Source organism: Emydura macquarii, unplaced genomic scaffold, assembly GCF_026122565.2.
Source record: "Emydura macquarii macquarii isolate MOO-44397 ecotype Brisbane River unplaced genomic scaffold, CSIRO-AGI_Emac_v2 contig_1146, whole genome shotgun sequence".
NCBI lineage: Eukaryota > Metazoa > Chordata > Testudines > Chelidae > Emydura > Emydura macquarii.
The window spans coordinates 5,198,474-5,270,239 of NW_027131283.1; the positions used below are offsets into that span (position 1 = coordinate 5,198,474).

Consider the following 71,766-nt stretch of genomic DNA (forward strand, 5'->3'; position numbering starts at 1 on the left):
AAGCGCTAAACATTATTATATTTGTATAAAGTGCTGCACTATTTATTTTAGTGGGTTACAGTTAAAAGAACAGAAGAGAGCTGTACATTGGGCAAGTCACTTAGCCCCTCTGTGCTTCAATTTCTCATCTATAACATGGGGATGAGAGCACTTCCCTACCTCACAGGGGTATTGTGATATATTAAATACCGTGAAGTGCTTTGAGATCTACTGATTAAAAGTGCGATGTAAGAGCTAGGTGTTATCTTTCCACTCATAACAGCAATCTGATTTATACACAGCTTAAAAAAAAAAAAACCGAGATGCAATAGCTCTGAAATACTTTATAGAAAAACAAATGATTGAAAGAATACAAGTGTGTTAGTTTTGCGTCTTGTGTGCAAGAGCAACGCTTCTTCCTGAAAAATAGGGAGAAATAATAAATGTTAATACAGGAACCCGTTGGCTTGCAGGTAAGAGTGCTACAGATAGCATACCAGAAAGACTCGAATTAAGTTTTCTCTTGAAATGCCCAGTGCATAATTTCTCCTATTTCTATAACCAAATCTCCCAATTCAGGACAGTTGCCATGTTCTTGACCGACCCTGAACAGAAAAATCAACTATGCACCTGATTCTAAAGTCTCCACTTAGCCCCTATTGAGGTAAGACTTCCACAGAAGTCAATAGGAGTTAGGCTTGAGTAACAGAGCAGTAAAGATTGGATCTTTATGTTGTTTTCTACACGGATATTTCAAAAGCGCTAGAATTGATACTGGAGCTTTGCATGGTGAGGTGCTGCCATCTGGTGGTCAAAATGTGTTCCGGGTGTTTTGTCTGTCAAAAATGCAACACACTCCTGTGGAAAAAAAGCAAATATTCTTTGTTTTTACAGGAGAAATGAAGTGTATCCACACCATAGATCTGTATGGTGGATGAAACAGAGCTGCAATTCCCTTAGCCTTTTCATAGTCGTGCCAGAATAATTTTCCTCTTTTAGACTCTAAATTAAAAAGTAAATAAAGGAGGAGAACTAAAGGGAGTCTTCAAAGGGCATATGTTTAATTGTACGCTTTGTTTCCATCTTTTTAAACAGAGATATATGCAGTAGACATAACCTTGATTCTTGGGAGCTGAAGCACAATTTAAACTTTTTATAATGCATTCACAAAGAGGGTTAGGTATCATGTCTAGTGGAAAACTAGCCTTCCCTAAATAAACCAGCTTTTCAGAAACTAGTCTCTCTCCCTAGTTCATATAGATACAGAGGAGACCATTTGATCATTTATTCTGACGTCCTGTATGTCACAGGCCATGTAATTTCATTCAGTTATCTCTGTACTGAGCCCAATAACTTGTCTGGCTAAAGCATATCTTCCAGAAGGGCATCCCAATTTTGATTTGAAGACTTCAAGAGATGGACACTCCACCATTCCTTCGTAGTTTATTCTAATGGTTAATCGCTGTTACAAGTGCCTTATTTCTAGTTTGAATTTGTCTTGCTTTAATTTCCAGCCTTTGATTCTTGTTATGCCTTTCTCTGCTTTGTTAAAGGGCCCATTAGCACCTGGTATTTTCTCTCCATGAAGATACTCAGGCCATGCCTATACAACAGACCTTACAGCAGCGGTCAGGTCTCCCGGGTAGCCGCTCTATGCCAATGGGAGAGAGCTCTCTCGCCAACATAGCACTGTCCACACTGGTGCTTTTGTCAGTGAAACTGATATTGGTCAGGAGTGGTTTTTTTCACACCCCTGACCAACAAAAGTGCTAGTGTAGACAAAGCGTCATACACTATAATCAAGTCACCTCTCGATCTTTATTTTGATAAAGAGTTCAATCTGTTTAGTTTAAGTCTTTCTCTGCAAGACATTTTTTCCAGCCCTTGAATTATTTTTGTGTCTGTTTTCTGCATCCTCACCAATTTTTCCAACGTTCTTTTAAAAATGTGGACACTAGAAATACATGCAGTTTAGCTGTCTCAACAATGCTGTTTGCAGAGGTAAAACCTCCTCTGTACTCACAACTCTCCGGTTTATATATCCAAGAATCACATTAGTCCTTTTTGCCACAGCATCACATTGGGTGTTCATGTTTAGTTGCTAGTCCATAGTGATGCCTAATCCTTTCCAGAGTCACTGCTTTACAGGATACAGTCGCCCATTCTGCAGATACATCCTGCATTCTTTGTTCCTAGATATGTAACCTTGCATTTAGCTGTTGTGGCAGGGCACTCCTCCTTCTTGCTGGGCTTAGCACTTCCTCAGATGGTGGTGGCAGGGCCAGGAGTAATCAGCCCTACTCTGGACAGTGTTTGTCTTCCCACTCTGGGTTTATCTATCAATACTTTCAAGGTATGTCTCAGGGCAGGTCCAAGGAGTACTCCTCCACCAAACAAAAGAAACAAATTCACAAACACAAAACAAAGGGGGATATCTTTTCCTACTCCCTCTCTGCAGGGCAGGGAGGGGGGGGGGGGGACGACTACGGACTGGGTTTGTCTTGTTATTGGCCCGGAGGTGCCATTCCCTCCCCTAAACAGGCAGTCAGTTTGGTTGTTTCTCCTGTAGGGAGGAGGCATCCTCTGGAGAAGCCTTTCTCTCTGCTGCCACTAGCCCTGCAGCAGCTTCTTTCTTTTCCCTTTCTTCCACCAGGGAGGGGTTTTTAAAGGTTCCAGGCAGCCCTTAATTGGACATACATGTCCCTAGTTGAACTAAGGTAAATTCTTTTCAGTTTTTAAGGCAGAGGTCCCCACACTGTGGGGTGCATCCCCCTAGGAAGCATGGAGGAAATTTTGGGGGGTGTGGCGGAGTCTGACCCAGCCCTCATGGAGGTTGGGAGGAAGTGCCATCCAGCACCAGTCTGCCCCCATCTCCACCCTAGCCTCAGCTCCCAGCTGCATCCCCAGGCCCTGCACCCCCTTTCTGTCTGCGTCTCGCACCTGGGCCCCATTCCTGGCCAGCCCCTGCTCCCAGCCATGGCCTGCGCCCCACTCCTGGCCCCGGCTCCTGTGCCCATTTGCAGCCCCAGGCCGAGGCCCTGATCCTGGCCTCAGCTCCCAGCCCCATTCCTGACATCAGGTGCTGCGGCTGCAGCTCCAGCCCTCATCCTGGCTCCAGCTGCAGAGTGGGCCCCAGTTCTCAGCCCCGAACTGCAGCTTGCAACCCTAGCTTGCGATTGCAGCTCCTGTGGGGGTGCAGCCCAGGTAAGGGGGGGAGGTGCGACCCCAAATGTTTGGGAACCACTGTTATAGGGGAAAAGGCCTTTATTATGCTAGGGCTGATATACTTACCTTCTGCCACCCTCTTACAGCTGTCCAGCCTGACTTTGTCACACTGTGTTAAAAACACATTAAGTTTGAATGGGCCCCATTTTACCAAGCAATCCAGCTCAATCTGTATGACTGCTCTGTCTTCACCATTATTTACCAATCTTTGTGTCATCCACAAATTGTATCAACCCTGATTTTATGTTTACTTCCAGATCACTGATGAAAAGGCTGAACAACATTGGGCCTGGTACCGATCCCTACAGAACCCCTCTAGAAACACCCCCATTCAATGATGAGTCCCCATTGAGAACTACTTGTTGAGATCTGCCCGTTCTTAATCCATTGAATGTATGCTCTCATGATATAGTGGAGAATGGAATTGGAATGTTGCATGGTGCCAAGTCAAGTGCTTTACAAAAGTCTAAGTATATTACATGTATATACTAACAGCACTCTAGGTAAATGTCATCAAAAATAAATGAAGTATGTTCGATAAGACCTATTTTCCATAAAACCATGTTGAATGGCATTAATTAATTATATTCCCATCATATAATTCTTTATTGATTGAATCCTGTACCAGATTTTCCATTATTTTGCTTGGACTGACACAAGGCCTATAGTTACCTGGGTCATTCTACTTTGAATATTTGCACAACATTAACACTCTTCCAGTCTTCTGGAATTTCCCTGCTATTCCAAGATTTATTAAAAATTAAACACCAGCAGGCCAGAGTTCTTCTAATTCAACTCCTTCTACTAATCTTGTGTGTTAACTATCCAGGCCTACTGATTTAAAAATGTTTATCCCTAACAGTATGGACTGGAAAGCACTTTATCATCTTCATATTATACATGTACATCATTCTCATTCTTTCCAGTTATACAACAAATAACTATTGAACACTTCTGTCTTTTCTGCATCATTAATAATTTTACTATCTCCATTTAGTAGTGAGCCTACGGCATTATTAGGATTTATTTTATTCCTGCTATATTTACTGATGTTCCAATTCTCCTTAAGCCATGCCAATCATTGATTTTTCTCCAGTCTTTAGCTTCCCCTATCAATTTTCTACACTTCAGAACTTCTAATTTATATTGATTACTATACATTTCTCCTTTTCCATTTTTTATATATTATTTCTAACTGCTGCCTTCCCTTCACCACTGAACCAGGATGGGTTTTTAACCAGTGTTAACAGGAAAGGTGTTCAAACAGCTTCTGTATAACAGGGAGTTGATTTTTGTGAAGGGCCCTCAATTTTGGATTTCATTCCCTCCCTTGGGTTGAAATAGCCTGAATTCATGCTGCAAGGCCTCGCTCTTCACCACGGCTTTTTGAGAGCAACATGGTAAGGACTAGTATTTGTGGGTATTGTCAGAATCCTGACAATGGCAGTCAAGACCAAAGGTCAAAGAAGGGTCAAACCTGAGGCAGAGAGTAGTGGAGGAGTTCATAGTCAAATTACTGGACAGGGTGGATTCCAAGGATCAGAGTCTGAGTCAGGTTTCATGGTCTGGGTCAGGAGGTGAAGTTCAAATAAAGGCAAGGTCAAAAGGAGTTCAAGAGATGGAATGGCTATGGTAACTACAGGAGATCCCCTGTTGCTTGCACACTTCCTGGAATGTCCCTAGGGTTTATGTTGGGCAGAGAGCCAATCAGGAACCATGATGATGCTGCTGCCTATCAAGGGCCCTTGAGGTGGGACTTTCCGTGGTCTATATCTACCATGGGTTGTGGGTAGATGTGCAAGCTAGTTACAACTGTTACTGGGTGGCATTGTGGAGATGTTTGCTGCCTGGTAACTCGCAGGTCTGGTTTTGAGACCCACTAGGCCTTACAGGTACTATTTGGGTTTGAATTCATCTCTGGTTGGTTATTTTCTGGGTTTGGGGTATGGGAAGCTGTAGGTATCAAGAATGATTAGGGGCATGGAGAAATTGGAAATATTGGGATCATTTACCTTTGAAAGGAGACAAGTAAGAGAGGACATGATAAAATAATGAATAAAACTGAAAAAGTATATTAGGAGCTTCTGCTCTTCCTATCTCAGAACATATGAAAAAGAGGACAGTCAATTAAATGGAAAGGTGAACTTATAAAAGGAAATGCTTTCCCACACAACAGATAATCATACTATGGAATTCATTGCCACTAGATATCATCAACGCAAAGAATTTAGCAATATTCAAAGAGGCATCAGAAACTTATATGAATAATAAGAATATCCAGTTCTAATAGTAAGTATTAAGAAAGAGGGCTTTGGAAGGGATGGCTCATGCTTCAGGGATTAAGACAACTTCTGACTATTAAGGGTAAAGGAGATGACTTTCATGGAGGGCAAATTACCCCACATGAGCCAACTGCAGGTTTCAAACACCTTCCTCTGAAGTATCTGGGATTAGCCACTGTCATAGACAGAATAGTGGACTAGACAGACTTTGGGTCTGATCCAGTATGGCTGTTCCCTTGTTCCAACGTTCCTGTTGTACCATCAGTTACGTCAAAAGTACCTTCAACCCAAATGCCTAAGATAGGCATTTCCTCCTCAGTCATATTAGTTATAACTCTAAAGAAAGAGAATTTTTCCCTTCAATCATTATAGGCACTCAAGCATTCCACGTAATTAAAAAAAAAAACAACCTACAAAAATTCAAACATGAAAAGTGAATTTTTTCATTACACACAGCTGGGGGAACAATCCAATTTCCCTCTCTGCAAATTAATTGTGTTAGTCTCTAGCATATATATCTAGAATTAGTTACCATTAATTAGTGAAAAGAACATATCCTAAGTAGTAAAGCAATTAATCTGAAATCAACACAGAACCCAAAAGTAAACAAATAATTCAACTAATTAACATTTGCTGTGGAATGTGTAGCTGTCATGGCTAATAAGGAAAGTCAAAATAACCTAAAGCTTAATTTGATTGCTTTTTCCCTTCTATTGCATCAATCACCTGCTGTTAACTTTAGTGAAATAAACTCTCAGGGCAACAGCCAAAGCCAGAAGTATAGGGCAGGCTTTCTGCAGAGTTGATGAATGGTTTAGCCTAATTTTTTCAAAAGAAAGGGGTGATTTTTTTAAGAGACAGTCTTCACCATTTAAATAATGTCAAGTAAATGAGCAAGGTAAGATCAAGGATGAACAAAACTCATTGCAAGTAGATGGGGTGGCTCTGGGATTAGCATTGGGATACGTGGAACTTTTCATCTCTAAGCAGGTAGGAATGAATGTGTCTCTATTGACAAAGAGTGGTTATCAACTGATTTGCTATGACATGTTAGAAAGCAGAAATGACATAGCTTCCTTGCCAGCAAAGAACAATTATTATTAGTTTGTTTCTGGTAGCACCCGCAATATGCAAACAAAGGCAGGCGCGATCCAAAACCAGGCCAACATACAAAAGGTAGGGGAAAGGGATACCACAAACAAGTATGTAAAGATGGTAATTGACCTTGTCTTGTGGCTACTTGTTATCATTTTAAAAAGAAAAAAAACCTATCCTCAGTGGCCTCTCTACTTCACCAAGAGTCATCGGAATTTTTTGTAGGTGTCATGGTAGAAGTGGGAAGGATTTGGGGGAAGAAGGGACAGTGACTTTGTGAATCAGTTCAGGAAGGACATTCCCTGTGTAGACGTGGCATGGAAGAAAGCAGAGATAGGTGGGGGGAAAAGTGGACAAATGCCATGTCTAGACTGGCATCATTTTTGGACCCAGAGGGTTGGGGATCCACACAAGAAGGAAAAAGGGTGAATAACTAGCTTGAACCAAGCTTCAATTGAAGTGGTGGTGGAGACAGAGGAACTTGGGGAGGAGGGCAGTAACTGATATGGTCAAAGAGACCAGAAAAGAAGGTGAATCTGGCAGCTGCATTTTGTACAGACTGAAAGAGCAATGTGGGTTGTGAAAGCTGAAGAGGAAGACCTGAATGAGAGCTTCAACTGCAGAAACTGAAAGAAAAGGTCAGATTTTAGACATAATATTGAGTAAAGACAATATTCTATACATACTGGTACATCGGATACAACCCTTTCTCCCCATGTAAGGTTTGATCTTCTCTTCTGACTCTCAGTATGTGGATTTATAATACGTGTGGCTGTGTAAATACAGTAGCGCATTTTCCATTATACAATATTTCTATCTGCATTCCAGAATTCAGGATTAAATTCTTTGAAAATATATCCTTTTCAAAGAGCTACCATGGTTTAATCATGCAGCTGCCAGTGAAAATAATGAAAGTTGTGCAGCTAAATCCTCACTGCACTACTTTGAAAATTTAACACTATTGGCCAAAATTTCAAATATGAGGACCTAAAATCCAGATAACAAAATGCATGCACAACTGCACATCTACTTTTGTGCATGCAAGTGACTGCATAAACAAGTCTTGTAGACCTCAGAGACCTTGAGGAGGAAGAAGTGTCCCAATTTGGACACAGACCAGATGCATGGGGCAAGGGAGACAGATGGTCTCCAGGTTGCAAACTTGATTCACAAATTCCAAGACCAGAAGGGACTGTTGTGATCATCTAGTAAGTGTAACCTGTTGTATAACATAGGCCGTAGAACTTCCCCAAAATAATTCCTAGAGAATATCTTTCATCCAGTCTTGATTTAAAAATTGTCAATGATGAAGAATCCACCACTGGTTACTCTCTCTATTTAAAATTTACACTGTTTTCTCAGTCTGAATTTGTCTAGTTTCAACTTGCAGCCATTGGATCATCTCATACCTTTCTCTGCTAGACTGAAGAGCCCATTAATGACTATTTGTTCTCCATGTAGAGACTTATAGGCTGTAATTAAGTCACCCCTTAACTTTCTTTTGTTAAGCTAAATAGACAGACTCAAAGAGCTTAATCACTTATAAGGCATGTTTTCTAATCTTTTACTCATTCTCATGACTTTTCTCGGAACCTCTTCCATTTATCAACAAACTTCTTGAATGGCAGACACCAGAATGGGACACAGTATTCCAGCAGTGGACACACCAGTGCCAAATACAGAGATAAAATTATCTTTCAACTCCTACTCAAGATTCTCCTGTTTATGCATGCCAGGATTGCATTGGTTCTTTAGGCCACATTATCACAGCAGGAGCTCACATTCACTGTATTATCCACCATGACCCGCAAATCTTTTTCAGGGTCAATGCTTCCCAGGACAGAGTCCTCCTTCTTTGTTCCTAGGGATACACATTTAGCAATATTAAAACTCACATTGTTTGCTTACACCCACTTTAACAAGTTGTTCAAATTACACTGAATCAGTGACCTGTCTTTTTCATTGTTTACCACTCTCCCAGTTTTTGTGACATTTGCAAACTTTATCAGTGATGATGAGGGTTACTTCTATACAAATCTATTATCCACTGAGTGAAAATCTGCATACACAAAACTGATGCCAAGAGGAATTAAAAAATGTTATCATTTGAAGGACAAACTAGATAATGAAAAAGAATAAGAAACTTATCAAGATTTCAGTAAAAATATCGATCATTAACAGCATTTTTCTGTTTTGGGAAACCACCAGATTTGAGATATTATTAAGTAGGAGTATTCATCACAAACCAATCAAACAAGAACAACTTTTAAATAGCATTACTCTTGCATTAAGAAATTAAAATTGTATAATTGGTCCAACAGAAATTTGGCACTTAGACACCATCATGATTACATTCTTGTGAGACTGCACCAGTTCCTGAAGAATAAGGAAAGGAAAACAGCAGATACTTACCATCTGGAAGAGTGAAAGCTATGGTCAGTAACAAAATGGCCACTTTAAGGCCATTTGCTCTGCAAATTTTAAAGGCCCAGCCCCAGAAAGATATGTTGGGAAATAACTCCCATAAGAGGGCAACCCTGAGCTACAAAGGAAGGTGGGCCTGCTTTATTGGTGTTCTTAGCACCATCATAAATATCATAGTCTATTACAAAGATAATACAAAGATTATCCATACAAGCCCTTTACCCCTGCCTCCCAATTTAAAGAACCACAATGATTTGTAACTTCAGATTTCACCATATTGGCACTCAAGGCACTGATATGTCACTGTTTCTTTGTGTAACCTTTCTGCCAGGTGGTGTCTGCAGCTACAAAGGTCAGGCTCATATCTAGGCGTTCCTGTTAAAATTACAAAATGGGTTTGAGTCCCCACGCAGACATCTGGGAAAACTAAATACCTCCTCAGGATGCCTCTACTAGGCAATACTTACCCACCTGCAAACACTGAGCCTATATATAACAACAAAAAAAACCTTCTATTAAGGGGAGGGAGAACATAGCATTCATTTGGGAAAACGCAGCAACAATGACTAAAAAGTATTCAAACAATAGGTAAAACACCCGACCCACAATATCTTAAGCAATAGTCCTTTGCCTCAGTTTCCCACTTTGCAGTGAGAAAGTCCAATTACTTCCTTTTAACATGCCACTCCCCTTTTCTCTCTGCTGCGTCCCATTCATGGTCTGTTATCTGAGGTTAGTGAAGTTCCAGAGTCCAAGATGTGAACCTCAAGTAGGTGAGTGAGACCTCTGCCGCTGGCTGCTACTGCCTCTACTGCTTATCATTGCCCACTCTACTGGTGCTCTCATGTGTCCTTGGTCTTGTCTGGTCCTACAGTGCAATGGCCACCTAGCATAGCTATTAGTAATCAGAACTCTAGAATTTGCTGGATAGGGGGCACCTTAATACTGCTGTATCTCTAGGGTTGGAAGAACTTGATTTAAAAAAAATAATTTTGACAGAAAATATTTGTTTATTTTTAAGAATTTTTAAAAATACTATCAATTTAAATGTTCACAGTTGTGCAAAATTATGGATTTTAAGCATAATTTTTATGTTTATAGATTTAAATTTTCACAGTTGCAGGAAATTATGGGAGGCTCAGACAATTGGGGAGTCAGACAATAATTATATAATACAGTAGATGTTGCGATTCAAGAAGTTAAAGCTTTATAACCATTAAAACATAGATCGACATCATTGCAAACTATACAATATAAACATCCTTAAATCAAACTCTAATACGTCCTCAAGCCACTTTTTTTTGGTCACTTTGCCTATTTGTACGTTTTTTATTATCAATGAAAATATTTTCCATCAGTTTGTGGGTGGGCGGTGAAAATTATGTTTACCAATCAAAATCTAACTTTTCCAAGCCTATGCTTCGCTTACCGTGCTGCCTTTTGCTGCAATGCTGCATTCTGAGGTTCCACCATCCGTCTTAGTGCTTGTTTGCACTGACAGCGCTGCACCAGTGTAACTGCGCCACTGTAGCACTTAGTGAAGACTATCTACACTGACTGGAGAGCTTCTCCCATTGGCGTATGAACTCCACCTCCTCGAGAGGCAGTAGCTATGTCAAAGGGAGAAACCATCCTTCGCTGTCTACAGCGGGATTAGGTCGGTATAACTACGGCTACCCCTCTGGAACTGTAACTACGTAGTTATACTGACATAATTTTGTAGCATAGACTGGGTTTAGGGCTAATCTACACTTAAAACTTGCAGTGACACAGCTGTATCGGTATAGATGTGTCATTGTAAGAGCACTTGTGTCGCCGCGTTATATTGACTGGAAAGAGCTCTCCAGCCAACATAATAAAACCACCTAAATGAGTGGCAGTAGCTATGTCAGTGGGAGAGAATCTCCTTACGACCTAGCACTGTCCACACAAGCGCTTATGCCAGCAAAATTTGTTGCTGGGGTGATAGTTTTTTTCACATCCCTGAGTGACAAGTTTTGCTGGCATAAGTTCTAGTGTAGACAAGGCCTTAGTGATTTCAGTTCTAGTGATTTCGCTGGGTCGGGGCAGCCTCACGACCGTTGCCTTTTCTGTGTCGGCTTTCGCCACACCGCACCCAAGACTCAGCCACGGGACCAGTTTGTGATTTCAGCTTTAGTGACCTCTGAGAAAAGACAAGGCCTGGCCTCATGGGCTCTGTCTGCCTTTACACACAGGTGAGGAAGCGGATCAAAGGGAATCTAGGGAATAACAGCCTCAGTAGCTGGCGGGAATACCGCCCCGCACACTGCCTTAACGTGTGGGTGCCCAGCCTGAGGCCGGGGAAAGGGAGAGCCCGCTGGCATCCAGCACCCGTGAACCCCATCGCCTCCCATTTGCACTGCAGATGTCCCGTTGCAATCCAGGCTGGCCTCCGCTTCCCGAGGCTGGGAGCTGCCGGCTGGCGGGCAGGCCCCAGGGAAGGGGGAGCTGCATAAAGAAGTGGGGCTGCAGCTAGGGGAGCTCAAAGGCGGCGGCGGCAGCAGCAGCAGCATCCCCCCGCACTGCCAGCGCGGCCTCCCCGGCTCAGAGCGGGGGGGAGCGCCAGGCTAGAGCGCCCCAGCCGGCCCCGCACAGGAGGCCGCGGGCTCGGCCTCGGCCTGGCGGAGGAGCAGCGACTGCTTCCCCCGCGCGCCAGCCCCAGCGGCGGGGGCCCGGGCCGGCGGCTCCGCCCCGCTCCCGCTCGGCGCAGCGGCGGCTCCTCCTCGGCGCGCGGCGGGCTCGGGCTCGGGCTGCAGACGGGGCTTCGCGCGGGGCCGGGCCGCAGCGTCCGGCGGACACAGGTAAGGAAGAGCGGCCGCTGCCGTCCCGACCCGGGCTCCGGCTCCCCCGGGGGAGGCAGGGAGGGCGACAAGGAACAGCCCGGCGGGCTGGGGGCGCGCAGGCCTGCAGAGAGCGCGGCCTCGGCTCCGCGGGGCCTTGGGCCGAGCGGGGCCGGGGAGCTCGGTCCTGCTCTGCCCAGGCCGCTCCGCTGCTGCCCTCGGAGTCACCCCCGCAGCGGCGCTGCTGCAGGAAACCAGGACGGCCCAGCCCGGCCCCTCGCCGGGTGACCCGCTCTGCGGCTTGGAAAGAAACGCGTGAAGCGTTGGGGACGGGCAGCTCCTTCCTGCCCCCACCCCACCCCGCACCTTTCCTGCCCGGGGTTTGGTGGCAGCGAGCTGGGGAGTCCGCAAGGCTGGCTGAAGGCGCAGCATGGGCCGATCGAAAGCTCGCACGCACGCACTTGGGGGGAACCAAGCCGCCGCCAGCGGGATGGTGTCGGAGGGCGAAATGTGTTCCAAAGGGTTAATCCCAGCCAAAGTTATTCGCGGGAAGTGAAATCAAACCCTTGAGCATGACAGGGAGAGTCTTGCTTAAGGCAAAATTCCCCCAGAAAAATCAGGTTTAAAAAGTAATCTCTTCCCTGGCTCCGGATCTGGCCCCTTCGCAGTTGCACTCTATGATCCGAATCAGTAGTGTGTACTCCCTCCTGCTGTCTGTCACTGGCACACATTTTCTTAACTAGATTATAAATTCCTCAAGGTAGGGAGGGACCTTTTCATCCTATATATACAGAGGGCACTTAGCACAGTGTGGCCTTGATCCTGACTAGGATTTTGGAGTGCTCTCTCAACCCAATCAATGCAACTTAAAATCCATTTTCACTTCTTGGTACAAGTTTGCATATATTTTGGGGCTTCAGCTCCCACCAATGTGGAAGAACATAGGGCAAGTACATAGAGTGACAACCCAAATGTTTAACAAAAGGGCATTTACAAAAAGATGAAGGAGCCTTTGCTCTCTTTTTCAGTCTCCTGCAGATAAATGGCTCTAGCAATGGTGCTGTGACAGAGAGGGCAGGGGTTCATCAGGTTCTCTTAAAATATTAGGTCCTGTTAAACAAATTAGTGATTTTTCAGGACATCATAGCTATTGCAGAAAGTTGTTCCTAAGGCAAGCAAAGGCCTGCAGCATCTCATAGAATGGGGTCCTAGTTCATGATTAGGGCTCTTAAATGCTATAGTAATACTAATATGCACTAAATGAGGACTATGGCCATGCCAAATTTCACAGTTCAGCCATTGTTGCAGTAATTCTGTCTCTGCATTTAAAAAAAAAATGAACAAAGATAATAATAAGTGGGTTTTTTCCCCTTCACTCACTGACAACCCTGAAATGGGTGAAAGAAGTTTGCTCAAACTTTCCAAAAATTCACTTTGGGATAAAGAACAAAACATGGAAATTTCAATCTAAAACATTAATACAAATGTGTAGACATTCAGGATTATAATGGAAACTGTTTTTCATCTTTATCTAACTAACATCATAAATCTGTTTTTCCCTAAGATTATCAAAAAGTAATTATTTCCCCCCATTTCCAAAAACATAGTTTCCAATGATTTTCAGGGAACCTTCTGCAAAAAGGATTGTTGTTGCTAATGACTATTCTTCTGCGATTGGAGGATGGATAACTATATTGCAGCAGGAAAGAGCATTTCTATTGAAAATGCTTCAGTGATATTAAGGTCTGGTTAGGAGTTGTACAGGAGAACACCCTTCTCACAGCATTTTCTCATCTACTGGCACTGTGGTCTGAGCACAAGACGAAATCAGGAACTTGTGACTTTTATTCCTGGCTTTATGTCTATCCCTGGTATTGGGCAAGTCACTTATGTCAAGAACTATCTCTAATAAATGTAGCCCCTGGCATCCCTCTGCTCCTGTTAAATATTTAACTTCCAGCCCATATTATGACCTTAAAAATATTGTATTTGAGTAATGGAAGGAAGAAACCATAAGAAAGTTAGTAGTTTAACAAGTTGTAAAAAGAACTTGTATATAGTTTCCATTGCTAATTTTCAGTGTAACATGCTGCCTACTTGTAATGAAGAACTAAATATGAAAATGCAGATCATGAATAGGCAACTTACCTACACGTCTGGCTATTTGACAATGAAGACAATTTCACAGAAAGATAAAATAAATCCTTATGGGTGCAAAAGGAATTATATCATTATTACAAAAAGGAAAAAAGGTGCTGATTTCAGTAGTCACTACTGTAAATATGCTGTTTGCTGACCAATTTTTTCAATACTGGAAAAAAAAAATGCAACAAGTATCAAAACTGAATCTCTCTTTATTTCAGGGTATGCTATGACTGGTTTCAGACTGCCCGGCATTGCCTTTAGAAAATTAAATGTCTGGCTTGGAGTTTGGGAGAAATTCCCTTCTAATAAACTGTGTGTGTCTTGGAGAAGATGTATATACTCTAGCCACCAATCCAGTATAATAAACTACAGAAAATACTTCAGCATTTCCCCTGTGAAACATCAAGTGTTTTTAAGACCATCTACAGAATGTATTTCAGTGCCCTGTGTACGACTCAAAAGTGACAAAAGTTCTAGGAAAAACAAACAAACCCTGCATGAGGAGGAGGAAGAGGAAGAAGAGGAGGAGGATGAAGAAAGTAGTGATGCAGAAGATGAACTTGAAAATGACCCCAATATAGTGAAAGATTACAAGGATCTTGACAGAGTAGTCCAGTCTTTTCGTTATGATCTAATAATGAAAGTTGGTCTAGATACTGCAAGAAAGTAAGTATAAAAGATTTATATAACTTAACGATAAAGAAATGGCCATATAGCAGATAGCTAAAAGTTCTTTTGATGTCCTTTTTCTTGATAGAATAACCTAGTGAAGAATAAATTTTTTTTTTAACTTAATCAGAAGTCTATATTTGTCTTTGAATATATATTGTTTATCGCTTGGAATCTGTTTTTTCCAGAATGCTGCTACTTATCACTGTCTGCAATAGTAAGACTACTTAAAAAGCCAGTGATAATTTTAATCAGTCTCTAGTATTTATGCTTTTATCCATTGTCTTAAAAAGAAAGAGTTTTAAATATTTTACTAGAGAATAGAAAAGCTTCTGCTAATCAGTGGAAATGTTTAAAAAAAAAAAAAAAAAAGTACACTAGATGAAAGAAGATTCTAAGCCAATTCTACAATAAATATAAATCTGGCACACCTACCTCCATCAGTTATACATAAACCTTGTTAACAAGACGATCACAGTGTATAACCTATGAAACCTACAGAGGTTTTAAGAAGTCAGTTAGTGACAATACACTAGTATGACTTGAAGGTGACATCCAAAGTAAACACTGCTAACTACAAAATGACTGGTGGCATAACAAAAATCTGTTATAAACACTCTTACACTGCCCTTATGCCTTTAGTACAGAACAGTTATAATGAATTATTTCTTTTTATTCAGCATTTATTAAATATAACCTTGATTTCCAGCCCAAATCAATCCTTAAATAACCCTTACTGAAATGTATGTATGCTTTGTGAACAAATTCTCCTTCTGGACTATACTTTGCAGGTGAACTGCGTTTTTGCTTGCCTGTAAGGAAATAATTGCACTTGTTTACTGTATACTGTAAATGCACCACTGTAAAGCAATTTTTTTTATTTTTAGCAAAGTGGAAGACGCATTCTACAATGGTGAACTCAGGCTGAATGGAGAAAAATTGTGGAAGAAAAGCAGAACTGTAAGGCTTCAAAAAATCTTAAAATAATAATATAATACAAGATCATAACTAAGGCTGACACTTTCTCTTTCCTCCTACTCTGATAGCATTCATGAAAGTATTATAAAAGGCTATAAAACAATGAGTTATCCTGCATATAATGTGAGCTGCATATAACGTGAGCTGGGGTTTAAAAGGAAAGATGGCAACTATGTAAAGAATCGAGACTTGTGAAAGGAGACAAAATATCCAGGATTCAGGAATTTTCTAAGTATATCTAGTTTAACTGGGAGATGGATGCATCAAAACAAGTACATCTTGACAAAGGTAGTAGCAGTAGTTCGGTTACTTGAGGAGTACAGCCAGTGCTTAATTTTTGCCAGAGCTGAACCCCAGCACAGCTAGACTTGGCACATCAGTTATGAAAGTAAAAAAATTGTTTGAGCCCTGGCACCTCTTTCATTACAAATTAAGCACTGAATACAGATTGCTCTTTTCTCCTTGATGAAAGGAATTTTCTGCCTTTAGAATAATTTCTCTCCCAGAAGACTTTGCCAGAGATATGGGGGAGGATGGCACTCATAGCTGCATTAAACAGGCTTATGGCTTCTTAATTAACCCACACAAATATTTACTTGTTTGTTTGTAATCCCTGCAGCTCATCCCTGTGCATGGGTTAGTGTGTAGCTAGTTAGAGAAAAATATTTAAAAAAAAATATTGTTACAAGTAAGTAGGGGAAGATCCATGTATTTATCATTACTTCCTACTCATAATCAATCCCTTCTTAAGAGTTTCACTGACACTTTCCCCTACTTTTTCATGAGGAAGCACCAGTCACTGGATTTGTTCCTGTTCAAGTTATAGATAGGGAGATGTTAGTAGCATTATACAAGTCACTGGTGAGACCGCATCTGGAATATTGTGTGCAGTTTTGTTACCTCACAGACTGGGATCTGCTATTAGTGTGCTCAGGAATTGACACGACTCTCGTTCGATAATGACAGAAAGGCTTTAATTACTATACTTATAAACATATAAAATGAGTCCCCAAACCAAAAGTCCAGTATATTTTAGCTGCAAAAGCAATTATCCTCACCAATGCAGGCAAGAGGCGGTGATGGTTTCTTAGAAGCTTCCCCTGAGAGCCTGGATCCTGGTCTCAGAAGGCAGCTGGGCAAGATGGTAGTTCTTCAGTTTCTTGTCAAGAGTGATTCCTCTTCTCTTGAAGCTTGCCTGCTTGCTTATTTCCATTGCTTCTCTTTTATATTCTTCAATCCAATGTTTTTCAAAGCATTTTGCTAATTTACATGAGTAATCACAGGAATTCCAGAAAACAATACAAGAGGGAGAGACCCATGTGCTTTAATTAGTGAAAAGGTGCTAGCCACCTAGATTTGTTCTTTAGCTTCAGTGTTCCACCCTTCAAACAAAGGGGTATTGGGGTTGTTGTGATTAAATTGAGCAACACCTGGGATGGTATCCAGCCATTAGCTTTGATCACAAGGTATTTTGAGAGGTCTGGAGCCATGGAGGTCTAGCACGCCCTGCATTTAACACATTTCTGTTTACTGCATAGATGAGTTACTCCCAGAGGATAAATTCATTAGGGAAAATGGTCCAGACAGAGAAGCAATTAATAAACAGTTACCTTAATGAAATAACAGACATACTTTTCTAATAGAAAGACAGCATGGGTGTGTTGCAATGAGAAACAATCACCCCTTTTCAAAAGGGACTCCAGCCACCATTTCACATATTCTGCAATATGCACTTATTAATTTGGTAGTTTAATTTTATAAGTAGGCCCATCTTAGCTGAAATTTCACGGTCTACAGTTTTGGTCCCCCATGTTTAAGAAAGATGAATTCAAACGGGGACAAGTGCAGAAAAGGGCTACTGTGATGATTTGAGGAATGGAAAACCTGCCTTCTGAGAGGAGACTCAGAGAGCTTGGCTTGTTTAGCCTAACCAAAAGAAGGTTATGGGGAGATATGATTGCTCTCTATAAATACATCAGAGGGATAAATACCAGGGAGGGAGAGGAATTATTTAAATTCAATGCCAATGTGGACACAAGAATTAATGGATATAAACTGGCCATCAGGAAGTTTAGACTTGAAATTAGACGAAGGTTTCTAACCACCAGGAGTGAAGTTCTGAAATAGCCTTCCAAGGGGAGCAGTAGGAGCAAGAAACCTAGCTGGCTTCAAGACTGAGCTTGATAAGTTTATGGAGGGGTTGGTATGATGGGACAGCCTAATTTAGCAATTGACTGATCTTTGACTACTAACAGTAAATATGCCCAATGGCCTGTGATGGGATGTTAGACGGGGTGGGTTCTGAGTTACTACTACAGAGAATTCTTTCTTGGTTGTCTGGCTGGTGAGTCTTGTCCACATGCTCAGGGTTTAGTTGATCACCATATTTGGGGTTGGGAAGGAATTTTCCCTTACGGTAGATTGGCAGAGGCCCTGGGGGGGGGTTCACCTTCCTCTGTAGCATGGGGCCTGGGTCACTTGCTGGTGAATTCTCTGGATGTTGAAGTCTTTAAGCCATGATTTGAGGACTTCAATAACTCAGTCATAGGTATGGGGTCTATCACAGGAAGGGGTGGGTGAGGTTCTGCAGCCTGTGTTGTGCAGGAGGTCAGACTAGATGATCATATTAGTCCCTTCTGACCTTAAAGTCTCTGAGTCTAGAAATTCTCTTTCAGGATATCGTTCTTTATAAAGCCCATTCTCTGAATGTTTTTGTTTGTGGCAACTGTACTTTCTCTATATTTAAGTCCTTAAAAATCCACTTTTGCCACACTGCCTGTGGTGAATCTTGTTATGTTAGTATTTAAAAATATCCTTTTTGTTGCTCACCTTCCTTAGCCTTTGTCTAGTTGTCTTAGAGTTGTACTTAGAGTATGAGCTATTTGGTGCAGGGACTACTCCATCTTGAATGTCTGGAAAGTATCCATCACATAGTGGTGGTGTTATAAAGATGGCACCAGTGAGTAAACCCTCATATCTCCCATAACCTGTCTTGCTCTTTTGGCATAATTTTTGTCTCGAAGTCATCAACAGAACCATCACAACTTTTTGCTTGCATGCAACACTTTCATTTGTAGTTTCTGCTGACTTGATATTATGATCTTGCAGTAGAAAGACTATAGTTAAGGTTGCATCAGTTTTCTATTGTACAGGGTCTGTACCTCAGTGTGTCCCCTTTTTTCGTAATCACTTTTTTGTAAGCATGCCTTGGTTTGCTCTGGGGATGAATCGGGCTTGTGCTGACTGTAGGGGATGTAGGAGTCTGCTGACTGTAAGGGCCTACCTCATTTGTTGCAGAAGGTGGGAGGCTGCAGTGAATGAAACGGGACTACAGAAAAAGAGAGGATGGTCTTGTGGTTAGAGCAGTTGAATACCACTCTTGAGACTCAGGGTATATCTATACTACAGTGGCTACAATGGCACAGCTATGGCAATGCAGCTGTAGCGTAGATACTTTCTTTACTGACGGAAGGGGTTTTTCTGTTGATGTAGGTAAATCACATCTCTGAGAGGCAGCAGCTAGGTTGATGAAAGAATTCTTCCATCGACCTAGCTATGTCTACAGTGAGGGGGTTAGGTCAACCTGTCATGCAGGGCATGAAATGTTTTCATAGCCATGAGTGATATAGCTAGGTTGACTTAAGTTTTAGGTGTAGATTGGCCTTAGATTCTGTCCCTGTCTCTGCCACCAAGTTTTTATGTGTCACTGGGCAAGTCATTTACACCAGCCTTTTCACAGATAGTCACTTCTGCATGTAATTAAAGTCTGTATCATCATGCATACTCAAAAGAGCCAAATTAAGGTTGCATGGGCAATGTTAATTCTGGCATTTCCTAATTCAAGAATGCTTGACGTTGCAACCTTTTAATCCTTTTTAATCCCTAATTTATTTCCTTTTTTATGGTTTAATTTATTGATGAGAGCAACTTTAATATTAAACTAAGTTTTTTGTCTGTGAATATTATCAAGAGTTGTGATGCTAATTTTCATCTGTGTACACAAACTCTGCTTGAAATCAGTAATCTTGCAAAGCAAAATCTTGCAAAGCAATTTGTATCTAGTGTTATTCGGCAGAAATTTTTATGTGCAAAATATTTTTTTAAAATAAACTGCCTATAGAACAGACGCGTATAACTTTAAGAATGAAGCAGTCCTATTATTTGTGTACTCCCATGCAAGCCTAAAGTGCTTTGCATATATACTTTAGTTACTTAGACAAAAGAAAGACAAAATCACCTTTCTGAAAACTTCTAGGGTTTTTTTCTATTAACAGTTAGTTAATTTTTAATAAATTAGTACTACTTAATAAATCATATAGTGATTTTTGTAGTTTTCCTTGAATTAGGTATTTACATTTAGTTGATTAAGTGATATTAGAATAGTAAGTTATCTAAACTTTAATATCAGATTAGAAACCACATACTGAGGACCAAACCCTACAGTTTCTTCCTCAGGCAGCCTCTCTATAGAAGTCAATGGGAAGCTTGCCTGTGTGAAGAGCTCTAGATTTGTACTTGCATGTTTAGCAGCCCATAAGCAAGTAGGGGCTTCTAAAACTGCAAACTTTCTGCCCTCTGCCTCTCTCACCAGTTTTAGATCTCTGAAAAATTTGTATTTGCTTTAGTCAGAAGGGGATGTCTGACTCCAGTTGAACACCCTGGTAACCATTCTGTTTCCAGTTAGACAGGAGTTGAAATATAAAGATCTGTGATTCCAAAACCAAATGTACTACTTTTAGTTAATGTACTTCCTAGCAAGTCAAGGCAGTTATGATACACTGCAAAGTGTTGGATGTATAAAATGCTGGAACTACAAGTATAATGTGAAGAAGTCATCTTCCAGTAATACTTGTCTTTGTTAAGGTTTATCACTCCTTCTGGTTGAAGTCAAACAGGAATTTGGATTAATACTTCATTATTAAGTTACCTTGAATATAAGACAATGTCTGCTAAAGTTGATTCTGGGTAGACTTATTGCCAGACCCACAAGCTCACTGATTGAAGTTGAAGTAGTTCTTTATGATTCTGCTTACTTTTCTGACTCATTTTCCTCCAGATATCTGTAAAATAGAGAAACAATATACCACCTAACAGTGGTATTGTTAGTCTTCACTTAATTTGTACAAAATGATAATGTAAAGTTATATAAAGTGTTTTGAGTATTAAAGACTTTTCTCATACGTATGTAATCCTCCACAAATTCACTACATTAAAAAAAACCCTAGGCTTTCATTTGCATGGTGAGAATTATCCCGTAGTGGTAGCCTACCAGGACGACACACAAAAAAATGCAAAGAACTGTTGGGGCTCTCTTTCTGTTTCATATGGCAATGGTACTGCTGCTTGGTTATTTACTGAACCATAAGCATACATATAGTGCTTCAGTCAAATAAAACAAGTCTCCGCTCCTAGAAGCTTAACATGTTGGTTAGACATGACATAGAGAAATGGAGAAGCAGCAGCAGTCTTGGGCTGGTATAAAGGAAAGATGATGGTTACATTGTGTGAAGTTATGAGATTATGTTATACAACATTAACACTAGCTGCTGCATATATTTTGGGGGTGGTGGGAGTAGGTGCAGAAGATTGGAGGGGGGTATTGCTTTGGAAGACAAACTGAAAGCAGTGGATTTTGAAGGAGGGAGAGTGGGAAGTTGCATAGTAAATGGAAGTTTAGGTTTGATCCAAGTATAGGGTAAGAGTGGGATGAGGACATAAAGTAAGAAGGCTTGCAGAGTTGGGGACTACAAAGGCCTACATGGGAGTAGTGGGAGAAGAGATGGAAGTAAGGGCATATCTTTGTAGAATTTTGAAGGTGGTAATAAATTTGACTGTGATGCAGTAAGATGCAGAAAGCCAGTAAAAGGACTGGGAGCATGTATTGGTATTCGTATTGGTTGGAGGGCTGAAGGTGAGAGAAGTTGGAAGAGTTCAGGTGGAAGATTACCACCAATACATCTAATAGGAGAGATGGAAAGGATGTATTTAGAGGAAGAACCAGCAGAATATCTACAGTTAGCTGACACAGGATGGTGGTATTCTCTCATATGATGGAGAAAAGAGGTTTCTTATCAGACTGGAAGAGCCTATTACTGGGACAAATTAATATTACTAGCCACATAATATGTGGATGATTATAGAAGACAAAGTTGTTGTAATATGACAGCTGGCAGGAAGAGAAACAATAGTTCCTGATTGTTAATTTAGACCTGGCTTTAAGCTTTACAATTATCAGGAGATCTAGCTATCTTCTGTGAATTCTGAAGGGAGCAAAAGTAGCTGATCATAACTACCTGTTCATTGCATCACTCAAATTATTTTATAAAAAGTGGAAAGTATTTGCCTATGGCCTTTCATTCTTTGATATGTTTTATGTTAGTCTCTCTCATTTGTTTAAGCTATTCATTCACTGTCTGAAATAGTTTGCAGAGGCTGTCATTCAGTTGCATTTACAATACATAAAAATTAAACAAAAACTATTACCATGCTACATTGGATGTCTTTTCACAGAGAGAGTTAGCTGGAAATAACACAGCCAGCATGGTGCTGTCAGTGGAGAGGTTCACAACGATACACTCCTCATCACTCATTTGCAGACCTGCATTATAGGAACATAGCTGCTATAATGTAGACATGGCATATCCAGCCGTTCTAACAACTTCCCTATAAGATAATAAGAATAATCAGTGTGGAAAGAGGAAGACAATTAAAGATGTACATAAACTTAAGAATTTTTTCCTCAAAAGAATGTTCATGATCTCTCTCTGCCTCTATTTTCAGGTGAAAGTTGGCGACACACTGGATCACGTAGTAGGGGAAGATAAAGAAACAGAAACTGCTATAGTTATGCGAGTTGTCTTTAAAAAAGCATCGGAAAAGACTGAAAGTGGAAAATACAGAGTGCTTTTGAGGCGCTGGAAAAACTTAAAAGTGCCTAAGCAGGATGTATTTAAGTAACAAGAATTTGCATATGGCAGTATAAGAAAGACTTCTTGTGGAAAACCATTTCATTTGTTGCTAAATATGAATTTCAGTTAAACAGACTTCTTACACCCTTTTTAAGGGCTTGTGATAGAACGTTACCTCTTTGCCATATGCACCACTCATATTTTGTGACAGTCTGTAAGTTTACTCTGTTCTGTTCATTTTTGTTTCATGGTAGTGTGGAAAAAGCTGTATTTCCAGACCATTTCCCTAAAGAAGCTATATAATGGTTGAATAAAGGCTAGATAGTTCTCTAACTGTGTGACATTTGTCTCTAATATTGTTAATCAGAATGACAATGCTGAAACTAAGGCCGGTATCATAACAAGTGGCAGAATGTTTCTGGCAGTGAGACTTTACTTATAAATCAGTTTTTTAACCTTCTACTTCAGCTGTGTCACCTTTAAAAATCTGCTCTTACGTGACTGGGAAGCCCCAGAAACCTCCCCCACAAGCTGCAGAAATATAAGGAAGCATTTGCTGTATTAAAAGCAGCTGTAGGGACCTGCTCTTTGTGTGCAAATTCCACTCACAAGCAACCAAACATGGAAGACAGAAATGTGCCTGTTGCACAAGCAGTCATTAATTAACATCCAAGATAATAACCAATAAAAAATGAGATGCGTGGATCATGCTAAGAGCTTGTGACATGGAAGAATTTGCTGTCAAAACTACTTCAGTTCAGATAGCCTAATGAGCAATGAGTATAGTGACTAACAGATAAGAGACAGGCAAAGGTTTTCAAAAGCAGCCTAGTGATCTGTGGGGCCTGATTTTCAGAAAGTGTAGAACCACCTTCCCTTTGGAAATCAGGCCTCTATTGAGGTGTCAAATTGGGCATTTAGAATCACTAATTTTGAAAATCTTGGCTTTAAAGCTGTTAAAGCATAATTTAGAACTAAAATGGATGCTTTGGAACAGTGACATAATAATAGGACTTTTTTGAAGGGGTAGAAAAGGAAAACTTTTTAAAGATATTGAAACTGTGTGAAGAGAGCTTCCAGGACAGGAGGAAGAAATTCTTTGCATAAATAGTGCACAACAGGCACTGTTTGCTCAGATGGCAATAGGGTTTCACCTTCAGGATATATTTGTCCAGCTGCTCTTCTCTGCTCAAGGAGCATTAGAGGAGACACACAGCAGGGATGGCCTCGTGTTACATAGCGATCTGCCCCTGGATCCCATGCAGGGGATTAAAACTAAAACACCGTACATAACACTCTTCTGGTTGGCACATGTCCACCTCTGACAGATACCTGAGGGGTTTGTCTCTTTCACACTTTTGTGCCAATAGAGTCTTAGTTACTGAACTGATATTTCCTTTGGAAGTGCAGGGATAAAAGGGATTTTTGAAATACTGTCCCTGATCACTTTAAAGAGAAGGGAGCTCCGCCGAATCACCAAAGCACTGTACTAGACCAATATAAAACACCTGTGTGTCGAAATTTTTCCATCCAAGTTTAAAAGAAAATGGCTATTTTGTTTTAATGGAAATTTCTCCAGGAAATGTCAATTTTTGACACATTTTCAGGTTTTTCATCCAAAAATTGTATTTTTTAGGTTTTAGCAGTCAACAAATTTGGATTTTTAAAAATTAAAAAAAAATTTTTTTGGTTTTCAGTAACCAAAAACCAAAATTTGTCTCTCTGGCAGGTTTGTTTGTTTGTTTTTTAATTTTTACCAAAACTTTTTTTTTTTCCCCCCAGGTTTGGTTGCTGAAATCTTAAAGAGCTTTTAAATGAAAATTTAAAAGGTTTTTAGATGAAAATCTGAAAATTTCCACAGAAAAAAGTTCGACTAAAACAAATTTAAGTCCTATCAAAATTTTTCACAGGAAAAAAAAGATTCCCCCAACCATTCTACTTTTTGGGAATCCCTTTTATAAAATCTGCTGGTTACCAAAGGAGAAAAATTCTTACATGAACCAGGGTTACATTGTAAGACAGCAGGAAATAGGACAAGTAGAAGTTCTGTCCATGTAACAGTAAGACCAGTAAGGTCAAGCCTTCAGAAGAGAATATATAAATCTGAATAAGGAAGATGTACGATAAGATGTCTGACAGGAGGATCTACTTCATGCCAACCAGCTGAGGTAAAGAAGGAAAAAGCAAATCCTTCAAGTATGATGGAACTTTATCTATTTTAGTTAGAGATTATTTGCATTGGGTTGCTGATCTAGACATGGTAATCCAGGGACAGCTCTCTGCAAGGAGAGGTAAAAGACATTTATTAACCTTCTGTAACTGTTGTTCTTTGAGATGTGTTGCTCATGTCCATTCCATGGTAGGGGTGTGTGCACCCACGTGCATGGCTGTCAGAGACTTTTTTGCCTTTGTGGTATCCGTAGGGCTAGCTTTGGTGCCCTCTGGAGCCCCGTACTCATGCTGTGGTATATGAGGTGCCACCAGCCCTATACCCGCTCAGTTCCTTCTTGCCATTGACTCCAACTGCAGGGACAGGTCATGGAATGGATATGAGCAACACATCTTGAAGAACAACGGTTACAGAAGGTTGGCAACCATCTTTTCTTTTTCGAGTGCTTGCTTATGTAGATTCCATGTGAGGTGATTCACAAGCAATACCTATGGAGGTGGGCTTGGAGTTCATGGAAGTACCGTATGTAATACTGCTCTACCGAAACTAGCATCATCCCAAGCCAGCTGGGTGATAGTATAGTGGGACGCGAAAGTATGGACTGAAGACCAAGTAGCACCCCTGTGGATATCTTGGATAGGCACTTGCTCCAGGAAGACTGCTGAGGAGGCTTGAGCCATGGTCAAGTGGGCTGTTATGACACTGGCGGAAAAACCTTTTGCTTGTTCATAACAGAACTTAATACATGCAGTTATCAATGAGGAGATCCTCTGGGAGGATATTGGCAGGCCTGTCATCTGTTCCACCACTCTGATGAAAAGCCATATCGACCTCCCGAAGGCTTTAGTTCTATTAATGTAAAAGACCAAAGCCCGTCTAACATCTAGAGTATGCAATCTATGCTTCTCACTGGATCTCTGTGGTTTGGGAAAGAACACTGGTAGAAATATATCTTGGTTATTGTGGAACTGTGATACTACCTTTGATAAGGGCTGGGTGGGACTGCAGTTGGACTCTGTCCTTACAAAACATGGTGTATGGTGGTTCCGAGGTGAGGGCTCTGATCTCAGAAACCCTTCGTGCTGAAGTGATCACCACCAAAACGGAAATGTTCCACAAGAGTAATAGTAGGATCCAGGTCATTAATGGCTTGAAGGGAGGGCCCAGGAGTCTTGTCAGAACCAGATTTAAGTCCCGAGGCGTGAACGGGGGTCCCTGACTTGTGGGCAGAGCCTCTCCAGGCCCTTTAAGAACCTGACTGTGAGGTCATGGGCAAAGACTGACATTCTGGATCAGAGGATGGAAGGCTGAGATAGCTGCCAAATGAACTTTCAGTGACGAAAGGGCTAGGCCCTGATGTTTGAGATGTAGGAGATACAATCAATACTGGACTATGGAGGCTTGGTGAGGAGCAAGGTTCTCGTCTGAGGCCCAGTAGGAAAAACCTCTTCCACATGGCTAAATATGTAGCTCTAGTAGAAGGTTTTCTGCTGCTCAAGAGGACTTGCTGAACTTGTGCTGAGCAGGCCCGTTCCTCCACGTTTAGCCATGCCATAGCCACTCTGTCAGGTGCAGGGTTGCTAGGTCTGGATGCAGCAGACGGCCGTAGTCCTGAGAGAAAAGGTCCGGCTGACGAGGCAGTTCCAGCTGTATTGCTATTGAGAGCTCCAGCAGCATCCCAAACCAGTGCTGTCGAGGCCATGCCTGGGCTATTAGAATCACCTTTGCTTTGTCCCGTTTGATTTTCAGCAGCCCCCTGTGGACCAGTGGCACTGACGGGAATGCGTACATCAGCATCCCTGCCCATGGGAGCAGGAAGGCATCAGACAGAGAGCCTCTGGTGAGCAGAGTTGATGACATTTCCTGTTCTGTCTTTATGTGAATAGGTCCATTTGGGGAGTCCCCCATCTTTGGAAAATCATGCTGGCCAATTATGGGTGGAGCAACCACTCGTGGTGGGATAAGGACTGGCTGAGGAGGTCTGCCAATGCATTCTTGGAGCCTGGGAGATGTGTAACTATGATGTGGATGGCGTTCTGAATGCAGAAATTCCCCAAGCGGATGGCCTCCTGACATAGAGGTGACGATCGGGCTCCGCCTTGCCTGTTTATGTTAAACATAGTAGCAGTATTGTCCGTCAGTAGCTAAACTACCTTGCCAGTCAGCTAGGAGAGGAATGCCTGACAAGCCTTGAGCTCCCTTACATTTATATGAAGGGTGCGATCTTCCTGCATCCAGAGACCCTGAGTGCTGAGGTCATTGAAGTGGGCTTCCCACCCCAGCTTCGATGCTTCGGAAACCAGCATCACTGAGAAGGAAAACTTTGCAAAGGGCACTCCCTGCAACATTGAGCAAGGGTCTGTCCACCATGAGAGGGATGCCGGGACCTTCTGTGGAACTCTGACAACACGATCCAGACTGTGCCTGCTGGGCACGTAGACCAATGTTAACCATGCCTGCATGGGGCAAAGTCCAAGATGAACATGTGGTACCATGAATGTGCCTGTTGCCATGTGACCTAGCAGTCTGAGGCATGAGCGAGTGGTCATGATCAGATGAGAATGCATGTTCATAATAACATCTGACATTCTTTGAAAGTGGGACTCCGGAAGGAAGGCTTTGACCTGTGTTGAGTTGAGAATTTCCCTGATAAACTCTATCCGTTGGACAGGGTACAGAGTTGATTTTTGCTTGTTCATGAGCAGGCCCAGGTCTCAACAGGTGGATCTCACTATACTAGGGCTGTGCTGGACCTGGAACTGCAATCTGCCCCTTAATGAGCCAGTCATCGAAGTAAGGATAGATTTGTACCCCTCAACGCTGTAAGTACGTGGCCACTACCGCCATACATTTTGTAAAAATTCTTGGGGCGGATGAGAGGCCGAAAGGTAGTTCTGTAAACTGATAGTGGCAATTGCTATGATGAAGTGAAAGAATCTCCTGTGGCCTCGGAAAATTGAGATATGAAAGTATGCGTTCTTTTAGTTGAGAGTGGCATACCAGTCCCCTGGATCCAGAGACAGGATGCTGGAGGTTAGGGAGACCATGTGAAACTTCAACTTCTTGAGGTATCTGTTGAGGTGACGCAAATCTAGGATGGGTCTGAGACCACCCTTGGCCTTTGGTATGAGGAAGTAACAGGAGTAAAATCCTTTTCCCCTCATGCCTCGAGGAACTTCTTCCATAGATCCTCCCTGAAGGAGGGTTTTCACCTCCTGAATGAGGAGTTCCTTGTGAGAAGGGTCCCTGAAGAGGCACAGGGTGGAACTGAAGAAAACTGCAGGGTATAGCCCTCTGAGATCCATCAGTCCATGTGATGTGGGCCCATACAGAGAGGAAGAGGAATAAACAGTTTGCTTGCTCAAAATGCCTGCCATAAGCCACCTTGATGGCGTGTGGGTCCTGATCGGTTAGCCAAGGAGAGGGTGGGATGACTGAACTTAAACCCCTTGTCCGTTTCCCTCATCCTGTAGATTCCCTGCTGCAGCTGGCCAGAGAATCTAGGAGGCCATGATGGCTGGAATTGTTCCTGGATCCCTGTGGATTGTACAGGCTGAGGGAACGCAGTATGGCTCTTGAGTCTTTTAGGCTGTTAAGCCTAGCACCTGTGAGCTCTGAAAACAGGGCATTCCCATCGAATGGGATGTCCTGTATGGACTGCTGCATTTCCTGTGACAGCCCGGAACACTGCAGCCATGAACACTGACACATGGACGCTGCTGAAGCCATTGATCTAGCTGCCGACCCAGCAGTATCTAATGCCATTTGGAGGGAGGCTCTAGCCAGTGACTTGTCCTCTTCTAGGATGGTTGTGAACTCTTGCCTAGCATCCTGGGGCAGGGAGTTCTTGAATTTGGCTACTGAGTCCCAGATGTTATAGTTATATTTCCCCAGCAATGCTTGCTGGTTGGAGATTCTGAGCTGTAGGCTGGCCATGCAATAAACTTTCCACCCAAACAAATCCAGCTTTTTGGCCTCTTTGTTTTTGGGAGTTCAGCTTGCCTGTCCCACTCGTTCGCTGCAGCTACCACCAGAGATCCAGGAGGTGGGTGGGAGAACAGGTACTCGTAGTCCTTAGCCAGAACGTAATACTTTTTATCAGCTCTTTTGGAATAGGTGGCAGGGAGGGATGGGGTTTGCCAGAGAGCTCTGACCATCTTTAATATCCCTTCATGGACCGGCAGGTCAAGTCTGGTCAGAGCCACGGCAGCCAGGATGTCAAAAAGGCTAAGAGTTCTGCAAGCTCCTCAGTCTCCAGTCCTAGGTTGGAAGCCACTCTTTTGAGTAGCTTTTGGTGAACCCTGAAGTCGTCTGCCAGCACGGGTGGGGTCAGGCCAACCATAGCCTCATCTGTGGACAAGGAGGCTGATGGGAGCTTCGGGGGGGGGGGGGGGTGAGGGACAAGGTCTTCCCCTCTTCCAGGGGCGCTAATTTCACCTCCTGGTCCCACTGTTTGGTGTTGGACCCCGACTACAGCTCCCACACTGGATCGGTCAGTGCCATTGACTGTTTCCCTGACGTGGTGACAGAGGATTGGAACAAATAAGGCTCGGGGGCCTTTGGAATCCCCCATGGATTCCAGTATAGCTACTGTGCTGGCCATTGTCCTTGGGCCCATGCCCCCACGAGTGGCTCTGCAACTGTTGGGGCACTCCACAACCTGTGTCCTTGAGGCTGGGGACTGGGCTCACCGTCTGAGGAGACCATGGCAGTGCTGACCTTGGTTCCTCCTGGTGACTGCAGTGTGGTCTCGGGGAACAGTGGTAGGGGGATGGTGACCCTTGGTACGATTCCCCGACTGGTGTCACATCAGAGGGGAATGGTGTCTCGATGGTGGCGTTCGGCTACATCATGCAGTGCGAGGAACCGGTGCCTGGTGCCCGGCGACTGATGCCATGCCAGTGAACGGTGCCGCGGGGGTGACACCTGGTGCCGAGGGGACAGCGATCAATGGTATGTCACCGGTGAGCCTCTTCTCTGTGCCGGGGACTGGGACTGCGGTGCTGGAGACTGGGGTCAAGAAGGCAGAGATTTTCGCCAGTGCTGGATGTTGTGGTTGTGATGTCACGGACCGGCACTTGGATGGAGAGTGGTGCCGGTTGACTAGCCATTGTGGCAATCCCATGACTCATTTTCCCCAAGAGACGGGTGCCTTCACTGGCTCTGGTGCCAAGGATAAGACCAGCAGGGTGGAAGGCACTGGTAGGGCCATCAAGCCCCTGGCTGCCTGAAAGGCCTCTGGAGTTGATGGCACCAGTAGATGAAGGGGCCCCCTTCTGCTCTTAGGAGTCGGGGGTGGCTCCCTTGGGGGGCTTCTGGCCCTACCTGGAGAGGTTGATTCACACTGCTCTGGGGTCAGTGATGGGTCTGACTTGGGTCCTCTGCCCTCTGCCTTCCTATCCCTCTTTTAGAGCGGCCCCGTTGTTTCCTTTGCCACTTTTTCAGTAGTGGTGATGGTGATAAGCATTGCAAGGCGCTCAGTGGCCGTGGGGCACTCTGCACCAACACTGAAGGGCTCGGTGCCAAGTCCGAGTGGGAGGGCTCTGAGGCTGGTCTGAGTGCTGCCTCCATTAACAGGGCTTTCAGCAAATATCCCTGTCCTTTTGTGTCTGAGGTCGGAAGCCCTTGCAGATCTTGCACCTGTCCCTCACATGCTTCTTTCCCAGACACTTTAAAACACTTCTTGTGAAGGTAATTGAGTGGAAAGGGCTTGTGGCACTCAGAACACGGTTTGAAGCCTGGGGACTGGGGCAACTGTCCCTAAGGGGACCACTACTTGAGACGTACAACTAATGATTTAAAAAAGCTATTTAGGACTAGCAAAAACGGCTAGGCACTTTGCAGACACGAGAGAAAAGCTGTTCCAACAACCATCACAGACAGAAAGAAGGAACTGAGGGTGTATAGGGCCGACAGCATCTCATATACTGCAGCATGAGTGTGGGGCTCCAGAGGGCGCCAGAGCCAGCCCTATGGATACCACTATGGCAAAAAAGTCTCTGGCAGCGTGCACATGGGCATGCACACAGCTAGCATAGAATCGACATGAGCAAGCACTTGAAGAACTAATTATATTTTACTGACAGCTACTCTGAATAGGGGTTGTATAATCCATGGGCAAACAATTACTAGTATTTTACGATTAGAATAATTTAAGAAATTAAGAATCTTGCCATCAATGATAGATTTATATGAATGGGTCTTGTGAGGGTGAGAGAGGCAAAATGAAGTTTATGGAAGTACAGTAGGTCAGATCTTGGAATTCTCTCCTCAGATTTGCTGTGGCTAGATAATGAAAGCAAACCTTATGTGCCAGGGGGTGAAAGAAGATAAGACAGCTGATCCACAACCGAAATGTGATTTTGGGACCAGTGTCCATGGACAGGTAGTAGTACCCACCACGAAGAAGAGAGAGATCCTGAGGGACAGAGGATAATCATGTGGGAGCATGGAGATAGGGAAGGGAGCAAAAACAGTGCTCAGATTTACACCCAAAACACACTTTAAAAAAAGAACATCTTTGCAATACAGATGGAAAGAGGTTATACTTGCATTAGCAGCCAACTGAACAGTGGTAACAATGAAAACAACTAATTTGGAAAAAAGTTACAGCAGCCAAACAATACATAATTTGTGTCAATAGCAATCCCAAAATTTCAGTGACTTACTCTGAAAGTCAGAGGTCTGAACTATCTCAATTTTTTCTTAGATTGTAAGATCTTTGATGCAGTGATGTCTTCAAGTGTGTACAGTGCTGAACACAACAGCGTCCTGAACCTGATTAGGGCCTCTGGGCACCATTATTATATAAATATTAAACAGTAAAATAAGATTCAACTGAATGTAAAAGAAATGCATTCAAAAATATAATAGACATAATAACTATCTTAACTTGAACATAGAAAAATAGAACTATGTCTGAACACTTTCCAAAGAAGATGAAGTACTTTTTTATTCATAACACAAAATTATGACAAAATGGTCAGGGCTACATCTTACTCTTAATAGTAATCAAATGTAATCCTTTTAAATAGGAGGCATTTTTCTCTCTTGAAAACATGCTATTTGCATTTCCCTGCTAAATACAGTTTCCAGATTCCCTGGATAACTGCAAGAACTTCTAAACAATAGCTTAATTTTCCCCTTCAAATTTCAGAAAAGAATCTATATATTTTAAACCCTTGCACAGCTCCTTAGTTAAGAGTTTCATTTGTGTGAAACTGATGAGACACCAAAAATAGTTCTACATTAATTTCATATCAGGCTTACCTTACTTCTTTTCTGTTGGGAAAATTCTGATACAATCACAGTGGAAAATATAGAGCCACTGAATACTATGCTATTTCCTTTAGAATTATTGTAGGAGAGAATTGTTCAATACTTACCAAAAGTGTTATATTAAAGTTATAATAAGCAGATATTGAGACTTTTGACATTCACCTCAACAGGATTTACTGAGGTAAAATAATGTTTGCCTAACATGAAGTCTGTGTGTGTATGGTTACATACGTTCTTTGAATATTTTCATTTAATATCTGGAAATCTCTCCAGATAGCTTAAGTTTGAAATCTGCAACTTTTTGTCCATGTAAAGGAAATGAGGTTAGAGCAGTTGCAGCTAATCTGGAAGCCCTCACTTGTGTAGTCAGTTCTGACTGGTTATTGTTACTCCGTATCTTAGGAACAGACCTTAGAAAAGTTAAATACTAGAAACTTATAGTTCATGTGACTATTCATAACCAATCATGAGCCAGCATTTCTTTTGTAACTATACATTTCATTACTTGAATTTTAAAATTGACCAATTGGATGAATTCACTTCCAAATACACCTCAAGAAGTTTCCTTTGCAAGCTAACAGTCACTTTTAGTGTGTATATTGCCTTTATATCAAATGGTCATTCAAAAGAATGTCAGGTAATAAAAGGAGTGTGGGTAGTCCAACAAGACAATCAGATCAGAGGAATATATAGTATATAAGCAGACTATAGTAATTTGACCAGAAGTTGAGAGGAAGACCATTTCTGTTGAACTATTATATGTCCACTTTTAAAAATGTAATTTTAAAAAAATAAAAGCCCTCATATATTCATCAGTGTGTCACATAAATAGATTCATTTGGTTGCCGCATGAGATGGTGAAGCCAAATCAATGACAAAACCCACTGAAAATGTCAATATATCTTAAAATTGTATGTTGTTAGGTAGAAAATTCTGTACATTTATATCATCTCTTTACCAACCACATGCAAGTTTAAGATATGGTGAAGTCCTCAATGGGATTGTTGAAACAAGTGTGACATTAAGATAAATAAACTAAAAAGAAAACCTGCACATTCATTCCTTACCTTTTTAGGCTGCAGAATAAATGCTAGCCATTTTCAACATTAAATTAAAAGACTTTTACCATTTTCATCACATTTTATATAGCCCATAAAAGTGCTTATATAATAGTTCACAAAGAGATGCTAGGTAGCATATAATTACAGGAAAAAAATCTACATTTCTGATCTATTCAGTTTGCTAAAAATATGTACTAAAATGGAAGGTAAGATGCAGACATTATGGTATAAGTTCATTATCTTTGGTAAAATGTTCTCATTTTATTTATAGCCATATTTGCGCTGATATCCATTTTGCACATGGTCTGCTATTACTTATGCCAACAAGAAACATTGAAATGAATTTAAACAGCATTAGATTATTCAGTACAATCATGACTCTCATCATACATTCTTTTAGGATGTTGCTAGCACATGGGGAAAAATGAGTGAGTACTACTATCTATTGTGACTTACTACTGCTTTAACATTGTAAAATAACTTTGCTAATTCCTGCCATTAGAAAAAAAATATTTTTTTTAAAAAAAGGAAGAGGTCAACATGATTCTGAGAACAATAAATTCTAAAAATCTGAAGTAAAAATATCAAGAATTTTGTAATTTAATTCAATTGCTAAAATAGAAATTTACATTGGGGGCTTAATTGAAATGTGATACTACGACCCATCTAAGTAAATAACAAAAGAGGACCACAGAGAACCTCAACACATCTCAAGATGTTCAAGGGATGGTCGGTGTTAAATGATCACTGCCATTACTCACATCCAAGGGAAGGTTTGATTCTTTCGCACTGTTGACATCAATGGAGTTACTCTTGCTTTTACAGCACCATAATTGAGAGGAAAACCAGGCTCTGATTTTAATGCTGCACTCTCCAAGGACAAATCACAAACTGTGATGTCACAATGGAGTTAGGATATTCTTTGTTATAATTGAACATATTAACAATGTAATATTGATCATCTGAACCTACACTAACCTACAAGATTACATTTCCAGATAGCTATTAATTATACTAAATCAATTTGGATAATCAAGGGAATTTTCAATATCTCTCTGACATTCAAAGACTCCTAGTTGTGCTATATTCACACAAACAATAGGTAAAATCACCACAGCTCATAGGTGGGGATCCTGCAGCAATCAATTCTACCAAAGAATCTAATCTTTGTATGACCTTTTACTTATTAAATATTTGATTTAATACTAGAAAACTTTGGAATCATAATTTTTATGAAGCATGAGAACTTAAATGTTTTTCTACATTCCTTGTTGGAACTATTTTTTTCCTATGAAGAGAGAGACTAACAGGCAATAGCAACACATTCTGCTAGTAAAGGGCATGATTCTGTTTTTTAACCCTACTCACTCAAGCAGTCCCCGGTAGTCATATTGAAGAAAATGAAATAACTGTCATGAGTAAGGGTGAAGGATCAGGTATATGGTCTCAATGTAAATACACACTTACACTGTCTAACTGAGTCTCAATTCTTATAGCAATAGAAATAATACATGGGTAACAGTCAAAAAGGAAATTTTAACATTTGACCCAGTATTGACATCATTTTCATTATCCCAATATCATCAGGAATAAAATAAAAGGATAGCTGTGATTATTGTAGTAACCAAGTCTGATGTTCCAATCATTCTCCATGAACTTTCAAAAACAACAAAATTTGCAAGTTAAAAAAATTTCAGATTTCAAATGCCAAATTATTAAACCTTGATGTTTAAAAGGGTTTAATGCAAAACTGCGCTGGAAGAGCACAATGATTTTTAAAAAGGTTTCTTTATTATTAAAAAAGTGATAAAAATGGAAGATGCAAAAGTGGGGAGAGGAATAATACAGTTAATACATGTATTTGCACCAGTGAAAGTCATGCTCTTAATGAGTGATTAATGACAATCACTGATGATTTATGGTCTTTATCATGTACAAATTTAGTAAACCACTTCCCACTGTTGCAGTGCCCTTGTATATGCAACACGTATTAAAAAGTAATAATCTTAGTGTCCAATATTCCTAGGAGCTGAAAGCCTTTAGTTTCCATAGCAAGATCAGGCTCCCAGTCTAGGACAAAATATGCTCTTCCCAAATAATTTACTAGTCAAAGTTTTAGGAATTGAAAGAGCCTGTCACTTTTTAGCTTTCTTGGCTTTTTTCAGTATATCACACTTTTTCCTGTTGGGACGCCGGCATCTTTCATCAATGCTTGGTATACATTCATAATGCCACACTTCTTCCATTTTCTCCACAGGGTAAACAGCTTCAACATAATGACGGATCAGTCTGAGTCTGATAGGATCAAGTTGCTTCTTGTTACAAGCACCTGAATGGTTATATTGCAGTCTGAGATTCTCTGGAGTAAAGAGCTCTGGAAAAAGTCTTACTAGAAGCCTGGCAGCAAAATTTCCAACAGAAAGGCTCTGCTGTACTATCTCTCTGACCTCTTTATCAGATAGCATATACAGAGAAGGCACAGGGAAGTCTGGAGAAGGAACGACAAGTTCATCAAGTGGTATCTTGCAAAAATCCTTGCTGCTTCTTTCTGGAGGCAGTGGTGGCCCTTCAAACTCTTCTCTGAATCTTTCTGGGTTTATTGCATAGGTAAGAAATTCTCTCCTCTCAGGCCCCGGCACGTGAACTTTCCGCTGTTGTTGGTATGTGCGCCTCTGTTCAGTATCCCTGCGTCGACATCTTTCATCAAGCTTCCCAACAAATTCCAATGTCCATACTCTATCGTTCTTTGCTCTTGGATACAGTATTTGCACATAGTGTCGAATTAATTTAATTCTGGTTGGATCAAGTTGTTTCTTGCCCAGTGATCCACTACAGTTGTATTGCTTCCTTAAGTTTTCATGAGTAAACAGTTCAGGGAATAAGTGAACTAGCAATCGAGAAGCAAAGTTTCCTATGGACAGACTGCTTTCATATATATTTTTAATCTGTTCCTTGTTCAGCAGGTAATCTGGGATAGGAACATCAAAATCAGGAGGGGGAATGTCAAGTTTATCAAAGTCTATGGGCACAAGCCAAATCTTTTTTGACCTTCTTCCTGGTCTTTCATATTCAAAGCTGTCTTCCACTTTTATGATAGATACATCATCAGGCAAACTAGAGGAATCATAGCAGTCATCTCTCATCTGTTCACACTCACTCCCATCCATATACATATTTTCAAGTTCATCATTTATTCGCTGGGCACACTGCTGCAACCACGCCTCCTCTTCCTGCACATCAGGAAAGTAAATTTCTGTGTACCTTCGGATTATCTGAAGTCGATGAGGATCTAGCTCTTGCTTCCCAGAATCTCCATAGCAGTTATATCTTTCAGCCAGGTTCCTGTGGTCAAAGAGCTCAGGAAACAATCTGTGTAACAAAAACACAGAAAATTCCCCAGGGGATGAAGCTTCATCTAAAAATTCATTGAGATCCTGGGCATCCAGAACATAATCTGAGGTGGTGGCATTATCCCTGTCCAGGGACAAAGCTTCCTCCGGCTCTTTATCCTCAATGAAATGAGAGGACTCTATCTGTTCAGCCTCATAAAAACTGGATGACTGCACACTTTGCTGACTATTTTCCATTTCTCTTTGCGCCCAAAATCTACTGAAAAAGTCATTAACTTGGGGCAAACACTCCACCTGCCACACAGCAGTATTCTTCACAGAAGGATAACAAACTTCCACATAGTTTCGGATAAGCTGCAGATGAAGTGATTCAAGTTTCTTTTTGTTAAGAAAGCCACATGCGCTGCAACTCCTGTTGAACTCATCATCGCTAAAGAGTTCTGGGAAAAGCTGAACTAGTAATCGGCAAGCCAAATCTCCACCTGATGTGCTCTGATCCATGATGTGTTTGAGTTCTGCGGCGGTCAACTGGTACTCTGGGGGAGGCCTGAACTCTGCTACAGACTCTGTTGGGCTGACATGCTTTTTAATTCTGCTGACCTCAAGAGACAACAGGTCAACCTTGCTGTGAAGCTGAGTCATATTGGAATTCAGAGTGTTGAGAGTGTAAAACATTTTCTGTATCAAAGAATATATGTTTGGATCAGAATCTGCGGTGGAAGCTGTTACAGCGATGGTAGCACCAGAGTCCCTTTTGCGCTGATCATTCAAACTCCGAAGATGGGAGGGGCTGCTTGGATTGACCTTTTCAAACAGCTCATAAGAAGAAAACTGCTCTGCCCCTGGTGTGTTCTTCTTCTCTGTAATTTTGTGAGAGATACCATACAGAGGTTTCTTATAGGATGGAGTGGTTATGTCATTGAAGGGTTCTTCTTCACACAGCCATGTTATATTGGGATTCTTGTTCTTGTTAGGCTGCTCTACATTTACCTGAGTGGGTGACCCAATATCTCGGTTCTTCATGTTTGAAATGAGGCCCTTTGAATGAATGAACATTGTATTAGTAAGACAGTTTACTTTAATAACAGCTACAAATTTGTGCTCCATAGGTAGGCATCATTAAATAAATAGGCACTGTCTAATTTTCATCAGTGAACCTAACAGTGCTATATAAATTAAGATAATAAATGTATAGAGGGAAAACAGTCACAATCCATGTGTTACAGGGAAAGTATTATTTTACTTCTTTGTTCATGACTTCTGCTATGAGATAAGTGTCCAGTTATAATACTTGGCATTTTTACCCAAAGAGCTCTAAATGCTTCACCAATTTAAGTATCATTACTTCCCCCTTCATGTATGAGGAACTTGGGTGACAAGAGGCTGAGTGGCAATAAGTCAGTGACAGGACCGAGAACAGAATTCTGGTCTTCTGATTCCTAACCCTGTGACCTAGCCACAACCTCACTGCTTCCCCAACTGTATTTTAATGTTTTATTATTCTTCCTATTACCAGCTAGTGAGGACATTGCGGTCCAACAGCCTTGACAAAGGTGTGTTAATTTTTTCTCCCTTTGCTCTGAAAAGTTTATGCAAGTATTCACATGCACCCCCAGCAGCCCAATTCATGGACAACTTTATGATGACAACCCAACTTAAAAAAAAAAAACCCAATACAATTAGTGGAAAGTCCTTTTAAAAATGAAAGTAGAACTATCTGTTTCTGAAAGGCAGAGATATTTATATTCATTGAATTCCCCGTGGTTCTAAACCAACTAGTAGTAAACTCTTTAAGAATTCATGCTGTACATTATTTTTAAGCCCTGTATTTCCTAACTGTTCCTCATTGTTTGAGTTCTGAAGCAAATGTTTTCATTAATTCACTGTAAATATTTAGCTTATCATGTATTTATTTTTGCAAGCACCTGGATATTGTGAATAACTCCTAGAAAATTAAATAGCTGAACAACAACAAATTACACTACACAGAACTCAAAAACTTGTGAGAACCCACACACACATTTTGAATCTGACCATATTGAAATGTTCCCCCAGCTTGCTCTACAGAATATTAATTAGACAAAAAATAAAGAACTTGCATTCACGTATTAAAAAACAATGAAATACAGACTTAGGGCCTGAGTTTTGGAGGTCATGAGCAACTGTAAGTCCCATCCTAGGATCAGGCCCTTAAATTGTGGTTCTTCTCTGAAAAACAGTGTAAAAAAACGGTAGCACCTTCATATTCAGCCAATCTGCTTTCTATTTGTATGCACATTCATATCTGCTTACTCTAGTGACAAAGGTAAGTTTACACTACTTTTTAGTCCTATAAGCAATGCAGAGCCCAAACATCTGGGGGAGATCAAGCTGGGTTCTATTCTAGCTCATGCAGCATCACCAGAATAAACTAAATTCCACTTGCAGTGACCTATCTTGTCCATTTACACAAGTGTGACCCCACTGAAGATACTGAGTCTTGCCAGGTTTGGGTGGTGAACCTGGCCCACATCTTGGGAAAGGAGATGAGGAAGAGTACACGGCCATCTTTAGGGGGTAGGGAAACCATGTTTGCCTGGGTCACATGTAGACTATCAATATGACTCTGGAGTTGTCTGTCCTGATTTTGTGTATGACCTGTGATAGAAGAGGGGTTGCAGGAAAGGCATACAGAAGGGGTCCATCCCATTTGATGAGAAAAGCATCACCCAGGGACCCAATCCCATTGGGGACCCAATGCCTCTTTGGAGCAGAAATGTGGGCACTTGGCATTTTGGTTGTCACAAAAAGGTCTATAGTTGGGGACCTTCATTGTTTAAATATATTCCATAGTATTCCAGGGTTCATTTCCCACTTGTGGGCTGGGAAAATTTTCTACTTGGTGCATCTGCAGTGGTGTTTTGACATCCTGACAGGGGGCTGAGATGTAGATGTTGTGACTGATGCACCAATTCCATAGTAACATGGCTTCCATGCATAGGGACTGTACCCCCCCTTGCTGGTTTATATAAAACATGCAAGCGATGTCTGTGAAGATCTTTATAGTATTGTTCTTGATCATAGGTAGGAAACGGGAGCATGCATTGCGAACCGCCCATAGCTCCAGTAGGTTTTATATGTAGGATGGATTCTGATGGGGCCAATGGCCTTGGACCAGGTGATTGTGTAAGTGTGTCCCCTAACCTACTAGAGAAGTGTCCATAGTGATTATCATCATTGGAGGGTTCTGTACAAAGGGGAATCCTGCACAAACATTGTTTGGTTGTGTCCACCAATGCAGAGAGTCTTTTACTTTGTTTGGCAACATGAGATGTTTGTTTATATTGTATGTGTGTGGAATGTACACTGTCTGGAGCAAGGTCTGCTGGCATCACATATGTAGTCTGGTGAATTTGATGATGAACATCATTGTGGACATATGACCCAAAAGTTGTAAGCAGGTCTTAGCTGATGTCTGGGGGCTGCCTGGTGTTGTGGAGTTTAGACTGAACAAAATCATGAATCGTTGTTGTGGCAGTGAGGCTGTAGCCTCCGGAGAGTTGAGGTAGGCCCTGATGAACTCCAGTTTCTTAACAGGTGTCACTGTTGATTTTTGTGCATTTATTTGAAGGTCTAGAAGTGTTCTGAGTAGCTTCTAGTGCCCCTTGCTGGGTCGATGCTTTGAGTAAACAATTGTCCAAACAGGGAAACATTATGACCCCTTGTCTGAGTAGGTGAGCTGTCACCACTGCAAGAACTTTCGAAAATACCCATGGGGCAGTGGACAGTCCGAAGCTCAGTACTTTATACTGAAAGTGGTCTGTTCCTAGAACAAACTTGAGGAACCTCCTGTGCTAGGGATGTATTGTTATATGAAAATATGCGTCTTGGAGGTTGAGGGCCGAGAACCAGTCCCCTCTTTCCAGTGCTGGAATTATGGTTGCTAACATGAACATCCTGAAGTGTTGGGTCTTCACAAATTTGCTGAGTTTCCTTAAGTCAAGAATGGGCCTCCATCCTCCAGGTTTTTTTAGCTTAAAAGTAGTGAGAGTAGAATCCTCTCCCTCTGTGTTGTGTTGGTACTGGCTACTGTGCCTAGGCATATGACATGGTTTACCTCCTGCTGCTGTAGATGTTCATGAGAGGGGTCCCTGAAGAGGGACAGGGAAGGAGGGTGGGTAGGGGGAATGGAAGTAAATGGGATGGAAGAGTCAGTTTCGATTATCTCTAATACCTGTCTGTCTGACATGATGGTCTGCTAAGCTGGATGGAATGGGGTCAGACAGTCTCCAAATAGATGGGACACAGCAGGTGTTTCTAGCACTTGAAATTGTGGGTATTTTGAGTCCTCAACCAAAATCTCAAAATTGCTGTCTTGAAGAAGGTTGCTGGGACGTCAAAGGTTGGGATGGGGGCTGTCATAGTCTTCTGGGTCTCTGTTTCTGTCTTTGTGGATTGTACTGTCTCTGAGGTTGTGTATAAGGCACCGACCAGAATCTTTGCCTGAGTAGTACTTGCCCTCTTTCTTCGTCTTCTTAGGCATGTACATGCCAAAGGTTTTCAGCGTCACTCTGGAGTTCTTCAATGTGTGAAGGGACTCACTGGTTTTGGAAAAAAATAGCTTGGGTCTTCGAATGGGAGATTCTCGATTGTTGATTGTACCTCTTTGGGAAACCCAGAGAGGTGGAGCCATGATCATGATGCATGACTATGGCCGTGGGGATAGAATGTGCTGCCGTGTTTGCCGAGTACAGTGAGGCTTGCAAGGCTTTTCAAGTGAGATGGTTGCCCTGAATTGTTCTTTCTTTTCTTCAGGAAGAAACTCAATAAAATCCGATGGTTTTGAATAATTTGTATAATTGTACTTGGCCATTAACACCTCATAGTTGGTGATCCTAAATTGTCGGGTCACCAATGAGTAGGCCTTCCTACCAAAAAAGTCTAGTCTCTTTCAGTCCCGGTTGTATGGCATGATTCTGGAATGGTGTTGTCTGCCCCCTTCATTCACTGCTTCCACCACGAGGGAGTTTGGTGTGGGATGTGAAAAAAGGAATTCCATTCCCTTAGAGGGCACATAATACTTTTTATCCACCCTTCTGTAGGTGGGTGGGACCTTTACCGGGGTCTGCCAGATGGTTTTGGCTGGGTCTATAAGGGCGTCATTGACTGGGAGAGCGATTTTGGAGGAAGTTGATGTGTGTAGTATGTCCAGCAGCTTATGCTGGAACTCAGGCACTGCCTCTAGCGGAATGTTCAAGGAGTCTGCCACTCTCTTGAAGAGCTCCTGAAATTGTTTAAAATCATGCCTCATGGTGGGAGGTGGGGGCATGACAGTTTCATCCAGGGAAGAGGATGAGAAGTTGGCTGCTGCCTCAGCTGCCTGGTCTGAAGCCTCTTCCAGTTCCTTGACTGCCTCTTCAGAGGGCTCAGAGGTCCTGGTACAGAGGGTGAAGGGGAATGTCTGGATCTCACCCGGTGGATTGGGAGGCTTGTGGTGGTGTGCTCTGTACTCTGCCCATGGGTCCCAATAAGGCCACTGTGGTGGGAATGGCATGGGACGTGGCATTCATGGTTGTCCATACCACCTCTGAGATCCCAGGTGATAATCCCTTTGTTATGACGGACCTGGTCTAGCAGAAGTATGTGGAGGTGAAGAGTGATGGGAGGAGTACATTTCCCCTTCATCCTCATCGTCCTCAACACGCAAAAAGGGAGGAATAGATATGGGTGGTGTAGTAAGATAGCTTAGTACCAAGCATGCTGGAGTGAGGTCAGTACTGAGGAGATTTTGGCATTGAGGAGACCAGGAGATCTTTGCGTCAAAGGAACTGCTGCGGTATTGAGAGCAATGGTACTGATGAAGGTGTTGTCAGCAGTACCAATGATTGGGGTGCAATTGTTGGTGCAGAGGATCGCGTGCTGTGCGCTGTGAAGGCAGAAGGTGGAGCCATCACCTGCAGTGTTGTTGAGCTGCTCAGTGCCGAGTGCCTCATCGTGGTAACAATACAGAGGGTTTCGCTTTCTCTTTGCTGCCTTTGTCCGAACTAACCCACTTAGGGTCTTTTACTCATGCGGTACAGATTGGTCCCGCTATCCTGGAGGTGGGAGGTTTCAATTGCAGGTCTCTCACCTTCCTGGCTTGGGCTTTCGGGTTATGGCAGTGTGAGCACTTCTGCAGGATTTGAGTCTTGCCAAAGCAGCGGACATGCTGTAAATGCTCATCTGAGACTGGGATAGAAAGTGTGAATGTAAGGCAGCATTTAAAACCCAGGGAGCGGGGCATGCCTTTCAGAGAATGGTTTTCTTCCATAAGGGAGGACAACTACACTATTCTAAAGGGTCACTAACAACTGAAACTTAATTTCCTAATATAAGAGAAAAAAAGTTTTTTGTTTGTTTGTTTTAAGTAGAAGAAAATAAATGGTGAGGGAGAGGGAAGTATAAATTAACCAACAAGTAACTATTAACTAAATACTAGAAGGCAATAGAGAAGGAACTAGGGGGTGAGGGAGTTGGTCACACGGGGCTATGTAAACGCCTGAGATGATGTGAGGTGGGGATAGTGCATGTGCAACCCAACCAGGCATTGCTACTACAAATCTGATTACAAGTGCAGGGGTGTGCAATCACCTAAAGTGGAGCACCCACAGGGACATTCCTTGAAGAACTTGCCCTTTTCTGGCAACCTCATGTCTTCAAAAACTGCCCCAAATTATCCTCATATATAAAGAGCACAATTTGGCTCCATATTTGTTAGAAAGCTTGTTAGTCTTTTTCAGGTTTCACCATAGTTTTCCGTGATTAATGAAGCAATAAAACATGACAATCTGAGGGTTGTCCTGATTAATGCACAGTTCAACTGCAGTGGCAGAAACAAGGCAGTACCTGGGAAGCGTATTAATCAGCATGGAGTCATCATCTTAAGTGCCTTATTGCACTTTTAAAATGAACACATAAAAGTTAACATTCTTAGTGTTGGATGGGACCCTTTGGAAGAAAAGAAGTGCTTACGCTGAGAATTATGGCAGATCTCTGTGTGTTGTAAGGGCAGCAGAACTTCTGCCCTTTCACTAATGCAGCTCACGATGTTTGGATCTGGTTGTGGGAGGAATTTGCAGATCTGCATTTCAGAAACACATGATCAATGTTCAACTAACAGCTAGTGCCACATCTGGGGCTAGATTTAAGCATTTCTGTTAATATGAGATACCGTGTTCTGCCTTCAGAACATTCTCCTTGCCTCCAGTAATAATTTTGGCACTATACAGATTATATTTCCAGCTGGGTATATTATTATCTGAAGCAATATGGAGTATTTTTGGTGAAATTTCAGAACAATCTATTGTGGAACATTCTTGTGGATTATCCAGAAGGACCCTGGACTTAGGCATAGATGTTTGTACTTCAGATAATGCTATACACAGTTAAAAAGATTATCAGTGTACTGTACTGCCAAAAAAATTACAAGGGCAAACTGTTCTGCCTGAGCCAGAGGCACATGATATCATGCTGCCTTTTACATTACACTGTCATGAGGAAGCCCTTATATTACATACTGTTGCTGAGTGTTTATGAAATGCAAATACTGACCAGTATAATCCATTGGGAAATAATCATTCACATTCTCTCTTAAAATGATAGGCCCAGATTTTTAAAAGTATTTAGGCTTTGTTCACTCAGCATTGCAAGATTTAAGGCTCATTTTCAAAAGTGGCTCAGGCACTGACTTAGTCAAATTATTTAACACCTTCACTTTTGGTCATGGCCAGAACCAGGAAGTAGAGAGAGGCACACAAATAAAAACATTAGTATTAAAAAAAGTTAACCTCTAAAAATCTCTGTTAGAATTTCAGACTAAGATTATGGTTGGTTAATTATTCTAGACATGCTGATTCCTCACTATTATCAGTTGAGAATGAATTTCATGGCAGTTACGGGGTCAGGTTCTGGTCTCATTGAAAATCCAAGGCAACTATCGACTTCAATAACTTCTAGATTTAGACAGATTTCACTGAGATCAGAATCTGTCCCACTATACATACTCTGGAAAAAAGTACAACCCTGGTCTGGCAATTGGGTTCACTCATGAAGACCTGATTACAGGACTGGGGTCTAAATTTCTAATGAAAATGTTAACAAAATTTTTACTCTAGGGACGTAAATGTGAGGGAGATATGCTCACGGTCAGACTGAGTTAATCTAAACTAGTTTGAGAATCCCATGCTTATATGCATTATTAAAAACAAATAATTGCTTTAGATAAAAAAATAATGGTGGATTTATGCTGTAAAATGGGATACTGCTCACATCATTTAAAAATATTCAGACAAGTAGAATGGGTAAACCATGTAAGATAGTCATGTTTGACTGTATACAAATTAATGGCCAGTGTGCATCTATTTAAAAGAGTTGTGCTCTGCTTACACCAGCAGTAAATTTGGCCCATAAATTTTGAACCGTGCATCATGCATAGACACATGTAGAGAAATCACCTCTTGTGTAAAGCGTCTTTTCTTCACACTGGGTAAAACCTCTTGCTGGCTCCCTGAACCATCACAGCCAAGTGAGGTCTGTTTCCGTTTGTTGGAATCCTGTAGGCAAGTGACTGAGCCATCCAGTAAATGTTTCTCAGGAGATCTGGATGTCACGGAGCAGTCTAGTGCTTTATCTTCATTTTCTGTTTCTATTTTCACGAGACTTTTTTTAATAATTTTAACTAGAAAAAAAGAAGGTTTAGAATGATCAGCACTTCCTCCAGAAATTCGCGATACTCTTCTAGCAATCTGCTTTGTTTGCTCTTCTGAAACTGCCTTTTGAATAGTGTCATTATTATGGGTCATTTATATAATGGCAGCACCTTTAATAAAGCCTCACCCCCCAGGTCGGAACTCCATTGTGGTAGGAGCTGTACAAACATACAGTAAATGACAGTCCCTGCCCCAAAGAGCTTACAGCCTAAAAGACAATACATAGCAGGTGAATGGAAGGTACAGTAAGCAGGAGTTTGGGGCCAGGAGAAGGATGATGGGTAACAAAAATAACAGGATGTTTTAGCAGCTAACGTTTTAGTCGTTATAATCTTTGCTTTATCACAATGCATTCTTCATCTAAATATACAAAGTCTTCATTTAACTAGTATTTTTGTCTGACAAGAAAATATACAAGATATAGCATTTTACCTTCATCATCATCATCATCATCAGTGAATTCAGCTGAGTTCATCTTCTAGCCCACCTTAAAAAAAGGGGGGGAAGGGGAAAGGGAAAAAAGACAATATCAGCAGTTTTCTAGATACAGGACATGGGCTGTGTTTTCAGCCTTTTGTTAAAAAATGGTCAGAAACCTGTTATCTACAACCACTTGCAATCCCTGGACAATATTAACAGTCCTTGAGCAATTTCCTATTTGCTCCATTTTTATTCACATTATAGCAGGCAGCCACTTTTCTTATGCATTTCCTGGTCACCTGCAGATCTGTCCAGCAGTGTATATTGCACAGGGAACAACCTGAGACAGCCAGAAAAGAAAGATGCTCTAACTCTGAAGATTTTTTTCTAATGTGAAGAATATTAGTTCAGTTGTTTTAACTTTCTATATAAGTAGAAGAGTCTTGGCAGTCCGTAAATAAAAGTTCACCGCATGTGGGTTTTTTTTGGCCACATTGTATTAAGTGGTCACCTGTTATTACAGCTAAAAAACTTTGGAGGCTCTAGGGTGGCCACTATAAACAAGTTTCATTGTAGGTCAATTTCTGGTATTCACCGCAGCTGAAAAATGTATCCTAAACTATATAACTAAGGGTTAGACTAAGGGTCCCTTCCCTATGATTCTATAATATGCCAAGGCTGAATAAATTTCCATTACAAAAAAGGCCATTTTGATGTAGATTGTGATATTGAAAAACCAGCAACCTGTAGATTTACAGTAACAAATGATTTTGTAATTATTAATCGGGGGCCTCCAAACAACATCAGAATGCTTTTCTTAAGGAAAACCAAAACATTTTAACTGTCTTAAAATGATTTAATATTACTTCTCATGCCAAAATTACCACACTATCACTAAACTACATTTCTCAATTTCCCTGAACCTAAGATCACAGGTCATTTGATATAAACTCCAAACTGTGGACGTGTCAAAATATAAAGCTTCAGACTCCACTGAGGATAGACAGAGCAAGCAACCTCACCCAGCTCTCAGTAGCCAGCTAGACGTCAATCTACCAGCAGTGGCAACCACAAGTGGATACCTTTTAAATCAGCCATACATAGCTGAGATTATCCAGATAGATGTCTAGCATCATAGGTTTGCTTGGCCCAAAAGAAACTTATTTGAAACACACTGAATTTTCCATAAGTGCATGGCTTTAACTAACACACACACACACACACACACACACACACCATTCATATGCATTATAAAACAAGACATTTTGAAAACCTATATACGAAGAATTACATTTGTAGTGTTACTGTCTAATATGTCTGTGTACAAAATGATTTTAAAAGAATCTTAGGTACTGTTAAAAATGCTTTATTTGTGTAAATGCAATTTGTGAAACCGCACTGTGTAACTGTGCGATTTCTTTTTGTTAGTGGCTGGTAGCTATTAATAGTAAATATAATAATACATTCAGTGTGAGATTTTATATGTGTGGCTAAAAGGCGCAACACAGAACTCACAGCCCATGAGGAGGAAGCTTTAAGTCCCCTTCGCCTCTCCTGATTCTGGGCTATTCCAGGGGCCAGACTGTCTATAGAAGACCCTCTCATGTCCCCAGCCCACCCTCTTACACAAGGAGTTGGGAGGGGGTGCTTGGAGGACAGTACTCTGCTTTGGCCTTTTTACCCAGCATAAATCTCACCCTATGCTTAAATTGAATGAACCTGGTTTTGACTCTTAACTTGCCTACACACAAGTAATGCCACTTTAACTAAAATTAGGTTTTTTACATCACTTTAGTTAAACTGGTGCAAACCTCTGTGAGGAGATACTTAAATTGGTTTTAAACCAATTTTTAAATTTCCCCTCCCCCCTCTGGGGTTTGTGCTGGTTTAACTAAATCTATTTAAAAACGGATTTTCATTTAACCAGTGCAATTTATAAGTTTAGACAAGGCCTGTACAATCCTTTCTGAAAAATCCTGAAACGACAGCACTATGGCCTGTGCTCCAGAAGAAAGTTAAACTGAACTGCAAAAAGCGAATGTAATTTTAACTGTACATAACTTGCCTTGATAGCCCACATACAATGATACTAAACCTCCAGGATAAACTGACTATTACACTTTATTTCATTTTATTGTAGTAGACATGGCTTTGGGAGACATGGTACAATGCCAGAAATGTGGGAGTGACAAGGAAGAAGATGAGAGCTGAATGTAGTTCCTGGAAAGTTTGTATTTTTGGAAGGTCTGAGGCCCAAGTAGGCAACCAAGCAAACATCCCTACAACAATCACATACTCGGAAGTCACAGATTGTCTAGGTTTTTCAGGCAGCTCGGAGCAGCACTGTCAGGGATTGTGCTGACTGAGAGATGGCAAACATGGAGCCACAGGTGGAAAAAAACTGATGAATATAAATATACATAAAGAAAAAAAAGAGAGAAGATAACAAAATCAGTGTATGGCTTCCTCCTGTACAGTGATGCACATGGAATGGTATTTTTCTTCTGTTGCAGCTGTTCAATCAGCAGGCAGAAGACCTTGGGGGAGTTTCTTCAACAGGAGACAAGTGGGTTGGAAGCAAGAGTTACGGGAGGGTTTGAGAATCACAGATGGACTTGGGAAGTTGGAGAGAGGATATGTCGCAGGGCCTCTTTATGAGGAGAAGAATCCTGCCCAGCTAGCAAGAGGGACATGGGCTAGGGAAAAAGACAGAAACCAACAGAACCAAAGAGAAAATGGTGCAACAAGTAATCAAAGTGAGAAATCCATCTGAGAAGGTAAGTGAACTCCTGTTGCTGTTTCTCATTGCACTGAGTGTTTGAAAGGGTTGAACTGTTGCCTATCTGTCTTGTTTCAGTATAAAATTAAATCTCTCTCCTCATCCTGAGAGTGAGTAAACTTTTGTCTCTAAAACAGTCATTAGTTCTAGAGAAGAATAAACAGATGCAGGGCAAAGAACATTAGTGCTGAAGTACTTATGTAATGTGACCTGGGAATTTGGCTTTGTAGCATTGACTACCAGAGTAGGGAACTCAGGGACATCCCATCCTTAGCTACAGTATCTTTCTGGGAAAAAGATCAGAGCTGCAGCTTGTGTTCTTGTTTCCTAGGAAACTGGGTTCGGGTGCATCATATAGACCATAGCCATTTTGCATACCAAATATGCACAAGAAAACCATACTCTACAGTGATGGCCAAATACTGCTCCTACTGAAATCAATAGGAGTTTTGCAATAGACTTCAGTGGGATCAGGATTTAGCTGAAATGAGCTTAAATTTAATTTGTAATCACCTAACCATTTTGAGTTATACAATTTCTCAAAAAACAAAACAAATAAACAAACAAACCATCTTAAACTGATAAATTTCAAGTTTTAGGGGTGTTGGGGTTTTTTTTTGTTTGAATACATTTACAATGCCTGAACTAAGGTTTTTTTTTTTTTTTTTTTTTAAATGTTTGCTCTTCGTTAAAGCACATTTATTCCTGGGTTTATACACTCTGCACAAAGTTCATTCTGGAGAATTTTTGTGAATGATTTATAAATGTCTAAAAATAAGCCTATAATAGGAATACTAACACAGCCTTACCCACAGAATCCACTATAAGCATAGAGAAAATTATTCAGAAAAGATAATCAGCTCTTACAACTCTGATAATGGGTTTACATGCTGAAAATGAAGCAAGTATACCCTACTCTTGATCTCTCCTCAAATTTGCACCCAAAAGTGCCCCTCATTAAAGGAACCTCCAGTTGTTTTTATTGGAGTTCCTAGCTCAAGTTATCCATCCAAAGACAAACTCAGAGAGGTGCAATATTCAGACAGATTCAATGTTCAAGGAAGAAGAGGCAGAGCAGTCTCACTATTTGATGGGACTCCATCTCCAGGATGAAAGCAATAAGTATTGAAAAGGATTTCCTAATGCCTGCACCAGAACTGTCTGTTTGAAAACAGTGTGCAACATTTATTTTAATGTATTCAGTGTTTAACTCCTAAAAAACTAAACATTTTACTGATATTATAGCGCGTGCCCACACCTTTTCGACTAACATAATGCCTCCCTTAGCAGTATGTGATGGTGAAGGTGGCATCATGTAAAGTGTGTATACTGCTTTGCACTGTTCCTGTGAGATGCCACTGTTTGTGGAGGAGTTCACATACAAAGAGATAAATGTTCCCTTTTACTAAGCCTGCTATTTCAGTCTTCAAGAGTAGGACGTGCTTCATAATTTTCAGATTTCTAAAAAGACTAAATAAGCCATGCTAGTTTTTAAAAAAAGTTTCCATTCTTCTGATTGAGACTGTCTGTAGTCATCTAGATAGTTTCAGAAAAAAAACACATTTCTTAAACACTGATATGAAATGAGTCAGTACTTTTCAAACTGGTCTATGAAGCACTTGTTCACAGAGAATGGTTTGGTCATATGGCACTGGGTCTCCGTGTTTCTAGCTGCTAAACTGTATTAAAATAAATTAAATATATATTAAGTACCTTCCTAATGTTACTTTCCTATGTGAAAAAAAACACAGAAACTATGCTATCAAGAATAGAAATGGTTCATGAGACAAGCTATTAAGATGTTCATTTTATGAAAAAATGTGAGAAATAAACGTAAGTCTCAAACTCAACAGTTTGGCATGATGTTTTCATAAAATATTACGGGGGGAAGCAAATAGCAAAGCAAGCTCTGAATGGATTTTAGCCCCATAGCATCAACTGCATTACAACTGAGGAGACATGTTCACTGTTGTCAGGTACTTTCAATGTAATGAAAAAATAATTCTCTGGACAGAAATTGCTTATGCATGTTCTTAAAACCATGGAACTTACAGATGCTAGAGACCTAGCTTTGATGCCCATTTATCGGCTTCTCCCACAAGCATCTTTGCACCTTCTTCTATATTGAAAAGTTCCAGAGGGGTAGCCGTGTTAGTCTGTATACAGCAAAAACAACGAGAGTCCTGTAGCACTTTAAAGACTAACACATTTAATTTCTGCAGGCATAAGCTTTCGTGGGCTGTAACCCACTTCGTCAGATGTAAGGAATAGAAATCACATAGGAGGTATATATATACATATTTAAGTGTAAGTAGTAACAACAATGGGGAAGGTAGATAAAAGCAAAGTTCATTCAGTTAGAGTAGTTGAGGCCTATTCACAACCATTGATTAAGAGGTGAGAATGTGTGAACAGTGACAATTACTTCTTGTAGTGAGATAACCATTCCCAGTTTGATTGTGTCAAGTTTGCATGAGTTCCAGCTCTGCAGTTTCTCACTGACATCTGTTTTTGAAGTGTTTTTGTAGAAGCATGGCAATTTTCAAGTCAGCTGCATAGTATCCTGGGAGACTGAAGTGCTCTCCCACTGGTTTATGGATGTTACCATTTTTTATGTCTGATTTGTGTCCATTTATTCTTTTGCGTACTGACAGTCTGGTTTGGCCAATGTACATGGCAGAGGGGAATTGCTGGCACATGATGGCATATATTATATTAGTAGATGTGCAGGTGAGTGAGCCCCTTATGGTGTGGCTGATGTGGTTAGGACCAGTGATGGTGTCACTAGAGTCGATGTGTGGACAGAGCTGGCAACGGGGTTTGTTGCAGGGGTAGATTCCTGGGTTGGTCTTCTTGTAGGGTGAACGGTTGCTGGTGAATATTTGCTTCAGGTTGGGGGCTGTCTGTAAGCAAGGATAGGTCTGCCTATCCTAGCAGATGATCCCTCACTCGCTCAAGCTGTGGGAGGCAGACCTATCCTTGTCCCCAGCCCTGAAGCGCGTGAATACTTGTTTGAGACCAGCTCTGACAGTGGAGAACCGAGTGGCCATTGCTCTGTGGAAGCTGGCAACCCCAGACTGCTACCGGTCAGTTGGGAATCAATTCGGAGTTAGTAAATCCACCGTTGGAGCTGCTGTGATGCAAGTGTGCAGTGCCATCAACAGGCTTCTGCTAAGAAGGATGGTGACTTTGGGAAACTTGCAAGACATAGTGGATGGGTTTGCCACAATGGGGTTCCCAAACTGTGGGGGGGGCAATAGATGGTATGCATATCCCTATTCTAGCACCTGACCACCTTGCCACAGAGTACATAAACCGGAATGGATACTTCTCAATGGTGTTGCAGGACCTTGTGGATCACAGGGGATACTTCATCAACATCAGTATGGGGTGGTCTGGAAAGGTGCATGACACGTGCATCTTTAGGAACTCAGGTCTGTTCAGTAAGATGCAGGTGGGCACTTTCTTTCTTGACCAAAAAATAAACATTGGGGATGTGGAAATGCCAATAGTGATCCTGGGGGATCCTACCTACCCCTTGCTCCCTGGGCTAATGAAGCTGTACACCGGGCACCTGGACAGCGAGAAGGAATGCTTCAATAACAGGCTCAGCAAGTGCAGAATGGTGGTGGAATATGCATTTGGCCATTTAAATGCCAGATGGAGATGTCTGCTGACGACTTGACATCAGTGAAAAAACATCCCATCAGTTATTTCTGCGTGCTGTGTGCTCCATAATTTGTGTGAAACAAAGGGGGAAAAGTTCCCCCAAGGTTGGGCTGTGGAAGCTGATAGGCTGGCTGCAAATTTTGAGCAATCAGATTCCAGCGCTACGCTCAGAGCCAATCGTGGAGCGCTTCAACTTCGGGAAGCATTGAAAAACCAGTTTTGTAATGAACTGCAGTAATGTGTGTGTGTGTCTGTGCTGTGCCTTTATTTCCCATCCTCCACCCTCGCTCCAGCTGTCCCCTCCCTTTCTCTCCCTGCCCAAGCTATGAATGACTAAAGACAGATGGTTTTTAATGCTATAAAGTTTTATTTGTGACCTGTTTTAATGGGGGGAAAGGAGGATAACTTTACATTATAAAGTGTCACTGTGCAAGCAACTGTGGTTGCGTGCAGTTCTTAAAGGGGCCGTCGCGTCCTTCTGCTCGCCACCGGTGTGGAGTGCAGCACGTACTGCACCCTGCTCAGTCTCCTCCTAGACCGCTTGGGGGTGGGGACTGATAAAGCGGTAGGCGATGGAGCGTTTTGGAGGGGCTGCAGAGGGAGTCTGTCCTGCCGCTGCTCTTCCTGGAGCTCTACCAGATGCATCAGCATGTCGGACTGATCCCTCATAATACGCAACAGGAGATGTTGCGTATCACGCTCCTGAGCAGATCTTCTGTGTTCCATGTCCATGTCTAGTTTTTCAGACAAGGACATCCTCCAGGCTCTGAGCTCTGTGTTAGCAGCTGCGGAGGCATACATTAGTTCTCTGAACATGTCATCCTGCAGTTTTTTTTTTCCTGCTTCCTAATCTGGGAAAGTCTCTCAGCTGGAGTTCGGCAAGGGGGGCCAAAAGCCAAGGTATCTACTGTTAAGATAAGCAAAGCATAAAATTGCCATTGTTAGCTGACCCAAAGTAGTAAAGGAAATGTTACAATGTAAAAAATAGTCCCCTTCATATTCACAAGGCTAAGTCAGACCCGCATTCCATTCTGTACATGTCGGAAGGGTCGGACTGGTGTTACAGACATGGTAAGCAAGGGGCCCTGGCATCTGTTATAGAGAGGCTTCATAAGCACTAAAATCCACAATCCACACTTGAGCAAGGAGAGGGATCACTGGGCTCCCCTGTAACACGCCAAAGACCGGTTTGGGAGGAGGTGGGCAAAACAGATTAGAGGACACTGCCAGTGAACTAGTACAGTATAGTAGCAGAAAACAGGGCAACCAGTGTCCTGATCCATAATGCCCATTGCAACAATACTAGGACTAGGAATAGTCTTGGGGAGGTGCCCAGGGACCCCATCCACAGCAGAGGAATAAACGGAGTGACTGTATTGATTGGGTACTTTAAACTTGTGCCATCTTCCATAGGTGACCATGTGTGATATCAGTCTCCTGAGGGTAACGCAGGCGGAAAGGGAAGATTTGCTGCAAGCATCGGGGTACAGGCCTGGCCCTTATGCTGCTATGCTGTGTTCCCTGATGATGCCTGCTCATTTAATATCAGAGTGGCGGGGAAAAGTATCCTACCATGGCAGAAGAAATAAGCCTGCCCTCCCCAGAAACCTTCTGCAAAGGTTAACAGATTACCTACATTAAAGCTTCCTTGAGATATCCACAGAGGATTCTCGGAGCATACCTCTGCACATAAATTTTCAGTTCCGGGAGTAACCGTCCACTGAAGTTTGCCACCACACAGTAAGATCCTCCCCTCAAAAAAACACAAACTCCTTTTAAGAAGCTGGACTGGGGACATAATCCCCACAAAAAATATTTGCCATACACACTCACCAGATGTGCCTTCCCCTGCATCTCAATCAGTCCCGCTCTCTTGCGTGTGGCTGGACTGCTCTGGGGTAATGAACAGGTCCTGGCTCTCAGGGAGAACGGATCCCCCACTCTCCTGCACCATGGTCTCCTCATCCTCATCCAAAGAGTTCTCCTCATTCGTTCTGGACTGGGATTCTTCGGAGGCATCGATGCTGCGTGGTGGCACAGTCACCACCGAGAATTGCATGCAGGTCCTCGTAAAAGCAGAATATTGTGGATGAGGAGCCGGAACAGCTGTTAGCTTCCCTAATTTTCTGATAAGTCTGCCTCAGCTCTTTGATCTTAACACGGCACTGCTGTGCATCCCTGTTGTGTCCCTTCTCCAACATGCTGTGAGATATCTTCTCATATATATCTAAATTTCTTTTGCTGACTTGGAGCTGAGCCAGAAGACTCTTTGCCCACAGACCGATGAGATCCAAGACCTCTGGTCGACTCCAAGCTGAAGCGTGTTTGGGTCGTGCAGTTGCTATGAGCAGTTCAGTTACAAAGCTCACTCCATGCTGACGAAACCGGAAATGGGAATTCAAAATTTCCCAGGACTTGAGGTGAGGAGCTATTCCCTGTTTACGTGGCCATGGTACAGCAGAGCATGAATGTCCAGAGTGGTCACAACGGGGCATTATGGGATACCTCCGAGGCCAATGGTGTCGATTTACGTTGCGCTTTGCCTACACTGACACAAATTCGACCCACAGAATTCGAATTCAGCACTACGCCACTTGCAGAGGTGGTTTTATTAGGTCGATTTTTACTGCGCTTTAAAAGGACGGAACTTATATGCCAGTGGAGACGCATACTTTAGGGGGTCGACATAAGGACATTATGTCAGCCTTCATTGCCAGTGTAGACCAGGCCTAAGAGATCCATAAAATTCTGGTTGATCATTTTCAAGTTATATTAAGGGGGTTTTTTTTTGTTTTTTTTTAAATCATGTTTTTTCTTGTACTCATAACAATATATGGCTCATTTTGCACTTCAAATTTCCCAAAGACTTAATCCTCAATGACAAGTGCCTTTGACATGTCTGAAGAAAAGTCATTTAGAAAAAATGAATGTGTGTGTAAAAAATGTGTGCCAGGCACATACAGAGTATGACTTTGTATTATATTAAAACATATTACAACCATTTATTCTGCCAATTAAAAACGTTATCTGTATCTATACTAATATATACAAGAATTCATGCTTCCAGTTTTCTAGAAAAGGTTGATATTGACAATCAAAATCCTTGCAGCTAACTGTATTTAGCTCACAAATGCATGTTAAGTACATACTTATTTTTTCTTCAATGCAGATCATACCAAGCATTTGAATAATATCTGCAGTCAGCTCATAATTCCCTAATTCCATATTAACTGTAAAAACATGATATAAAAAAACCCTTTCATATATTACTGAATTGTATGAATTATTTGTGCCTCTGATGGCCTCATGGTGGTACACTGCTTTATGACTTTATGAACACTGTCACAAGTATTATGTCTCCAATTGTAGCTTCAGTTGTGTCTGAAGAGGTTACTTCTCTATTTTTTCAATCAAAGGGTGGGATGTACCAGTATATTTCAGTGATAAGGATTCTTGAAAATTATTATTTTTAAAAATTATTCACCTTACTGGTTTTAAGCAGGAAGGGGAGAAAACATATTCTCTTTTTAAAGTATCAGATTATGTATGGGGGGCTTAATTACTGGTTGGAATAGCTGATGGCCTAAGAAGATGCCACTGGTTAAATTCCACAGGTCTGATATACTAAAGAATTTTTGTTTCCCCTGCTTACCCCCACTCTCCCTGTAGCAGTTTTATCAGAACACCATAAGAAGAGTGCTGTACTAGATATTTATTTTAGAAAATTGACACCTGGTACACCAGCAAACCAAAATTCTTGTGTAAATATTAGTGTTCAGTGAGGGTTAATGTTTATATTGCAGCTGTATGAAAACTTTTGTGTATTTACAAGGAACCTGTATATTTAGTCTCAATCTGGTGCTTTTCTGCCAAGACTGTATGAATCAGAAAATGCATTTAATATGCAAAAATTATTTATTGCAAGATTAGTAATTCTCTTATGATACTTTATTTTACCTTCTATTTGAACAGGTTGTTGGTTTACTCCTATCTTTCTGCAGCTATACATAGGAAGTAAAGTTACTGTTATGACTAACCTGAAGATAAATTTCACATATGGGTTATTCACTAAAGGCCAACTTCCTCAAGTTGTGTTAAATGACTGTGGCTCAATTAAAGTCAATAGAGTTATGAAATTTTATACCAGCTGAGGAGCCGGTCCTTAAGTTCTTGTTCTATTGAAGAAAGCCAGAGTTTATGCTTCTGATTTTTGGAATTTTAATTACTATATATAAATTTAAACATTCCTCTACTGTTGGAAACTCAAAACAAAGCAGCAATGCAATTGTCTGAATGACATTCAGCATGAGAAATTGACTACAAAGGGTCAGCTATTACACTTCTGGCTGAAATGTCTTCATCTATTACTGTTACAAGTAACACCTAAAATGATTATAACCAGAAGGAAGCTAAAAATTAAAATATCTATTTTGTTTGCTTTGTACATTTGACAGCACTTTGTATATGGTCAGTCAGTTTCCCCTGAAGTTTGTGTTGGTCTTTCTGGAGGTGAGGAAAAACATCCCCCACATATGTAGGGAAATTTGTTAGTCAAAATTACTTTAAAAGGCAAGGGGTCTCAAGGCAGGTATGGTGCCTAAAACTACTTTTAACTCATTTTAAAACACAAACTAGATTTTAAGTTGAAACAAATGTGAAACAAACCAGTACAGCTTCACTGCCAAAGCCGAGCGAGCTGCAAATAAGCAGACAATATAAAAGTACACTAAAACAGATGTTTACAATTCTATACTTTTAATAATACAAGATGTTATCAATAACCCAATGCTGGATTTATTTAAAAATTATTTTGACTATCCAAAAGTGCTACTTAAAATTAAATGTCTTGGACAACATATTGCATATTACAAACTTATTCCAATACTATAACATTAAGTACACGATAAAAGTTTTTAACGTACAACATCTTTTGTTTTTAAAATACTGGGAGAAAAGTCAGTTACTCTCTGGGCAAAAAGTGTCCCCATACTTTATGCAGTTTAAAAGCCTCGTTCTCTATCCTGTAGAATACTAGCAGCCTCATGGCTCCACAGAAGCTTGTCTCTAATAGTGGCATCTTGCCAACAGGACTTATAGGGCATGTTCTCAATTTGTTTTTATTTTTAGTTACATATGTAGATGCAGTTTAAAAAAATATCAGGCCTCTCAACCAGTGCAATTTTCCCCACAAATTGCTCCTTAACTGTAATCGTCATTGCCTGTTCCTAAAATGTTGTCAAATGACAATTTCATTTTCTAGTGCTCAGTACTCTAGACATTTATTTCCAGCAACATACTGACCAGTTTGGCTTTTTTATGTAGGTGACCTTTTTCTGAGAAAAGCAGCAGGATTCTTTTAGACAATGTGTTTCCAATTTTATTTTAATCTCTTTCTCCCTTGAACCTCTGTATTCCTACTTCCCTGAAAAAAAGGAGCTGTGAGGTCTTCTTCAAACTATATTTAATTGTCCTCTGTCTTTTACCCACCAGACTTGCCTGCACTATCAAACTGACCTGCTGATGACATGAGGTAAACAGCTGTGTCAGCACTCAACATAGTTTAATTAGACAAGAACAAATGATGTTCAGCACCATTACAGGAACAGCAGTTACAAACATGCTAACCATCTCTTCTGGCACCAATCGCATCCCAAAGTTTCCAGCACTCCATTGGATAGTGTATTCTACTTTAAAAAAATCTTGGTTTTATATTTTTGTGTAATATATAAAATACATTAAAAAATACACACATTGCAAACAGATAATTGTTAAAAGCACATATTCACTCAGGTATATTCTGAGACAAATGTCCAGCCTGAGCAGATGGGCCAGGCAGTAGGTAGGTGTGTGTGGAGGAGAGGGAAGAATATAGATCATCTGCATCAGTCCTTCACCGGGAGAGGTGGGGGGAGAAGAAGAGGGTGATCCAAGTAGTGACAGATTCCCTAGCCCTATTCCCACTATATCACAGACCAGAAGCAAGATCCTCAGATGGTGTAAATCAGCATAGCACTGTTGCCTTCAATGGAGCTACACCAATTTACACCAGCTTAGGCACAGGCCCTAGATCTCTGCTTCTTCCAGGGAATGAGGTTTCCATTCTACTGTCAAGGGCTTCTAAGTGGTCACTGAGGAGATGGCTAGATTTGCCCTGCAGAGCACAAATATAAAAGTACATTCATAGTATTCATCAGCAATGATTCATAACCTGAGTAATCAATATACAACTGGCTTAGTTAAAACTTAGTAGCATTCATGATCATCAGCACGTTAGCACCTAATTCAGTTGGTGCAAAACAGCTCAGAGAAACAAAATATTATTTGTACAGATTTTACAGTTACTATTATCATTCTGGTAATAATGTGGTAGGTCCTAGCCACACACAGAAGAAACAGACTCTGACATGAACAATTTACTATTTAAGACAGTAAATATACAGAAGCTGATGGAGAGAGATCAAACAAAATATTTTAAGTGTTTTATTGAATTTGACCTTTTAAAATAATTATCAGCAATCCCCAACTACTTCTTTTCCCAGTTAAATGTAGCTGGTTAACTTATTGTAGGCACTACTGTAGAAATGGGTCCCGAGAAGGAATTTGAAGAAGATGGTAGATGATAGACTAGGCCCTGATCTACACTTAACGTTGAGGCTGATATAGCTACAGCACTGAGGGGTGTGAAAAATCCACAACCCCAGAGCATGTCTATGCCACCCTAACCCTGGTGTAGACGCAGCAAGGTCAGTGGAAGAATTCTTCTGCAGACCCAGCTACCCTCACTCTGGATGGGTTCCTAGAGCGAGAGGTGTAGGCTGCGTCTACACTAGAGCAGTGTTTCTCAACCACAGGTCCATGGACCAGCACCAGTCCCTGAGATCTCCCTGACATAGTACAGGAAACCGGTCCCTGGTATGGGAAAGGCTGAGAAATACTGCACTAGAGGATCATGCCCCCACATTCCCTGCAGCACAGACGAAGGGCAGGGCCCCCTCTACACTGGGGATTCGCCTTAATTTCATCTGTTGGTCCCTCTAAGGGGGCTGCACCGAGGGCAACTCCCAAGGTCCGGGTGCAGCTGGGATTGACGCTAGTTTGAAGCTGGGGTGAGCTGCAGCAAGGCACGGGGGGGGGGAATCCACACCGCGGACGGGAGGGCGCAAGACAAAGCAGGGAGCCGGGGCCAGGCTGCCGTAAGGCTGGACCGTGTTGGCTCCGTGGTGGAAGCGGGAGACGCCGGCGCGGCTAGTGGGCGGCAGGGACGGCATGTAGCGACGGGTGCGGGGGGCGGGGGGGGGGGAGTCCGGCCTGACCCCGAGCGCAGGCAGGAGGAGAGCGGGGCGGTACCTGCAGGGGCAGCCCCGGGTCTCCGGCCTGGGGAACCGGCTGCCCGCCCGGCCCGCGCCCATTGGGGGGGGGGGGGGGGGGGGGGGGGGGAGCCCGTCCCGCGCGGGGGGCTCCTGGGAAGGCAGGTTCCTCGGGGCTTCACCTCCCGCCCCGCCGACTCCAGTCCCGCCACGTGCGCGCCGCCCCGCAGGGCGGGCGGAGGCGGGGAAGCCCCGCCCCGGGGCGGAGGCAGCGCAGCGGCAACCCCGGCCCCGTTCTTCGTTTCGTTCCCCCCCGGCCCGCCCCGCCGCAGACACGCGGCGGAAAAACCCACGAGCCCAGCCCAGCCCAGCGCGCGCGCGCGGCGGTTTCCGGTGCGACCGCGGCCCGGGCGGATCTAGGTGGCCGGCGGCGGCGGCGGCGGGTGGGGCCGAGCCTGACGCGGCGTGACCGTTCCACTCTCCCTCTCCGGAGATGGAGGCGCTCGCCCAGGCCCCCCGCGCGCGCGCGCGCCCTGAGCTTTGCCACGACCACGAGCCGCCCGCCGCGGCCGCGCTCGAGCCCGAGCCATGTCCCGAGCCGCCAACAAAGGGGCCCGGGACGGGGAAGGGTGGCCGGGACCCGAGCAAGGGTGGGGGGGGGGAGGGGAGCGGGGCCTGCTGCCCTCTCCCCCACGGGGCCGCGCGCGCGCTGCTCGGCTGGGGAGGGAGGGGGGCAGACGGCACTCACCTGGGGTCGCGCGGCGGGAGCGGCAGCGCTGGTGCCCGGGTTTCCCCCCCGCTCTTTGTGTGCGAGGGTCCGCGCGCTGCGCTCTCGCGTGACGTGACGGGACCGTGTGTCATTTCCGCACAAGGACACAGCGCCCCGAGCCGCGGCCAGCGCCACCCGCCGCCCGCTCCCACTGGCGACCCCGCGCGCCCCTCCCGCCCGCGGGGCACCGCCCGTGGAATCGCCTCCCCCTCTCTTCCCAGGCGGCGGCGGCGGCCGCCTCCTTGTCCCCGGCTGCCTGCGGCTCGGGGGAGCCACCGACCCCGCCGGCTGCTGCGTGCGGTGCAAACGCGGGCTGCGCTCGCCCGGCCAGGGCAGGCTCGGAGCCGCTTCCCTGGCGCCCGGAGCAAAGGGGCTGCGACATCTTTGGCGGAGGCTGGGGATCCCGCGGGCAGGCTGGACAAAGCCCGGCCTCGGCTCCGAAACGAGCCCGGCGGCGGGACGCAGCCACGCAGGTTTTAGCGGGGATCGGAGCCCGGACTGGCCGGCCCCGCCTTGATGGACAGGAATTTATCGGGGGGCAGGTGGGCCAAGGAGCAGCTTTGGCCAGAAAATGCGGGGGAGGGGGAGGGCTGCCTGGCTGCTTACACGCAGCTCCACGCCACTTGGCCTCTGGCAGCTGCAACTGATAAAAACCAACCAGCCCCGGCTCCTCAGGCCAAATCGCACTGGGTCGTGGTGGACCAGCGGCGGCTCCCTCCGCTCTGCCCTTCACAACTGAGTGGCGAAGAAGCCCGCTCTGGGACGGGTGGTGGCTGTTCTCTCTAACGTACTAATCGTCACATGGAGAGCAAGAGCAGCCGCCTTTGTTAGGCACAACACAAAGCAGCCATGGGTAGCCGCCGTCCCTACCCCCAACTAATTTACAGTCCGCTAAAACAGTAACAAGCGTTTTGACCTGCTGTGGTCTCTACACTTTAAAGGAAGTGGCACTTTTCTAAAGTAAGGGGTGACAAGCGGCATTGGATGGACTCATTTTAAAGAACAAAGCCGGATTTTCCTATATACATAAAAATAGGAGAAAATGAAAATTTATATGCAGTTGGTTCATTTACAGCACTCAAAGATCATGGTCACTTTCATGCCTAGTATTTTAAGAATTCAGAATGGACATACTTAGTTTGGCAGGGAACATGCTATTAAAAAATATAAATAAGCCCCCAAAGTTATAGTAACTGGGGCTAACATCCAAATCTAATTATGAATTGTTCAAACAATCCATAAGGAAAATATGAACAGATTCATACAGGGCAGCATCTGCGCTGAACTTAATGTTGACATTTATACATAACGTAGACACAGCCAAAGTCCACCAAAATCACATTTTGGACAAGTTGTCATGAAAAGAAATGACCTAGTTAAAGAAACCAGTTTTAACTGTGCCTTGAAATTCTAGATTGTATAAAAGCTACACTTAGTATGCTATACCTCACTTCTATTAAGAACCTCAGAGAACAGGTATTTTTTGAATTTCCTGCTGCCAGTTTAGAAAGCTATTCAAGCAGTTTAACATCAGAGTGTGCAATTTCATTTAAAAACACCTGGTTATTTTAAAATATTTACATTTATTCACATGTTCAATGCTGTTTGATTCACTTTCAAGTTAATGTTTTAGCAGTTTAATCACTTAACATATTCAAGCATTTGTCATTCCTTAGTATCTTTTTGCTTCAGCTTTGGTCAGAAGGGGGCTGCAATGACTTACAGTTAATGGAAATCACATCGTTTCTGTGTTAAGCCCCTTTATATATTTTAACTTTTCCCAAACTTAACTACACATTGCCAGGAATCCTAACTTGTTAAAAAAATTTAAAAGTATTGACAAGAGACATTTGCAGTATCTTAGAACATGTACCATGTCACTCTAGCAATTCTTATTGTTTCTGCTATTGACCTGTGAGGAGGAAGGCAAGATGCAAATAATTTCCTATACAAAATTTGCAGAAATATTTTTCATTTAATGTGTGAAATGTACATTTCCAGCCCAGTACAACTGTTGGGTATTTGAAGTGGATCAAAAGGGTTGCCTATGTGAATTGTGTCTCCCACTATTTAGTGACCCTTTGAAATTAGTAATATAAAGATATCAAGCCTGAAACCTTTTATAAATGTTTTCTTTAGCTACCGTAGGGCCTTGGGCCCTATTGATAGGAATGGAAAGTGTCCTATGATGCTTGTTAATAGGAATTGTCTTTTACTTAGAGTGCATTTCATTTTATGAAGTCATCATTTTATGGTTTCCCCTTTTTCCAGAGAGCAGGAATTCAGTGATGCCATAGGTGTTACTTTGTAATAAAATCACACATGAAACCATGGCAACAGGCCATCCTTTTTGTAATAAAATACACAGGGCAAGCAAAATTAAAGGCTGCAAAATAGAAAGTGAGAAAGTACAAGAAGTGCTTCATTGATTAATAAGATCACAGGTCAAATACCTTGGACTTAGTAATGCCCAGACTCAAGAGTTAAACCCAACATTACAGTTTGTGTGTAATCTAATGAAAATACATTTCAGTGTAATAAACCTAATTTTACTTTTTTAGCAAAAACCAGAATTCTCTGTAAGTCAAATTACTGAGAATTCACTTAAGAATCACTAAAATTAAAAAGAATCACTTTCCTTTAGAATGAAGGCTATAATGTTCAGTTTTAAAGAACAGTCGCATGTTAAGTCCAGGATCTAAAGACTAAAATACTAACTATATTGCTCCTCTTAAGGACATATTTAGATTTTTGAAGTCTTAAAACAAAGCAACAGATTTTGGGGCTTGCTTGTAAAGTATTTCTTTGAGATTTCTTTCCTGCAATTGCACAACTCTGCCAAAATCTCTTGGCGCTCAAGCTGCTGGCAGATTTACAGTGACAGATTCCATGAATAATCATCACAGATAATAAAGAGGATAAAAAGCAATGAAACCCTTCAAATTAACTATTTACAGGCTACTGTTTATAGGAGCCCCTAAAGCACAAATTACCTGTGAACTGATACATCACTAGAATGTATGAATAAGACAAATTCTCTACAGTGGACCCAATTATAAACAATGGTTCAAAATAAAGAGCAGCTCCAGAGAACTTTATTCAGGATCTTATTTTTACTGTATTCTATCACTATAAACTAGGCTGAGTCCTCTGTGATTTAATCTTCTTCCAGTACTGTTCAGTTAAATGAACGTGCAGTTAAAGGGTTAAATGTTTTAACACCTGCCAGAGCTGTTAAGCAGAGTTGGAGTCTCAGTCTGATTTTACTTGAATGCTTTACTCGTTGGGATTTAGTAAAGGGAAAGAGAAGGGAAAAGCAAACTGGTGGAATCCCAAACTCAATTTCAAAGCCCTTGAGAAAATGCTTGCCAATTTGAACTCCATCTCATTTCTATTCTATAGTGCTGGCCCGAGGCACTGCAGCTACTGGGGGACCCACACCCAGGAGGAGACCTGAAGGGCCTCAGCTAGGTATTCAGGAGCATGATCATGTTATTGCAGAAACAACATGAAAAGGGAGCAAAAGCACGCTGTCTCCAGGCAGTGAAGATAGCAAGTTTAGATTGGCTTCCCAGCCAGTCAAATCCCAGTTTTTTCACCATTTGAACATGTGCTCCACAAGTCATTTATTCAGATGTGCACTTTTTTGTTTCATGCCTTTGGCTCAAAAGCCACTCTGTGACACTATGGCATTCTCTGGAAAATTCCAATTCAGCATGGGGAAAAAAATCCACTCTACTATTTCACACAAGTGAACTTTAAAGGAAAATTTGTTGAGTGTAAACCATGCAGCACTTCTCACTTGACCCAACTGAAACTAGGTTACAGCTGTAAAGATGTGAACAAAAACGGTTGGAATCTAGTAACTAGCTTATATTTGCTCAAAGCAGCTTCAAAGTTGAAAGCATCCCTATCCAAAAGTCCTATAGAATTTAATAAGGATGAAACTAATAAGGTTCTATACAAATTTACTCAACAGATTACAGGGGCCAGATTCTTCCCTAAACTATGGCCCCTTTACATGCCGGTCCACTGGCAGGAAGGATTCATAAATCAATAAATCTGTCCAGGTAGCATTTTTCCTGTGTGCAGTCCTTCCACATTGACAGAACCAGTGTAACGGCTTTTATATTGTAGGTGGGAGAAAAAACTGTTACTAACCTTTTCTAACTTATTCTTTGAGATATGTTGTTCATATCCATTCCATGTGTGTGCACCCATGTGCATGGCTGCCAGAGATTTTTTGCCTTAGCAGTATCCATAGGGCTGGCTCTGGTGCCCTCTGGAGCCCCGCGCTCATGCCATGGTACATGAGGTGCTGATGGCCCTGTGCCCCCTCGGTTATTTCTTGCTGTCAGCTCCATTGGTGGGGATGGAGGGTGTGTCATGGAATGAACATGAGCAGTACATCTCGAAAAACCACAGTTATGAAAGGTTAATAACTGTTTTTTCTTCTTCGAGTGCTTGCTCATGTTGATTCCATGTTAGGTGACTCGCAAGCAGCATCCCTGGAGGTGGGCTCAGAGTTCATGGATATGCCACTTGTAACACCGCTCTGCTGAAGCTGGCGTTGTTACATGCCTGCTGTGTGATGGTATAATGAGTCATGAAAATATGGATAGAAGACTAGGTAGCAGCTCTGCAGATATCTTGGATCAACACCTATGCTAGGAAGGCTGCCGATGATGCTTAAGCTCTGGTAGAGTGGGCTGTTATGATTGCTGGTGGAGGCACCTTAGCTTGCTCATAGCAGAACTTAATGCAAGAGGCTATCCACAAGGAGATCCTCTGGGAGGAGACCAGCCAGCTTTTCATCCTATCTGCTACTGCAACAAAGAGTTGGGTCGACCTATGGAAAAGTTTAGTTAGTCCTTTCGATGTAGAAGGCCAAGACTTGTCTAACATCTAGGGTGAACAACCTACATTCCTCACTGGAATTGTGCAGTTTTGGGAAGAACACTGGTAGGAGTATATCCTGGTGCGACACACTGCACTCCCATGTTCACTCTTATGGTGTGATTGTGTATCAGTCATGTTCACACTTATAGCGTAACTGTGTATTGTTTAATGCAAAGTATGTCATGTAAGATGTTTTTGGAAAGCTCATGGCATACTGAACATTATTGTTATAGTAGTAAGTTTGTTGCAATGTCATGTGAATGGTTATGAGGCTTCACTGTGTAATCTTCCCAAATGTGTGTCTCATGCTTGAGGCAGATCTAGGCAAAACTCTACAGAGCTTAGAAGCCATTCACATCTCACTAAGCTTTTTATAGAACAACTCAGCTCAGCATTTCAAGAACAAAGGACCAGCCCAGATGTCAATGAGCAAATCCACAAAGAACCAGTGTCTTAGGACATGGAGAAAACCATGCATGGATACTGGTTGTCACCTGACCCTGAAAGGGGGTCATAGGAGGGTGAAGGGACATGTTGAAAAGGGGGGACATTTGCTGTCACCTCCCTCTCTCTCTCACTCCCATCTACAAACAACATCAAGCAACTGAAGCACAGATCACAGGAGGAGAGCCTGGTGGGAGGCCTACCAACCAGTTTGTGGTGAGAATCATCTAAGATTGTAAGGTTGCTGAAAGTGTTAACCTTAGTTTAGAATGCAATTTGCCTTTTTTTTTTTTTTTTTTTTTTTACTTTTGATCAAATCTGACTTGCTTTCCTCTGACTTATAATCACTTAACATCTTTCTGTACTTAATAAATTTGTTTGTTTTATCTAAAGCAGTGCATGAGGTTGGGTGTGTGTAGAGACTTCATTTAAAGTGACAAAGCTGGTGTATATCAATTACTTTGATAAATTGACAAACTAATTATGAGCTTGCAAGGTTCAGTGGGCAGCACTGAACATTGCGAGACGGAAGTTCCTAGGGTTGCATCTGGGAGTGAGGGTGTTCCTAGGGTCATTCTATTTCATAATCCTATGAGTGGCTGGCCAGAAGTACTCACTCACTGAATTGAGTGCCACTTGCTTGCAGGAGGCTGTGCGTGGGCTGACCCAGGAGTGGGTGTTCAGACAGCAAAGCAGAGCAAGACGGGCTCCAGGAGTGAGGGATTGGGGTGACACAGCTATACACTACTCCAAATTGCAGAGGGGAACATCACATCTGGTTATTGTAAAATTGCAACACTACCTTTGGTAAGAAGGCTAGATGGAGATGCAGCTGGACCTTGTCCCTATAGAACACTGTGTAGGTGGTTCTGAGGTGAGCGCCCTGATCTTGAAGACCCTCCGTGCTGAGGTAACTGCCACCAGGAAGAAGACCTTCCAGAAGAGAGCAGGAAGCTAACGGCTCAAAGGGGGGACTGTGAGCCTGGATAGTACTAAGTTCAGATCCCAGGGTGGTACCAGATCTTTGACCTGGGAATAAAGCCTCTCCAGTCCTTTTAAGAACCTGATTACTATGTTAAGAAAAAAGACTGATTTACCTTGGATCGGAGGATGGAAAGCCAAAATAGCTGCCAAGTGGACCATTAGAGATGAGAGAGCTAAGCCTTGTTGCTTGAGGTACATTAGGTAGTCCTGAATTGAGGTCTAGATGGGGAACAGGCGACAGTCTGTGGCACAACAGGAAAACTTCTCCATTTGGCCAGTTATATAGCTCTGGTGGAAGGTTTTCTGCTGCCCATGAGAACCTGCTGACCTTACAACGAGCAAGCCTGCTCTTCTGCATTCAGTCACACAGTGGCCATGATATCAAGTGAAGGGATGTCAAATCCAGGTGCTACAACTGGCCGTGGTTCTGGGAGAGGTTATCCGGCTGAAGTTTCCATGAGGAGTGCTGCCGAGAGCTCCAGCAACGTGCCGAAGCAGTGCTGTCATGGCCATGTGGGGGCTATCAGAATCACGGTCGCCCTGTCCCACTTGGATTTTCAAAAGAACCTTGTGAACCAAGGATATTGGCAGAAAGGTATAGAGCAATGCCCCTTTCCATGGGAGCAGGAAGGTGTTGGATAGAGAGCCCTTGGCAAGTCAGTGGAGTGAGCAGAACCAGTGGCACTTCCTGTTCTGCCTGGATGCAAACAGGTCCACTTGGGGAGTTCCCCATCTTTGGAAGATCATGGCAGCAACCTCTAGGTGTAGAGATCACTTGTGATGAGACAAGAAAGATGGGCTGAAGAGCTCCACCAGCACATTCCTGGTGCCTGGGAGATGGGAGGCCATGATATGAATGTTGTTCCGCACGCAAATATCCCACAAGAGGAGGACTTCTTGGCACAAAGCTGACGAAAAGGCCCCTTCCTGTTTGCTGATACAGAACTTCGCAGTGGTGTTGTCTGTTAGGATCTGGACCGCTTTGCCTGACAAGTAAGGGAGGAATGCCTGGCAGCCAGACGTACTGCCTTGAGCTCCCTGACATTTATATGGAGGAAGTGATCCTCTTGGGACCAGTCCTCCTGCATACTGAGATCGCTGAGGTGGGCTCTTCACCCTAGATCCAAAGCATCTGAGACCAGCATTGCTGAGAATGATAGTCCTTCGAAGGACATCCCCTGCAACATGGAATGAGAGTATCCAGCAAGTAATGGATGACAGGATGTACAAGGGAATTGTAACCACAGTGTCCAAACTGTGCCTGCTCGGAGTGTAGACTGATGCTAGCCACAACTGCAGGGGTTTGAGGTGGAGATGCGTGTGTTGGACCACCTAAGAATAAGCTGCCATGTGGCCCAGAAGATTGAGGCACGTCCAGATGGTTGTGAGAGAGTGGACTTGCACATATGTGATGAGGACTATCATGACTTGAAATTGGGGTTCCGGAAGAAAAGATTTAGCTTACATATAGTCTAGGACCGCTCCTATAAATTCTATTTGTTGGATGGAACAGAATCGATTTTTACTCGTTTATCAGCAGGCCCAGATCTTGGCAAGTGGCTCATACCATACAGAGGCTGTGTTGGACCTGGGCTTGTGACTTGCCTTTGATGAGCCAGTCTTGGAAGTAAGGATAGATGTGTACTTCTCAGGTAAGCAGACACTATCACCATGCACTTTGTGAAGATCCTTAGGGCGGATGAAAGGTGTTTCCTCACCATGAAATGGAGGAACCTCCTGTGTCTGTCAAAAATTGAAATATGAAAATGAAGTGTCCTTTAAATCAAGAGCAGCATATCAGTTGCCTGGATTCAGAGAGAGGATGATGGAGGTCAGGAAGACTATGCGGAACTTCAACTTCTTGAGCTACTTGTTGAGGTGATGCAGGTCTAGGACAGGCCTGAGGCCTCCCTTGGCGTTTGGATAAGAAAGTATTGGGAGTAGAACCCCTTTCCCTTCATATCTTGAGGGGCTTCTTCCACTGCCCCTTCCTGCAGAAGGGTTTTCACCTCCTGAACGAGAAGTTGCTTGTGAAAAGGGTCGCTGAAGAAGGACGGGGTAGGCAGTGGGAGGGGGGTATTGAGGAAAACTGCAGGCTGTATCCAGTGATATAGTGCTGGGGAACCAACAGTCCAACGTTATCTGGGCCCATGCAGCACAGAAGGGAAAAAGGCAGTTGAGGAATAGGTGGGAAATAGAATCCTGTGGCCAAACTGGGGCACCGTTCTCGGGGTGCACCCTAAAAATGACTAGTGCAGGCCACCTTGATGACGTGTAGGACCCGACTGGGTCACAGAGGAGGGAGGGTTTGTGTGGCAGTGCTCAAATACTTTGTTTTTGTCTCTCCTGTTATAGGGTTCCTATCTTGACTGGCCCCAGAACCTGAGCAGTGGTTGCGAGGAGCAGAACTGCCTCTGGGAAGACTGTGGAGTATATAAGCCCAGACAGCATAAGGTGGCCCTAGAATCTTTCAGGCTACGAAGCCTGGCGTCCATTTGCTCCGAAAATAGAGTGTTGCCCTCGAAGGGGAGCTCCTGCACTGATTGTTGCACTTCCTGGGACAGGTCCAAGAGCTGCAACCAGGAGCACCGCTGCATCGACACTGCAGAGGCCATTGACCTGGCCGCTGAATCAGCTGTGTCCAATGCTGACTGGAGAGAGGCTCAAGCTACCACCTTCCCCTCATCTACAAGGGATGTGAACTCCTGCCTCATTTCTTCAGGCAGGGAGTTCTTGAATTTAGTAACTGAGACCCAGATGTTGTAATTGTATCTCCCCGATAATGCCTGCTGGTTAGAGATCCTCAGTTGTAGACTGGCTGTGGAATAGGTCTTTCTCTCAAACAAGACCAGTTTCTTTGCGTTATTTTTTGGCGTCGAGCTAGTTTGACCCCGCCTGTCTCTTTCAGTTGCAGCAGCCACCACCAGAGATCCCAGGGGTGAGTGTGAGAACAACTACTCATAGCCATTAGTTGGGACATAGTATTTCTTTTTAGCCCATTTTGAAGTTGGTGACAGGGAAGATGGTGTCTACCACAAGGCCTTGACTACCTTTAGCGCCCCATCATGAACTGGGAGCACTGTTCTAGCTGGTGCTGTGGCAGCCAGAATATCAAATAGGCTGTCCATAGGCTCCGAAGGCTCCTCCATCTCCAGGCCCAAGTTGGAGGACACCCTTTTAAGGAACTCCTGATGGGCTTAGAAGTCATCTGGTGGCATTGGGGTGGGGGCCTGGGCTGGTGACACCCTCATCCTGTGACAATGAGGACGACTGTAAAGCTTGGGGAGGGAGAGGCACCTCCTCTTCCTCCACTTGAACTGTCTCTGCCACTGGGTCCATGGTGTTGGCACGGAACTCTCATTCCGGATCCAAATCTCATGCCGTCGGTATTGCAGGCCACTTCTCAGAGGCAGCCGTGGACAACTGATTGGAAAAGAGCCCCAGCATCATTGGGATCCCCACAGATTCCAATATGGCCACTGTATTGGCCATTGACCTTGGGACCAGAAACCCACTTGCTCTGAAGCATCTGGCACTGGTTACTTTCAGAGAGAGGATATTGGGCTAGAGGGACCATTGGTCTGACCCAGAATGGCTGTACTTATGTTATTATGAATGATTATTGGGATTGGAGGGGAGTGTTTCTAGCCTGAAATAATACTGGAGATTAATGGCCAGAATTTGGATCTATAAGAAATGGTACTAGATGAAGCTGGATTTGATTTAAAGCTAGGATAATCAGACTCACTAGTCAAAACTGCAATGAAGGAAGGAACTGAATGTAAATGAAAAGAACTGCCTTATACTGGAGTAACAAATCCAGTGAAAGGTTTAAGACCCATGTCTACTTCTATGCCTCAACAGTAACTTGTATGCCAGTTGAACCCGTAACTGTTAGAAAATGATAAAGCCAAGCAATTTTAAACTTGGAAAACACAAGCTTCCTTTAATCTCTTGGCAATGAAATTTGGAGAATCCTCATACTATGTTTTAGTTCAGCCAACAATTGTCCCTTTGTAGAGATCGTAACTGATGCTACCCCATAGCTTCGCTGTAAAAAGCAGTAATGCTCACTTTGAATTCAGAGTCAGCATGCTATCTATGCATAATCAACTTTATGAATGACCAGAAGAACATTTGCTCCCTCCATAAAGGTCTGCTGTTTAAAAGCATGTGAGCAACACAAAATTGGTAGCTGTATCTTGTGTAAAGCCTTTTCCCTCCAACTTGTCCAGATCTCCCAGGAAGTGTAAATACCATTCTCTTCTTTCTAACATTTAAATCCACATTCTAGCATTTAAATCCACATTCTAACCACACTGTGTCCAAAGATATTCCTATAACTAATATTCTAGCCTAAAAAAGAAAGTGTCCTAGGATTGCTTTCAAAACATTTCTTCCAGATGGCAGTGAATTACACTGCTGAAAAGCACCTGGCCAGTTTAAAGTAATTGTATAGAAGTTCTCCAGTTCTAGTGCTGACCAATAAAATTTTCACACTAGCAGGAAAGCTGATATTTCTAGGCCAGTAGAAGACATAACACACACTTGTACAGGTGTCTGCTATTCCTTCCAGGAGAGGGCAATAGTACATCGGCAGGTGCAAAAACAGATATATGAAGGTAGCATTTTATTTTTTATTTATGTTATGTTATGTTATTAGTTATGGCAGAAACAATGTTCAACTGAAGTTTAAGGGGAGACCTGTGTAAAGTATTCAACTGAAAACATTAATGGGATGTATCAAACAGTTGTAATATAAAATAATCTGATATATAAATATGGAAACAATGAAACCAGACATAAAAAGGAAAGAGATCAACAGGAAGAGGGAGAAAATCTTCTCTTTGAGGAAATTCCCTAAGTAATTAATAACTCCTCTTAGTCTTACAGTGTAGTTTCATACTCATTTAACAAAAAAAAAAAAATTAAGTTTAAATACAACTTCATTTGTTAAAATAAATTAAATTTGGTAAATTGATTTGGAGATCAGTTTTTAGTGAGAACCCAGAGTGTTGACTTGTAATTTTTAAAATTACATTAAAAAAACGTTAAATTTTTATGGCAGAAAAAGTATGATTTTCTCAACCTCATATCTAAAAAAGTGAACAGATTTTACCAACTTCAAAAACAAAAAAATCACTTTTGGAGAAAGGCCAATGGGAATTACAGCCAAAAAATACTTCTGAAAAAGTTATGAGCAGTGAAAACATGGCTTTATAAGAGAAGACTAGACAGAACTGTAACTATTGCTCACTATTAAGCAAATAATATTTAATATAGCTGGTTGGAAAACTGAACTATTTTTCATGAAAATTTGTCAAAAAATGTTTCTAACCAGCTGTAAATTAAAGCAGTGTTATTACTGACACTGCTGTTAGAAAAAGCACCTATTCTTATTCTA

General features: G+C 42.4%; 2 protein-coding genes across 5 annotated transcripts; one reads left to right on the forward strand and one right to left on the reverse strand.

Moving 5' to 3' along the window:
• Positions 1 to 9,705: 9,705 nt before the first annotated feature.
• Positions 9,706 to 22,839, forward strand: MTRES1 (mitochondrial transcription rescue factor 1). Of its 2 annotated transcripts, none has more exons than XM_067546547.1 (4): positions 9,706 to 9,778; positions 14,170 to 14,617; positions 15,508 to 15,580; positions 22,379 to 22,839. In XM_067546547.1, exons 1-4 carry the CDS (start codon positions 9,721 to 9,723, stop codon positions 22,553 to 22,555), a joined length of 756 nt encoding a protein of 251 aa, XP_067402648.1. In that variant the 5' UTR covers positions 9,706 to 9,720; the 3' UTR covers positions 22,556 to 22,839. The 2 variants fall into 2 exon arrangements, with proteins under 2 accessions (XP_067402648.1, XP_067402649.1); XM_067546548.1 differs by lacking the exon at positions 9,706 to 9,778 and adding an exon at positions 11,551 to 11,827.
• A 10,404-nt stretch (positions 22,840 to 33,243) lies between these two features.
• Positions 33,244 to 60,521, reverse strand: BEND3 (BEN domain containing 3). 3 transcript variants are annotated; one of them, XM_067546550.1, is made up of 4 exons: positions 60,015 to 60,521; positions 45,524 to 45,578; positions 44,837 to 45,060; positions 33,244 to 37,403 (listed from the first exon to the last, which is right to left on the reverse strand). In XM_067546550.1, exons 2-4 carry the CDS (start codon positions 45,564 to 45,566, stop codon positions 35,151 to 35,153), a joined length of 2,520 nt encoding a protein of 839 aa, XP_067402651.1. In that variant the 5' UTR covers positions 45,567 to 45,578; positions 60,015 to 60,521; the 3' UTR covers positions 33,244 to 35,150. The 3 variants fall into 3 exon arrangements, with proteins under 3 accessions (XP_067402651.1, XP_067402652.1, XP_067402653.1); XM_067546551.1 differs by lacking the exon at positions 60,015 to 60,521 and having other exon boundaries at positions 45,524 to 45,641; XM_067546552.1 differs by lacking the exons at positions 45,524 to 45,578; positions 60,015 to 60,521 and adding an exon at positions 43,356 to 43,464 and having other exon boundaries at positions 44,837 to 44,957.
• Positions 60,522 to 71,766: the final 11,245 nt, after the last annotated feature.

What these genes read in the sequence shown, in the direction of transcription:
- MTRES1 (XM_067546547.1), top strand. Translation starts at nt 9,721, where the DNA reads ATGGTCTGTTATCTGAGGTTAGTGAAGTTCCAGAGTCCAAGATGTGAA. An exon ending in AAGATGTGAACCTCAAGTAG is followed by an intron (nt 9,779 to 14,169) that starts GTGAGTGAGACC and finishes TCTTTATTTCAG; the next exon opens with GGTATGCTATGACTGGTTTC. An exon ending in GGTCTAGATACTGCAAGAAA is followed by an intron (nt 14,618 to 15,507) that starts GTAAGTATAAAA and finishes TTTTATTTTTAG; the next exon opens with CAAAGTGGAAGACGCATTCT.
- BEND3 (XM_067546550.1), bottom strand. Translation starts at nt 45,566, where the DNA reads ATGAACTCAGCTGAATTCACTGATGATGATGATGATGATGAAG. An exon ending in TGATGATGATGATGATGAAG is followed by an intron (nt 45,061 to 45,523) that starts GTAAAATGCTAT and finishes CTTTTTTTCTAG; the next exon opens with TTAAAATTATTAAAAAAAGT. An exon ending in AAAGACGCTTTACACAAGAG is followed by an intron (nt 37,404 to 44,836) that starts GTGATTTCTCTA and finishes ATTCATTCAAAG; the next exon opens with GGCCTCATTTCAAACATGAA.